Source organism: Miniopterus schreibersii (assembly GCF_964146895.1).
Source record: "Miniopterus schreibersii genome assembly, chromosome: 4".
NCBI classification, from domain to species: Eukaryota; Metazoa; Chordata; class Mammalia; order Chiroptera; family Miniopteridae; genus Miniopterus; species Miniopterus schreibersii.
This window is the reverse complement of record NC_138105.1, coordinates 12,168,603-12,229,613: the sequence shown is the minus strand read 5'-3', so window position 1 is coordinate 12,229,613 and position 61,011 is coordinate 12,168,603. Positions and strand designations below refer to the sequence as shown.

Below are 61,011 nucleotides of genomic sequence, written 5' to 3'. Positions count from 1 at the left end.
ATATGTGTGAGGCGATATCTCTTTATGCTTATTTTTCATGTTCCCAAATAACGAGATACTGAGTTTCTTTAGTGACAAATATTTTAGCAACTTTGACAATCGTTGCACTTATGAGATTCTTTAATCCTCTCATTAAATTGGCATGAAACAGTACCAAACTCAAAGTTTCTTTTCTTAGACTATTTTTATTGATAAAATAAGGCAGGTTACATTAGGGTAACATGTAAGGATAGCACACAACCCAATGTCAGACTGTTTAAAAATGACACTCTGACAAGCCTCTGAGACATGAATCATCATTGTCACATTTATAGTGAGGAAATTGTGACTTAGAGTGTGAATATTGTGTCACAGTTATTCTGTAGTGGAGGGATTCAAACCCAGGACTTTCATGTGCTTTTGCCACAGAGACTCTGAAGCAGATTAGTTAGTTCAGATTCAGTCTCTTCCTACTTCAAACCCTGCAGAGTCTCCCACTTAACTCTGAGGTAAAAGTCCGCTGTCTGACCATAAAAGAATCAGGAGGGTTTTTAAAAATTAAGCACGACAGTTTTATTCAAGGGTCTTAGAATCTGCAATTCAGAAACACTACTAGGTAACGCCCAGCATGTTTTAAAGGAAAGAGCAACGTTGAGAGCTCTTAAGGTAAAAGGTACACCCTTGAGAAGAATCAGTCCTGCATTCTTGAGCCTCGGGATGGGTTCAAATAGTAACTTTCCAGACGTCTGGTGTGTGAATCATGGATGTCAGGGGTCTTGGGCACATGAACATTGTTTCCTAAGTTCTTCATTCTTTTCTAAGTCCTTCATATGATTATCTTTGGGAATTTATATCTCTCCAGGCACTGATGCACAACTGAAACTTTCAAAAGTTTAAGTCCTCAGGCCAGTTACAATAAAATCACTCCCTCTTGCTCAGTTCATATAGTTCCAACTAGTTTTGTCAGCTTGACTATACAGCCTCTACTTGAAGTCAGCTCAGCTATAGGGGCTTGATCTAGCTTTCTTCGGTTATTCCTCAGATCACATTATTTGAGATATAATTGAGGGCGTTGTCCCTGGTGGTCTCAGTTTCAGCCCCGAGCCTTCTTTCTCTCCTGATCTTAATATTTGGTGCTGTCCTCTAGCCCAGGTTCCAAAGCTGCTGCCCTTAAATCATCTGGGAGCTTTTTAAATATTCCTGGTAGTGGATCTATACTATAGCTTTACAAGATGTTCCCGTTGGGAGAAATTGGTTAAAGGAACACGGGAACTCTCTGTTCCAGGACTTAGAGCTTTATTGGAATCTCCATTTATCTCAAAGAAAAGGTTTCATAAATGCCAAACCTCCAGTGGAGTCTAATCGCTTCTGGTGTTGTCAGATACTAAGGGCCTAGGTGTGCATCTAATTAGTTTCCCAAATGTCTCCTCTTTCTTGCTTTGATTCTTTCCTTCCAGCTCAGTAGCTTGAAGTCCTTTCACATCTCCTCCCTGCCTTAGGGTTTCAAAGCTCTCTTTAGTACTTTATCTGCACCCACTCTTCTGGGTCTATCAGGCAAAATAGTCCCAAACCTCCTGCTGAGGAAAGACCTACTGGGAATGGTTTTCGGGGCATCTCTCACCAGCTATTTCCAGCATCCAGGAAGGACACAGAATACCTGTGTGCTCTGTGATATCAGGAGCCATCTGTTTTATCCCCACCAGCTCCTCACCAGCAGGCTTATAAAGGCGGGGACAGAGAAGGGGAGCTAAACAGGCCCAGTCTCCAGAGCCGTGGGCCTTAGTCTCCAGTGCCCTCTCTGTCACAAGTGGATCAGGTGGGGCAGGTGTGGCGTGGCCCTGGTGTGCGGCATCGCTGCGAGGACGGCTCCAGGTCAGTCTGCCCCAAATACTCTATATTCTGGGGAAGCCCTGGGGCTCCAGTGCTCCTGTCTCTTTCAGAGTGAGGGTCTGTGGGCGGAGCCTGGGTTTGGGGTGTCAGCTCCTTCCTCAGGGTGCTGAGGGGGTCCTGGGGCTTCTGTGGTCCCCACGAGGCCTTCTGTTTGCCTGCATGTCTCCTTGACCCTGTGAGCTTGGGGGAAGCGAAAGGGAAAAAATCCCTTATAGTTAGGAATCTGGGGCAGTGGGGCAGGTCGTCCACCCCTAAGGAGGTTTCACTGAGAAACAGGCAATTTGTCTCCTGTCCTATTGTAAACCTTTCTTTCAGGTTTCTCCTACAGATCTGATAAAATGTTGTTCTCACTGGGGATCAAGGCTGTTTTGCTCATTGCCCTGGCATTCTCTCATTATGCTGGTGAGTACATTTCTGTTTCGAATGAAGCAGGTCCCACATTGTAGAAACTGCAGGTGACAACTTCTATTTATAGAAAAGGAGCAGTTTCTTGCATTGGGTTTGTAATACTTAAGCTTGAAAATAAAAGAAACCCGTTGCAAGTTCGATATTTAAAAATGCATCCCTGGATTGCTTTCTCTGTTTCCCACCTTAGAGAGATGGAGACACAGGGTGGGTTAGAAAGGGCAGTAGAACTTGGCTCTTTTTCATTTAGGACTAGAGATTTTACCGTTTTATGTTTTTCTCCTTTTGTTGTGGTCAGGTTCCATGGTTGCCAAATGCAGACTGTAGGGGGTAATCATGTCCCTTAGATCTGATGTTCTTTGACAATCTGATTTGTTATTTGCCAGATCTGAGTCCACCAAAGTCAGGGCTTTGTGTAAAGTGAGAACTCATTGGTCCCTCTCCTGGCAAGTTACCTTCCTTTAAGCGCAAGGGACTGATGGCTTCCCCAGTAGGGTAGCTCGAGGTGTTCAATAGACGCCTGGCATTGGACCTGAGCACTATGTCCTTAAGGGGGAATTAATTTCTTCGTGTCAAGTGACCTATGCAAGGCCTATTCAGTGACATTAAGCAAGGCCCTGTCTTCTCTGACTAGGATGTCTCATTTATAGGAAATAAATAAATACATAGAAAGAACTATGGACTCTTCACAGGAGAGTTTGTGATTATTACACAACACATACAATTAGTTTTCACAGTGTGAGAATGATTTGGAATTATGTTTCCAAATATGGCACTATTTTATGAACTTACTGTTTTGATTCTACCACAAAAAGCTCACCTCAAGAGTTGGGGGTACTGGGTAGGCCATTTATATAGTATTTTGTTACTAAAAGATAAAGGTTTTTCCACCAGAGACTCTGACTGCTCTCCACTCTTCCCTCTTTATATTTTCTTTTGTGTGCTGTTACCAGAAACTGGTTTTGCTCCTTTTCTTAAGCCAACTCCGAGACTGGTAAGTCAATATTGATTATATTGGAAATTGAAAAAGATAAACTTTTAATATTTTTAGAGTATAAGTTTTAAAAGCAAATTTTGAAACAAAATGTGCAACAGAATGTTCTTTCAAATTTATTGAAACTGTGATTATTACACTAAGTTCAATAAGTAAAATTTAGTCGGTCATATAAAACCATTTGGCATGTTGGACAGACAAAGACATCCCATTATTTCAAAGATTCTGTTATTGGGTGTCCTTGTTATCTGCAAGCATCTGTTAAAATTATAGTATATTTAAAAAAAATTTGTTTAACTTAGCAAAACAAGAGGATTAAAAGAGCAAATTATTCACTGAATGATAGATAAAATAGTAACTTTCATGTATTGATGGAGCAGAATATTATATGAAGCTGAAGAAAATAAACTACAGTTCTAAACACCTAAATAGATAAAGGTCAGAAAGACATTAAAGCTGGTCATGTAAGAATACATACAAAATTGTTTATGTATGTAAATTATTAATACTTACATTAATAACGCGATTTTATATATGTATATGTATATTTATACATATACACTGATGTAAATACTATTATACAGGAATATCCACATATGTGGTGATAATCTGAAAGTACCAGATTCTCTAGTAGTGAAACCACTAAGAGAAGGAAATTATAAAAAAATCAGTTTTATGGTTTCTCGCCTTAAGAAATAATGGGGGAGATGTGATGGAGGAATGAGGGGAAGTGAGAGCAGAGTGGCTACATTATAAAAATACATTCAACCACTTGTTCTCTTTTAAACAATGATATTGGGTTTGTAAAAATACAACAATGTTTTATGTCTAAGTGGATTTTTTATTTCCAAATATTTTTATTCCATTTTGATGCATGATATTTTATAGTTAGGATAAAGAACATTTAATTTAAAAAAATTCATTATCAGACAAATTTTATGTTTTTCTTTATGTTTAGCGTCCAGACTGTACTCCCTATAAGGATAATTTACATAATTGCACCACAGAAATAGATCCAATCTGCGCAACCAATGTCCAGACTTATCCCAATACGTGCGTCTTCTGCAGTAAAATGATGTAAGAACACAAGGCTAACTACTGGCTCTTGCAAAATAATGAAGAAACCATCACAAAGTGATAGAAAATCCAGGTTTCTGATAGTCTACATAGAATATATACGGAAAATATTTGTAATACCTCAGTAAATTCCCCAGAAGCACCCTTGTACCTTTCCCAGAAGTTCTCATTTCTTAAAGCAGTTTTGTATTTGCCCTTTCAGTGTAACTCTGCTGGATATTCTGTAAATGTATAAGTCAGTTAATTTAACTTAATTGTGTCGGTATGACTTACTAATGACAGTTGAAGGGCAATATATTGAATTCTGAACCCATAGGATAACTGACAACCTCTGTGATGTGGCGTCCAGCCACAGGGAGCATAACTGAGCAAGAAACCCTCCTGACCACAGAAATTGGGAATCCATCACAGTGGCCCATCCATGCTAGGAGAGGGTGCTGCTGGGGGCCTACCTTGTCTCCTGAACTCCATGAGAGACTGCAACCTTCCTCAGAGAGCAGGGCACTCCAGGGCACTTCCACCCGGCTCCCTTCCTATACCCTGCCCTCCTAGCAGTCTGCAGGCTAAAGGCTCAGCCAGCCTTCCTACCTCCCTCCTCAGTTTTTCTCAGGGTGCTTCCTCTTATTTAATCTCCAGATTGGCTCCTCTTCTGGAGAACCACTAAAACAATCTCTACTCCTCTCCTCTCTCAAGCCAGGGTGGGTTCCAAGGCTGGATCAGGACTGAGCTTGTAGGAAGAGCCCAGCAGCCCCAGGTCAGGGGAGGAAGTGCTCAGGGCTGGGGGGCACGAGGGTCCCAGCTGCTTGAGGAAGCAGAGCACAGCCTCTCCCTACTGTCCTCATTTAGAAGCACTTAGTGCAACGCCCAGGTAATTTGAAATGCTGTTTGTAATGATTTCTTCTTCTTTCTCTTTTTCTTTACAGAGAGGAAAAGTCTGAACCATTTGAATTTTCTTCTTATGGGCCATGTCCTCCCTGAGCTACACACTGTTATGTTTTACTCCTGTCGCTTTGTGACAATCCTACTTTGCCATGGATTCTATAGCCAATTAGAGTCCTTTCAATCAGGGCTTTAAAAGCGTAAGTGACCAGGCAAAGCCTTCTATGGTAGACAGGATACAATATAGAATATTGAAAAATTTTTCTAACTCTAAGAACCTTTGATTGATTTTTATTCTCTGTTCAATTATTAAATAACAGTTCAAAAGCTATCTTAATCGTGTGCTTGATAATATATACCTAATGCAATTTACAATAATAAATATTTCAATCAATACAATGTTAAATAATATTATCTTTATTAAATAGACTCCTTCTTTCTTTTCCTTTGATCAGTGGGTTAAAAAACATGACTACTTTTGTTAACTCTAAGTGAATACTTTTAAAGGTGAAAAAATAATACATTACTTCTTTGTTCATTAAAATTACACACAGGTGGGCACCTCTTTATCTGAAAGAATCAAAACCTCTAGAAGAGGGATCTAGAACTTGAATTCTAACAAACACCCGAGGTCAATCTCATAATTACTAATATTAGGCAACATGGATTTCTATTCTAAAACAAAGGTCATTTTTATAATTGAATGAACTGTAAGCCTATTCAAAGATATTGTATGATTTCTGAGGCTTGGGGGAAAATAGCATTATTTTCTTCGTTGTTTAAAAATCAGTCAGGACAAAGATTTGTACTGTACTTTATATGATTGAAATACTAGGCCCATATTAGATATATGACTTGCAAATATTTTCCCTGATTTTTAGGTAGTCTTTTTCACTTTACTGATGTGCCCTGTGTTGCAATTTTTACAAATTTAATGAATTCCAACATATCCGTTTTTTTCTTTTTCCTTTGTTTCTTGTACCTTTGTTGTTCAGTGAAACAAATTGCTGGGTAATCCAAGCTCAAGAGCATCTGTACCTCAGTTTCCTTCTAAGAGTTTCATAACTTTAGGACTTGCATTTAGATCTCTGACATATTTTGAGTTAGTTTTTGTGTATGATGAAATTATGGCTACAAAGTTATCCTTTTAGCATGTGGCTATCCAATTGTCATAGCACCATTTGTTGAAAAGACTATTCTTCCACACTTAATTTTCCTGGAATTTTGTTATAAATCAATGGATTAGTCAAGACAGTGTGGCACTGGTCAAAGAATAAACGAATAGATGAGTGGAACAGAATGAGGAGTCTAGAAATAGACCCATGGAAATATAGCAAACTGATCTTTGACAAAGGAGGAAAGGCAATACAGTGAGGCAAAGACAGTTTTCTGAACAAATGGCACTGGAATAGCTGGACATCTACATGCAAACATCCTGGACACAGACATTACACCCTTCACAAAAATGAACTCGAAAGAGATCATAGTCGAAAATATAAAATGCAAGAATATAAAACTCCTCGAAGAGAATATAGGAGAAAACCTAGCTGACCTTGGGTGTGGTGATGGCTTTTTAGATACAAGAAGGCTTGGTCTATGAAAGAAATAATTGATGAACTGGAATTCATTAAAATTTAAAACTTCTTTTCTGTGAAAGGCATTATCAAGTGAATGAGAAAACAAGCCACAGACTGGGAGAACCATTCCCCCAAAACACAGGTGACAAAGGACTATTACACAATATATACAAAGGACTCTTAAAAGTCAAAAATAAGAAACCAAATAACCTGAGCTTAAAAAAAAAATGGGCCAAGGACCTTCAAACACCACTCATCAAAGATACACAGATGGCAAATAAACACATGCAAAGATGCTCTGCATTATGTGTCTTCAGATAAATTTAAACTAAAACATGAGATGCTACTAAGTCGTACACTGGGTGAAATCAGGAACACTGACAACACGTGCTGCGGAGTATGTGGAGCACCAAGAACTCTCATACATTGCTGGTGGGAATGTGAAATAAAACAGCGCCTTTGGAAGACAAATGGGCAGTTTCTTTTAAAATTAAACATAAATTGAACAATCAAGCTCCTTGATATTTACCCAAAAGAGTTGAAAATTTATGTACACACAAAACCCATTATTAATGTAGCATCTTTATTCCTAATTGCTAAAACTTGAAAGAAACAAAGAAATGCTTCAGTACATGAATATATAAGCAAACTTTGGTGCATTTGGACAGTGGAATATTATTCAGTGATAAAAAGTAATGAGCTTGAAGTCATGTAAAGAAATGGAGAAAACTTAAGTGCATATTACTAAGTCAAACAATCCCAATATAAAAAGGTTATATACTGTATGATTCCAACTATATGACATCCTATGAAAGGCAGAACTAGAGATAATAGAAGTATCAGTGGTTTCCAGCAGGCGGGTGGAGAGACGTGAATGGGCACAGCTCAGAGACTTTCAGGGCAGTGAAAATACTCTATATGGTAGTACAGCGATTGTGCAGTTCATTAAACTTTGTCCATACCCATAGAATGTACCCACCAAGAGGGAACCAGAAGGCAAACTACAGACTTTGGCTGATTATGATGTGGCAATGTAGGTGTCTCCTTGGTAAACAAATTTTAAAAAGTGTCATTGTGGTGAGTGATGTTGATAATGGGGAAAACTGCACATGCCTGGAGCAGGAAACCTCTGTACCTTTTTCTCAATTTTCTGGTAAACCTAAGACTGCTGTTTAAAATTAAGTCTTAAAATGGATTGAGCATATAAGTATGAATTTATTTTGTCTCTATATTATTCCTTGTTGTATATGCTTCTATTTATGCCAAAAGCATGCTATTTTTTTTTTTTATCACTATAGCTTTGAAGTGTGTGAAAATCTGGCTCTGTGAATCTTCCAAATTTGCTCCTTTTATTTTTTCAGGATTAGTTTGGCTACACAGGTTCCCTTGCATTTACAGGTGTCTAATATGTCTCCAAGATCCCTATTTCAGCTCTTGGAAATATACCTTGGAATGGAATTGCTGGAAATGCTGATAATTCTATTGTTAATTTTTTGAGTATGGCATTCTGTACTGGTCATACCAGTTTGCATTCCTACCAACAATCTACAGGCATTCCAATTTCTCCACTTTCGTTTTTATAATAATTATTTTCTGTGTTTTTTTTATAGTAAAAATCTCTTTTAAAAAATTACTATATTGTTGAAACTATTACAGATGTCCCTCATTTTCTCCCCTTTTCTCCCCCCCCATCTCCCTGCCTTCCCCAGTTCTTCCCCTGCCTATTGTCTGTGTCCATAGGCTGTGAATAAAGCTTTAAGTCCATTGGTCAGTCTCTTCCTGCCGTCCTTCCTGCCTTCCCTCTGAGATGTCAGTCTGTTTCCTGCTTCCATGTTTGTGATCCCATCTTGTAAAATTATTATGTTCCTTAGATTCCCCATACAAATAAGATTGTGTGATATTTGTCTCTCTCAACTGGCTCATTTTGCTTAGCCTAATATTCTCCTGGTCTGTCCATGCTGTCCCAAAGGGTATGGGGTCCTTCTTTACAGCTGCACAGTATTCCACGATGTGAATGTGCCCCAACTGTTTTATCCACACGCCTACTGATGGGCTCTTTGGCTGTTTCCAGATCTTAGCTATTGGAAATCCCGCTGCTTTGAAAATAGGGGTGCATATATTCATTCTAACTGGTGTTTTGGGATTCTTAAGATATATTCCTAGAAGATATATTCACTGGGTCAAACGGCAGCTCCATTTTAAATTTTTTGAGGAACATCGCAGTGCTTTCCTGCTTTCCACTGTGGCTGCACCAGTCTGCATTCCCACCAGCAGTGTACTAGGGTCCCCTTCCTCCACACCCTCACAAGCACTTGTCATTTGATGATTTGCTGATGGCAGCCATTCTGACAGGTGTGAGGTGATACCTCAGTGTGGTTTTAACTTATATTTCTCTGATGATTACTGAATTTGAGCACTTAATCATACGTTTGTTGGCCATCTGTATGTCCTCTTTGGAGAAGTGTCTCTTCATGTCCTTTGCCCATTTTTAATTGGATTGTTTGTCTTCGTCTTGTTGAGTTGTATGAGTTCTTTGTATATCTTTTAAGTTAACCCCTTATCAAAAGTGTCATTGATAAATAAGTTCTTCCAGATCATAGGTTCCCTTTGCATTTTGATGATGGTTTCTTTAGTTGTGCAGAAGCCTTTTAGTTTGATATAATCCCATTTGTTTATTCTTTCCTCTGTTCTCTTGCCCTAGGAGATGTATTGGTGAAAATTCTGGTACATGAGATGTCTGTGATTTTACTACCTATGTTTTCTTCTAGGATTTTTATGGTTTCACATTTTACATTTAACCCTTTTTTCATTTTGAATTTATTCTTGTGTAATGGTGTAAGTTTTTGGTCCGTTTCATTTTTTTGCATGTACCTGTCCTATTTTCCCTACACCATTTATTGAATATTCTGCCTTTACTCCATTGTATGCTCCTGCCTCCTTTGTCAAATGTTAATTGACCATAATGGCTTGGGTCCATTTCTGGGGTCTCCTTTCTGCTCTACTGATCTATACATCTGTTCTTATTCCTGTACCAGGCTGTTTGATTACAGTGGCGTTGTAGTATAGTTTGATATTTGGTATTGTGATCACACCAACTCTGTTCTTTCTCAAGAATCCTGCAGCTATTTAATGGTGTGTTTTTTTTAAGTTCCATGTAAATTTTTGGAATATTTGTTCTAACTCTGTGAAATATATTTTTGGTATTTTAATAGGAATTGCGTTGATTCTATAAATTGCTTTGGGTAGTATGGACATTTTATTGATATTTATTCTTCGAATCCATAAACATTGTACATTCTTTCACTTGTTTATATCTTTTTTCAGTGTTCTGTAGTTTTCTGAGCACAGGTTTTTTACATCTCTCCTTAAGTTTATTCCTAAGTATCTTACTTTTTTAGTTGAAACGGTAAATGCTATTTTTTTTTTAGTTTCTCTTTCTGAGAGTTCATTATAAGTGTAAAAAAATTCCTGTAGATTTCTGGATGTTAATTTTGTATCCAGCTACCTTGTAAAATTCATGTATCAAATCTAATAGTACTTTGGTGGAGTCTTGGTTTTCTATGTACAATAACATGTCATTTGGAAATAACGACCGTTTTACTTTCTGCTTTCCAATTTGGATGCCTTTTATCTTTTCTTCATGTCTTTTAGCTGTGGCAAGGACTATGTTGAAGAATAGTGCTGAAAACGGACAATCCTGTCTTCTTCTTATTCTTAAGGGAAATGGTTTAAGTTTTTGACCATTGAGCATTATGTTGGCTGTAAGTTTGTCACATATGTCCATTCTTTTGTTGAGGTAGCTTCCTTATAGTCCCACATTGCTGAGAGTTTTTATCAGAAATGGGTGCTGGATTTTGTTGAATGCTTTTTCTGCCTCTATTGATATGATCATATTATTTTTGTCCTTCACTTTATGTGATGTATCAGTTACGGATTTGCAAATATTATACCAGCGTTGCAGCCCTGGAATAAATCCCACTTGGTCATGGTGTATGATATTTTAAAGGTATTGCTGCATCTGATTTGCTAATATTTTTTTGAGGATTTTAGCATGTACATTCATCAGCGATATTGGCCTATAATATTCTTTCTTTGTAATGTCTTTATCTGGTTTTGGGATTAGGATAATGCTGACCTCATATAAAGACCTTGGGAGTCTTTCTTCCTCTTGAACATTCTGGAATAGTTTGAGGAGAATAGGTGTTAATTCTTCATTGAATATTTGGTAAAACTCTGCTGTAAATCCATCTGGTCCCAGACTTTTGTTTGCTGGGAGTTTTTTGATTACTTCTTCAATTTCATTAGTTGTTATAGGCTCTTTCATGTCTTCTGCTTCTCCCTGAATCCATTTTGGAGAATTGTATGTTTCTAGGAATTTGTCCCTTTCACCCAGGTCGTTGGCAGGGCACTGTTCTCTTTTACTAGGATCTCAACTATAATGGAGAAAAAGCAGTGTTGAGAATAATTTGGGGAATTCAAAACTGGTCTCTTCATTTTGTTTTATGTTGTTTTATTTTGTGAGTGTAGTGTTTTGCCTCTGCCATAAAGAATTATCATATTACTTGCGTTTTTAGTATAGGCAAATTTTCTTTCATATATTTTTGCTAAGAGTTGTGGTCACTTACTACCTTTCACCTTGCCTGTTACATTTAATCCGTGGGGATTTTTGTTTTTTGATTCTCAGAAGCTTGCTTTACATTTATAATAAAGTTCAAGAAGGTAAGGTAATGCTGATTCTTTAGGAAGTTAAAGATGGTAAGCTAATAATGTTTTTTATGTTGTAAATTTTAACAACATAATTCATCAAACAAAATGTATGAACAGGATGAGTCTGTTCATAAAGTGAAAATCTGTATTATCAATACACTACATTACCTCCTCCCTGCAATAGAATATCATTTGTCATGGTCATCCTAGGGAGTGAAAATGCAACTATCTTGTTTCAAAAAATTCTACTTTGGGCCATCAACCTTAGTGAGTGCAAACATCTGAGAGAGGTTAAAGGTCAAAGAGTAGAAGACTTCATCCTAGTAAAACAAAAGGAAAAAATAGAGCCAACCCAATTCTCCATTTCAATATTTATTTTTGATGCATTTACAAAGTGTAATAATACACAGAGGATCAAAAGTGGGTTACAGCTCTAAGTATCTTAATACAGAAAGGCCACAAATAAAGTGTAAAATATGGGTCCTATAAGAATACAAAGTACTATTTCATTTATATAAATTACCAAAAGTATGAAAACTAAACAAACCCCACTAGTGTCTGTATGTGTGTGTAGTGAAATTATAGAGAAATTTGCAAGGAATAACAATAGAGATTACTTATTTGAGACTCATTTGGATATGATAGGTAAGGAGATGTGAGGTAGGAGGAGGGGAGGGCGGCATTTGACTAATTCATCATATTTGCATGGCCTTTTTTGGTATATAATAGGAGACTTCTGAAAATATAATATTTTCCATTTAAGTGGGTGGTGGTACATTGAGGTTTGTGGTTAAACCAATATGTATAGAATATATTTATTCCATTTTAATGTGTCGTATTTCATATTGGAATTGAAGAACATTTTACTCCACTGCTCACTTTCTGATCAATTTCATTTTGTCTTTCAGTCTCTTACAGCCACACTGTGATGTCCACTTATTTACATCACTCTCATTTCCTGGGGAAATTGAGCCAATCTGTGCAACCAATGGCCAAACTTATCGCAATACATGTACTTTCCACAGTGATAAGTTGTAAGAACATGATCATAAATATATTCCCCTCCAAAGTAATAAAGAAATCATTTCAAAAGAACACAGAGATCTGTCAGGCTGATGACCTAAGCACAGCACATACACAAAACAACTGTCATAACTAAGTGAAGGATGTGTGGGATACACCAGGACCTCCCCTAAAGCTCTAACTCCTGAAAGGGAGTGTTGCACTAGAGCTCAAGCAGAGAGTTCTGAAAAATCATTTAACTTGATAGAATTAGTTTTATTATAACTTACTAATAGCAGGCTAGCCACCCTTATGCTGTAACTGAGAAGCTCCGAGGCTGCAGTAAGCCTTGGTGATTGATGCCTTGAGAATCAGCCTTGCAGAACCCCAGCTTCAGGAAGTGCAGAGGACTCAGGCCCCTTCAGCTCTACTCTGAAATCACAACGGGCCACTTATTCTAGAAATGGATGCTTCTGATGGTTTCCTGATCCCCTGGGAGTTTAGGACACTTCCACCAAACTTCCTCCCTCTCTCCTTCACTCTGAAGAGTTTGTGGTCCGAAGGCTCTGTCTGGTTCCCTGCCTCCTGTCCATCTTCTCTCACAGCAGTTTCCTCTCATAAAATCTTTGCATTTAGAGCCCCCAACTTGCCATCTGTTTCTCAAGGGCCACAAACACAATCCCCAATCCTCTTCTCTCAAGGTTACAGGCAGGTTCCAAGTATGAGTCATGACTGAACAAGTAGGAAGGAGCAATTGTCCCCCAATAGAAAGGGCACAGGGCCAGGGAACTGGGGCGGGTGGGGGAAGGCCTGGGGCCCAGCTGCTTAGAGAAGCTCAGCTCAGCCTCTCCACCCTGTTCCAGGCTCAGAATCCGTCTTATCGGGCAGCACTTAGTGCACTTCCCAGAGACTTTAACATGTTATTTCAAAAATTTACTTTGCTTTCTCTCTTTCTTTCTCTACAGACTTCTTTATGGGAATTTAGAAGATGATTGTTATGGCGTTTACTAAATTTTGATGATGTTGTCAATCCTCATGGCTCTAATGTAATCTCATTTTGCAGTGGATTCTTCAATTAGAATTAGTAGAGCCTTCCCAAACAGGGTCTTAAATTCATAAGTGATAGGAAAATCGTCCTCTGTAACACAGGATGGCAGGTGGGATATTCAAATTTATTGTCGCCTCTAAGATTTTGTGATTTCAGGATTTTGCTTCTCCATGCTCAATTATTCAATGGCAGTTTAATTGGTATATGTTTGCTCCGAAAAACCAAATATAACTTAAAATCCTACATATTTCACACAAAAGTGTTAAATGATTTTTCTCTTCAGTATTGTCTTTGTTTATATATAATTAGGGCAATATTACTCATGAGAATATAAAACTACTTCCACCTCGTTACATGGCTGTTTTCTATATAGAAGCATCTAAAATACTCATTTTACCAAAGATGGCATATGAATGCCTGTGTTCTCTTTTATTTTTCTTCAACTCATTACATGAAGCCTACTATGTGTTATTCACTATATTAGGCAGTAAGGATAAATTGGTCAGTAAAATCAGATTTCAGGATTCTCTAGGGTCTTTCATTGTGCCCCCTGAAGCTGTTGTCTATTAACCAATGGGAAAGCTTATTCAGTGAATGATGTTTATCTTCAAAAGCTGTGTCAGGCAGTTTCCCACCTGTTATCTAACTTAGTTCTCATAAAAATCTCATTCGATGGTGACTCCCTCCTGAGTAACATGAAAGTGAGAAGGGGAGTTCCACAATATTGAAAACCTACAGTTTTGAGGCATTCCCTGGTCTTACTCCCCAAATCCCATTAACACAGATCTAATCATGACAAAAACACACATTCCCTTAGAGGAGCTTTAAAAAAAAAACAAAACTAACTGGCAAGGTCATCAAGAAAGTTTTCATAACTGTCATGGTCAAGTAGAACCTAAAGAAATGTGACCACTAAATGTCATGAGGGATCCTGGATGGGATCCTGAAACAGAAAAAGCACACTACGTAAAAACAAAGGGAATCTAAATAAATAATAATATATCAATATTGATTCCTTCATTGTAATAAAAGTACCATACAAATGTAAGATGTTAATAAGATGGGTGTGGGGCATATGGGAACTCTCTGTACTATATTTGCAATTTTTTTTCTGTAAATCTAAAAGTATTCTAAAAATAAAGTTAATTTTTTTTGAAAAAGTCAGTGAGGACATAGGAGAATTAAAGAACATTATCCTCCAACCTGCTATAACTAACAATTACAGCACATTAAACCAAAAACTTTGAAATATACTTCTTTTTTTTTTTTCCATTGCACATGGGATATTTTTCAAGATCAACTATACATACCAGGTTAGAAAGGGAGTCTCAACAAATTTGAAAGGAGGGGAATTGAAGGGATATGTAGTATGTTGTCTGAACACAATAGAAACAACTAAGAAATCAATTACATAAAGATCTCTCAGATCTTAAAATATTTGGAAATAAAAGTACACACCTCATGATAACCCATGTATCAAGAAAAAATCATAAGAAAATAAAAAATATTTTAAAATAAAATTTAACCTAACATTTCAAAAAATGTTTTAAAAACCTACCACTTTGCTAATGAAAACGCAACACTTGCCATTATATGACTCTGAAAGCAAACTTATTGAAATAACTTGCTATTCTATTACTTAAGAACAGCTTTTTTGAGATATTTACTTAACAAACTGTAATCTGTTGTAGGTATAATACAATTATTTTTGTAAATATACAGAAATCATCACAATCCAGTTTTAGATGAGTGACATGACTCCCAAAAGTTCTTCTGCCATCAATTCCTCTTCCCCCTTCCAGCCCCAGGCAACTGCCCTCGATACTCTCTCCCCACTGTTTTGCCTTATCCCACCATTTCCTATACATAGAAGGGAGTGACACGGGGTCTTTTACACTTGCCTCTTGCACTGGGCATAATGATTTGGGAGCTCACACACCTTATGTGGTCTATGGGAAGGTGATTAATGTTAAGTGATGGATGGTGTTCCACTTGGCATTGATCAACCATATTGGGATCAGGGGCAGTTGGGTTGATTCCACTTTTAGCCCATTATGAACAGTGCTATTGTGCACATTAGTTCACAAGTATTTGTATGAACATAGGTTTTGTTTGTTTTTCTCTTGGGCGGACAGTAGGAGTGGAATGGGTGTTTCATATGCCAGGTGCATGTTGAAGCTTCTAAGAACCTGTTATCCAAAGTAGCTTCTTCAATATTCACCTGCAATGTGTGAGGTTATAGTCTCTATGTGTCTTCATGAACACATTTTTCCCTTTTCCCTTCTGATCATCGTTATTGGGACATTTATCACTTCCATTATCATAATCTCACTTAAATCAGCATATGAAATCTGTGTATATACCCTATGGTAAAAATTTTTTCAAAGGCCAGATCATAATGGAAGCTAATATATCAAAATACTAAAGTCAGTTGCTTTAGGCTGATAGAGCTAAGGTTTTCTTTTTTTTTTCCTCCCCATTTCTATATCTTACTTTATTTTGAAAAGATGATATATTTACTATCATAATGGAAAACACCTGAAAAAAAATTTATCAATCATTATTATTGCTAATATGACCTAATTTTACAGGCATTAGGTACCAAAGATATCTTCCAGGCCCCAAGGGAGCACACAGAGAAACTACTGGTTTAATTAAGCTCCAGGGAAGAATTGAGGACAATCCTGGGTACTCTGTCAGACAAATCTGATGTCAGGATGCACAGTCATTGTTGCCATCTACTGAAGACTGAGTGTTTATATCCCCCCAAATTCATACTTTGCAGTACAGACCCTCAAGGCAATGGTATAGGGAGGTGAACATGGCACTAGGGCAGAGCCCTCATGATTGTGGTTAGTGCTCCAATCCAAGGACCCCTGGAGAGGGAGAGCTAGCTTGCCCCTCCCACCATGCAAGGAAGGTAAAATGCAAAGACAGCCATCTGTCAAGCAGGCTCTCAACAAACACTTAATCTACTGGCACCATCATCTTGGACCTCCCAGTCTCCAGAACCGGGAGAAATAAATGTTTGTTTATCAACCACCGAGTTTATTGCAGTTATGTTATAAGAGCCTGAATGGATTAAGACTCCATCCACTCCTCTGTGCTTTCTGAACCAGCAATTGAATGCACAGAAATTAGATTTTCTGAAACATCTTGGCCTTTTATGAGAATCTCTGTTTTGTGGCCCTCCACCTCCTGTAGGTTAGGGCTCTTACACCAAACTGTAAAGGGCACACAGTTTAAAGTAGTTTTGTGTTCTGCTGATCATTACAAAAACCAGCTCACTGCATGAAATTGTCAATGACAGTGAGCACATAGACCGGGAAGCTGCCTCCAGTAATATTTTCCATTCATACAACAAATCTCAACTGTGCAAGCCGAAATGATGGAATAAGAGTTGGATATGGAACCCAGAAATCCAAAGAGACACCCTTAACATAAGTATTTTGTGGTGAAGACCAAGGAAACGCCCCTTGATCCCTGCACCTAGCATCCAACTCAAGTGCATCTGTCTTGCTCTTTATTCCGATCACCACCAAGAGTCCTTCTTGACCCCAGTCACTCTCTAGACACATTTACAAAGAACAAATACCCTGAGTCAAATAAATACTTCAGACAGCCATCAGACAAAATGCAGCTAGGGAAGTATACTTTCATTCAACTTGTTCAGTATGAAAAATCCAAAGATTTTTTTCAGTTTATACTGTAATATAGAATCTGAAGCTCATTTCATGTTCTAACATATTGTAGCCTATAGAACATCCTTGTGTACTGGAGAAGAAATAGCTTTCCACTGTTTTGGAGTGGAGCTTTCCACAGATTTCTTTTGGGTCTAATTGGTTTACAACTCTCTTCAAGTCTTTCATTTCCTTGTTAATCTTTTGCCTACTTGCTGGGTCTTATTGAATATGGAATATTAAAGTCTCTAAATATTACTGTCAAATTGTCTGTTTCTCTCCTCAGTTCTCTTGGGGTTTGCTTCACATGTTTTGAGGCTCAATTTTCATCGGGTAGTTATATATTTATAATTTTGTGTATTTCTGATGGTTTGACCTTTGTCTCATTATAAACTTCATTTTCTTTTTATTAGTCAATAATTTTTGTCTTATATTTCTTATCTATAATTAGTATAGCCACTTCAGCTCTTTTCTTTTACAATTTCCATGGTATGTGTTTTCCATTCTTTTACATTTATATTATCTGTTTTTAAATCTAAAGTGTTCCTGTTGCAGATAGCATTAAATTGTTTCAATTTTTTATTTAATCTACTCTGCAAACCTCTGCCTTCTGATTGGAGTGCTTAGTCCCATTTACATTTCATGTTATTACTGATAACTAGGGAAATAGGTCTGTTACTTTATAGTGTGATTATGGTCATCTAATCTCCCCTCTATTCCTCTCTTACTGTCTTATTTTATTTTAAACAATTATTTTCTAGAACATCATTTTCTATTTATCAATTTACTATATACTTCAAAGGGTTTTTTTTAGTGATTTCCCTGGAGATTATAATTTTTATTTCAAAGAAGAAAAGTCTCGTTTGAATTAAGAACAGTTTACAAAGTAAGCAAAACTCCTGATTCAATTTAAGTCCATTTCTTTTCCTCCTTTGTGGTATTATTGTCATATGGATTATTTTCAGACAGTGTTCTAATGATTGCTTTTTCAGTTGTCTTTTACATCAGCTTGGAGAAGAAAAGTGTTATAAAAGCTTATATTTAATTTATTTTTATATTTAAATAAGCAGTTACTTTTACTCATGTTTATTTATTTGTATGAATTCATATTCTTGTTGATATCCTATCATTGTAGCCTGAAGAACTCTCTTACAATGTCTTGTAGAAAAGCCTGGTAGCTAGCAATACATTCTGTTTTTTTTTCATTTTAAAAATTTTATTTTATTTTATTGTTGACAATATTATAGTTGTTCTCCAACTCCCCTCCCCTTACCACCCAACTCCCAGCCTCTGCCCCAGTCTAAGCCTTCCCCACACCATTGTCTGTGTCCATGGGTTATGCATATAAATTCTCTGATTAATCTCTCCCCACCCACCTACCCAGCCACCCCCACCTTCCCTCTGAGATCCCTAAGTCTTCAGTTGTTCTTGATAGGTGTGTGTATGTACATGTGTGTCTCTGTCTGTATTTGTGTATGTGTGTATAAACAGATATAAATACAATTTGTTTAGTGTTGACAGTATTGATTATTTAAAAAACAGTTCTGTGTATATGCTTACATCACCTGCTTTTAAATATCTTTGTGACTAAATTCATTCAGATATTTAGAGCTGTAGTTTAAATTTAACCTCTAAATAAAATTACACTATGTGTATATATGGAAACTGTCATTATTTTATCCACACCGAAGATGATATTTAGGTTGGTTCTTTTTTACTTATGTTGTGCTAATATGAACACGCTATTCTAAACACAATTTGGCAATTTTCAAATGCTTGTATTAACAACATTGATACCAAGCCCATGTGGGAGGCAACCAATCTATGTCTCTCTTACATCAATGTTTCTGTCTCTCTCTCTCTCTCTCTCTCTCTCTCTCTGTTTCTCTCCCTCTGTCTCTCTGTCTCTCTATTTCTCTCTGTCCCTCTCCCCCCTTCCCTTCCTAGGGTCCTATCTACTCCCTCTAAAACAATAAAAAAATCAATGGAAAATATCCTCAGTTGAGGATATTTCTCAGTTGAGGAATTGGTATAATTTCTTTTCTTAATGTTTGGTAGAGTTCATCCATGAAACCATGTGGATCTGCCATTATCTGTTCTGGAAAGTTGTATATTCTGAAAGCTTGGACAAATGTATAATGATATATTCATCAATATGATATCCTTCAGAATATTCTCACTACCCTAAAAATCCTCAGTTCTTCACCTATTCATCTCTCTCTTCTTCAGCTCTTGGTGACCATGGATTTTTTACTGTCTACATAGTTTTGCTTTTCCAAGAATGCCATTTAGTTGGAATTATATAGCATATAGCCTTGCAGATGGGCTTATTTCATTGAGTAATATACATTTCAAGTTCCTCCATGTCTTTTCATGGATTGATAGAGAATTTTGTTTTAGGTACGAATAATATTCCATGCTCTGGATATGCCAGAATTCATTTATCCATTCACTTACCGAAGGACATCTTGGTTGCTTTCCAGTGTCAGCAATTTTGAATAAAGCTGCTATGAACAGTGGTGTGGGGGTATTTCTGTAGGCATAAGTTTTCAATAGCTTTGAGTAAATAAATACCACAGAGCACAATTGCTGGATCATGTGATAACAATATGTTTAGTTTTGTAAGATCCTGCCAAACTGTCTGTCAAAGCAGCTGTAATGAATGAGAGATTTTACTGTGCCCCATCCTTGTCAACATTTGGTCTGGTCAGTGCTTGGGGTGTTTTCCATTCTAATAGGTGTATGGTGGGATCTCCTTGTTCATTTAGTTTTCATATCCCTAATGACATATAATGTAGAAAATCTCTTATATACTGATTTGTCCTCTGTATATCTTTTTGGTGAGGAGTCGGTTAAGGTCTGTGGCCCATTAGTCATGCTAGCTGTTTGTGTTCTTATTGAAGAGTTTTAAAAACTCTTTGTCTAGTTTGGGTAACAGTCCTTTATCAGATTTTCCTTTTGAAAATATTTTCTCTCAGCCTGTGGTTTGTGTTGTCATTCTCTGGCTATTGTCTTCTGGAAAACGGAAATTTTAACTTTTCATGTATTATAATTAACTATGCATTATTAATTAATTATTGCTTCATAAATTGAGACTTTGGTGCTGTTTCAGAGATTCTTTTTTCAACTGTTAAAATCTACCAATAAGTTTGCCACTTTTATTCAACATAGGATTTGAAATTGTAGCCTGTGTAATTGGGCAACAGAAAAAAATAAAAGGCATCAAAATTGGAAAGAAAGAAGTAAATTTGTCAAAATTTGCAGATCACATGATGTTATATATAGAAAATCCTAAAAACTCCATAAAAAAATGTTTAGAACTCTTAAATTCATTGAAGATACAAAATCAGTAAGATACAAAATCAATATACAAAAATTGGTTCTGTTTCTATACACTAATAATCTATTTGAAAGAGAAACCAATAATACAATCCCATTTATAATTGCATCCAAAAATATACCTAGGAATTAATTTTACCAAGGATGTAGAAAACTTCTATATTGAAAGAACAAGACATTAATAAAATAAGTTGAAGAAGACATAAGTCAATGAAAAGATATTGCATACTCATGGATTAGAAAGTTAATATTATTCAAATGTCCATATTACCAAAAGCAATAAAAAAATTCAATGCAATCCCTATCAAAATTTCAATTATGTTTTTCACAGAAATAGGACAGACAATCTTAAAATTTGTATGGAACTCCTAAAGACCTCAAATAAGCAAAGCAATCTTGATGGAAAAAAGAACAAAGCTGGCATCATCACAATGTCTGACTTTAAACTGTATTATAAAGCTATACTAATTGAAACAGCATGCTATTGACATTAAAAACAGACACATAGAACAATAGAACAGAATAATAAATCCATAAAAAAAACTATATATATATATATATATATATATATATATATATATATATATATATATATATGGAATCAATTAATTTATGAGAAGGGAGCCAAGAATATACAATGGAGAAATGACAGTCTCTTCAATAAATAATGTTGGGCAACTTGGGCAGCCACATGTAAAAATATAAAAATGGATCACTACCTTCCATCCTATATAAAAATTCACTCAAAAGGTGGTTAAAGCCTTGAATGTAAGAACCTGAAACCATAAAATTTCTTGAAGGAAACATAGGTCATATGCCCCTCAGTATAGCTAGTGGGAATGATTTTTTGAATCTAATACCAAAAGCAAGAGTAAATAAGGGGCACTACAGTGAACTCAAATGTATTACACAGCAAAAAAAACCAACAAAAACAAAAAGAAAAAGAAATCCTTCAACAAAATGAAAAGGCAAACTACAAAATGTGAGAAAATCTTTGCACATCACATATGGTCTTGCTAGTAAAAAACTGACAACCAAAACATATGAAGAACTCATACCATTCAGCAAAACAACCCATGAAATCCAATGAAAGAATGATCAGAAGATCCGAATAGACATTTTTTCAAAGAAAACATACAGATGGCCAACAAGTACAGGAAAAGATGCTCTACATTACTAATCATCAGGGAAATGCAAATCAAAATCACAATGAAACATCACCTTGTACATGTGAGCATGTATGTTTATTAAAAAGATAAGAGATAAATTTGGAAAAGGTATGGAGAAATTGAAAATATTGTACACTGTTAATGCTATAGTCTAAAGGTATCCACCCCTCCAGGAAATTTAGATGTTGAAATCCTAACCCTGAAGGGTGACAATATTGAGAGGTGGGACCTCTGCCCTCATGAATGGAATTAGTGCCTTATAAAGGAGGCTCCAGAAAGATTCCTCTCCCCCTTCTACCATGTGGGGGCACTTTGAGAAGGCACAGGCTATGGACCAGAACAGGACCTTTACCAGAATATAACCTGACTGGCACCTTGATCTTGGACTTCCCAGCCTTCTAGAGTGTTAAATTCCTGTTGTAACAGGCCACCCAGTCCATGAGATGTTATAACAGAAGACAAATGGACTAAGACATTTGGTAGAATGAGAAAATGATACAACTATGAAAAATGGTATGAAGGTACCTCAAAAAATTAAAAATAGAACTACCAGTGATCTAGCAATTCAGCTCCCAAGTAGATACACAAAAGACTGGAATCAGGATCTTGAAGAGATCCGTGCACTCCCCTGTTTATTACAGCACTACTCACAGTTTGAAAAGGGTCCACATATCCATCAGCAGAAAAGCTGATAAAGGAAATGTGATTTATACACACAATGGCATCTCATCCAACCTTAGAAAGGCAGGAAATACATCATCTGCCATAACCTGCCACTGGGAGACATTAGGCTAAATGGGTAAGATCCTCACCGAAAGATACAGACTGCATGGTTCCACTTATATGAGGTATCTAATGTAGTTAAACTTCTAGTATCAAGAAATAAAGTGGTGGTTGCCTAGGGGTTTGATCAGGAGAAGAGGGAAGCTGTGGCCTAATGGCTATAGAGTTATAGTCACACGAGGTGAAGAGTCCCAGAGACCTGCTCTTCAGCTTAGTGCTATGGGGAATGACGTGGTGTCAGGCACTTGATTTGTTGGATGAATATGTACCTGGAAGTGGGATTCTGGATCATAGGACAGTTCGATTCTCGATCTTTTGAGGACCCCCCAGAGTGGCTGCACCAGGCTACCCTCCCACCAGCAGTGCAGAGGGACTGCTTTTCCTTCACAGCCTTGCCAGCACTTGCCATCTCTTGTTTCTGTGATATTAGCCATGCAAACATGTGTGATATGCTAACACTTTATGCTTATTTTTCATGTTCCCAAATAACGAGATACTGAGTTTCTTTAGTGACAAATATTTTTAGTAACTTTGACAATCATTGCACTTATGAAAATCTTTAATCCTCTCACTTAATTGGCATGAAACAGTACCAAACTCAAAGTTTCTTTCTTAGACTATTTTTATTGAAAAATAAAGGCAGGTTAGATTAGGGTAACATGTAAGTATAGCACACAACCCAAAGTCAGACTCTTTAAAAATCACACTCTCACAGGCCTCTGAGACATGAATCATCCTTGTCACACTTACAGTGAGGAAATTGTGACTTAGAAAGTCTGAATATAGTGTCACAGTTATTCTGCAGTAGAGGGATTCAAACTCAGGACTTTCATGTGCTTTTGCCACTGAGACTGTGAAGCAGACGAGTTAGTTGAGATTCAATCTCTTCCTATTTCAAACCCTGCAGAGTCTCCCACTTAACTCTGAGGTAAAGGTCTGCTGTTCGAGCATAAATGAATCAGGAAGTTTTGCAGAAATTAAACACGACAGTTTTATTCAAGGGTCTTATGATCTGCAATTCAGAAACACTACTAGGTAACGCCCAGAGTGTTTTAAAGGAAAGAGCAATGTTGACATTTCTTATGGTAAAAGGTACACACTTGAGAAAAATCAGTCCTGCATTCCAATCTCAGGATGGGTTCAAATAGTAAATTTCCAGACGTCTGGTGTCTGAATCATAGATGTCAGGTGGTCTTCGACACATGAACATTGTTTCCTAAGTTCTTCATTCTTTCCGAAGACCTTCAGAGGTTATCTTTGTGAATTAATATCTCTCCAGGCACTGATGCACAACTGAAACGTTCAAAAGTTTAACTCCTCAGACCAGTTACAATAAAATCACTCCCTCTTGCTCAGTTCATATAGTTCCAACTAGTTTTGTCAGCTTGACTACACAGCCTCTACTTGAAGTCAGCTCAGCTATATGGACTTGATCTAGCTTTCTTCCAGTATCTCTCACATCACATTATTCAAGATATAATTGAGGGCGTTGTCCCTGGTGTTCTCAGTTTCAGCCCCGAGCCTTCTTTCTCTCCTGATCTTAATATTTGGTGCTGTCCTCTAGCCCAGCTTTCAAAGCTGCTGCCCTTCAATCATCTGGCAGCTTTTTAAATATTCCTGGTAGTGGATCTATACTATAGCTTTACAAGATGTTCCCGTTGGGAGAAATTGGTTAAAGGAACACGGGAACTCTCTGTTCCAGGACTTAGAGCTTTATAGGAATCTCCATTTATCTCAGAAGAAAAAGTTCCATAAATGCCAAACCTCCAGTGGAGTCTAATCGCTTCTGGTGTTGTCAGATACTAAGGGCCTAGGTGTGCATCTAATTAGTTTGCCAAACGTCTCCTCTTTCTTGCTTTGATTCTTTCCTTCCAGCTCAGTAGCTTGAAGACCTTTCACATCTCCTCCCTGTCTTAAGGTTTCAAAGCTCTCTTTAGTACTTTATCTGCACCCACTCTTCTGGGTCTATCAGGCAAAATAGTCCCAAACCTCCTGCTGAGGAAAGACCTACTGGGAATGGTTTTCGGGGCATCTCTCACCAGCTATTTCCAGCATCCAGGAAGGACACAGAATACCTGTGTGCCCTGTGCTATCGGGAGCCATCTGTTTTAACCCCACCAGCTCCTCACCAGCAGGCTTATAAAGGCGGGGACAGAGAAGGGGAGCTAAACAGGCCCAGTCTCCAGAGCCGTGGGCCTTAGTCTCCAGTGCCCTCTCTGTCGCAGGTGGGTCAGGTGGGGAGGGTGTGGGGTGGCCCTGGTATGTGGCGTCGCTGCAAGGACGGCTCCAGTCAGTCTGCCCTGAAATATTCTATATTCTGTGGAAACCCTGGGGCTCCAGTGATCCTGTCTCCTTTAGAGGTCAGGCTCTGTGGGTGGAGCCCGGGGTTTGGGTGTCAGCTCCTTCCTCAGGGTGCTGAGGGTGTCCTGGGCCTTCTCTGGTCCCCACGAGGCCTTCTGTTTGCCTGCATGTCTCCTTCACCCTGCGAGCTTGGGGGAAGTGAAAGGGAAAAAGTCCAGTATAGTTAGGAATCTAGGGCAGTGGGGCAGGTCGTCCACCCCTAAGGAGGTTTCACTGAGAAACAGGCAATTTATCTCCTGTCCTATTGTAAACCTTTCTTTCAGGTTTCTCCTACAGATCTGATAAAATGTTGTTCTCACTGGGGATCAAGGCTCTTTTGCTCATTGCCCTGGCATTCTCTCATTATGCTGGTGAGTACATTTCTGTTCGGGATGAAGCAGGTCCCACAGCTTAGAAACTGCAGGTGACAAGTTCTATTGATAGAAAAGGAGCAGTTCCTTGTTTTTGGTTTGTAATACTTAAGCTGGAAAATAAAGGAAACCTGTTACAAGTTCGATTTTTAAAACTGCATCCCTGGATTGCTTTCTCTGTTTCCCACCTTAGAGAGTTGGAGAAACAGGGTGGGTTAGAAAGGGCAGTAGAACTTGGCTTTTTTTCACTTATGACTAAAGATTTTACCTTTTTGTGTTTTTCTCCTTTTGTTGAGGTCAGGTTCCATGGTTGCCAAATGCAGACTGTAAGGGGTAATCATGTCCCTTAGATCTGATGTTCTTTGCCAATCTGATTTGTTCTTTGCCAGATCTGAGTTCACCAAAGTCAGGGCTTTGTGTAAAGTGAGAACTCATTGGTCCCTCTCCTGGCAAGTTACCTTCCTTTAAGCGCAAGGGACTGATGACTTCCCCAGTAAGGTAGCTTGATGTGTTCAATAGACGCCTGGCATTAGACCTGAGCACTATGTCCGTAAGGGGGAATTCATTTCTTCATATCAAGTGACCATATGCAAGGCCTATTGAGTGACATTAAGCAAGGCACTGTCTTCTCTAAGATGTCTCATTTATAACAAATAAATAAATACATAGAAAGAACTATGGAAACTTCACAGGAGAGTTTGGTGATTATTACACAACACATACAATTACTTTTCACAGTGTGAGAATGATATGGAAGTATGTTTCCAAATTCGGCACTATTTTGTGAATTTGGGGTACTGAGTAGGCCATTTATATAGTATTTTGCTACTAAAAGATAAAGGTTCCTCCCACCAGAGGCTCTGACTGCTCTCCACTCTTCCCTCTTTATATTTTTTTTTGTGTGCTGGTACCAGAAAGTGGTTTTTCTAGTCCTCCTAAGCCAGCTCCGAGACCGGTAAGTTAATATTGATTATATTGGAAATTGAAAAACATAAACTGTTAATATTTTTACATTATAAGTTTTAAAAGCAAATTTTGAAACAAAATGTGCAACAGAATGATCTTTCAAATTTATTTAAAAAGTGTGATTATTACACTATCTTCAATAAATAAAATTTATTCGGTCATATAAAACCATTTGGCATATTGGCAAAGACAAAGACATCCCATTATTTCAAGGATTCCATTATTGGTTATCCTTGTTATCTGCAAGCATCTGTTAAAAGTTATAGTATCTTTTTTAAAAAATTGGTTTATCCTAGGAAAACAAGAGGATTAAAAGAGCAAATTATTCACTGAATGATAGATAAAATAATAATTTTCACTTATTGATGGCACAGAATATTATATGAATCTGAAGAAAATAAACTACAGTTCTAAACACCTAAATAGATAAAGGTCACAAAGACATTAAAGCTGGTCATGTAAGAATACATACAAAATTATTTATGTATGTAAATTATCAATACTGCCATTAATAACCAGATTATATATATATGCATATACATATATACACTGATGTAAATACTATTATACAGGAATATCCACATATGTGGTGATAATCTGAAAGTATCAGATTCTCTAGAAGTGAAACCACTAAGATAAGGAAATTATAAAAAATTCAGTTTTATGGTTCCTCACCTTAAGAAATAATGGGGGAGATGTGATGCAGGAATGAGGAGAAGTGATAGCAAAGTAGCTACATTAAAAAAATACATTGAGCCATATGTCTGATTTTAAAAAATGATATTGGGTTTGTAAAAATATAACAATAATGTTTTATATCTAAGTGGATTGTTTATTTCCAAATATTTTTATTCCATTTTGATACATGATATTTTATACTTACGATAAAGAACATTTTATTTCAAAAATTCATTATCAGACAAATTTTATGTTGTTCTTTATGTTTAGCATCCAGACTGTACTCCATATAAGAATAAATTAAATCGTTGCACCAAAGAAATGGATCTAATCTGCGCAACCAATGGCCGAACTTATGGCAATACGTGTGTCTTCTGCAGTAAAATGCTGTAAGAACACAAGGCTAACTACTGGCTCTCCCAAAATAATGAGGAAACCATCACAAAGTGATAGAAAATCGAGGTTTCTGATAGTCTATACAGAGTATATACGGAAAATATTTGTAAAACCTCAGTAAATGCCACAGAAGCACCCTTGTACCTTTCCCAGAAGTTCTCATTTCTTAAAGCAGTTTTGTATTTGCCCTTTCAGTATAACTCTGCTGGATATTCTGTAAATGTATAAGTCAGTTAATTTAACTTAATTGAATCATTATGACTTACTAATGTCAGTCTATGGGCACTATATTGAATTCTGAAACCCACACGATAACTGACAACCTCTGTGATGTGGTTGGTGTCCAGCCACAGGGAGCATAACTGAGCAAGAAACCCTCCTGACCACAGAAATTGGGAATCCATCACAGTGGGCCATCCATGCTAGGAGAGGGTGCTGCTGGGGGCCTACCTTGTCTCCTGAACTCCATGAGAGACTGCAACCTTCCTCAGAGAGCAGGGCACTCCAGGGCACTTCCACCCGGCTCCCTTCCTATACCCTGCCCTCCTAGCAGTCTGCAGGCTAAAGGCTCAGCCAGCCTTCCTACCTCCCTCCTCAGTTTTTCTCAGGGTGCTTCCTCTTATTTAATCTCCTGATTGTCTCCACTTCTGGAGAACCACTGAAACAATCTCTACTCCTCTTCTCTCTCAAGCCCGGGTGGGTTCCAAGGCTGGATCAGGACTGAGCTTGTAGGAAGAGCCCAGCAGCCCCAGGTCAGGGGAGGAAGTGCTCAGGGCTGGGGGGCACGTGGGTCCCAGCTGCTTGAGGAAGCAGAGCACAGCCTCTCCCTACTGTCCTCATTTAGAAGCACTTAGTGCAACACCTAGGTAATTTGAAATGCTGTTTGTAATAACTCTTTTTTTTTTTTCTCTTTTTCTTTACAGACAGGAAATGTCTGAACCATTTGAATTTTCTTCTTATGGGCGATGTCCTGCCTGAGCTACAGACTCCTATGTCTTACTCCTGTCCCTTTGTGGCAATCCTATTTTGCCATGGGTTCTATAGCCAATTACAGGCCTTTCAATCAGGGATTTAAACTCCTAAGTGGCCAGGCAAAGCCTTCTATGGTAGACAGGATAGAATAAAGAATATTGAAATTTTTTCCAACACTAAGAACCTTTGATTGATTTTTGTTCTCTGTTTAATTATCATATAACAGTTCAAAAGCTATCTTAATTGTGTTCTTGATAATATATACCTAATGCAATTTACAATGATAAATATTTCAATCAATACAATGTTAAATATTATATTTAATAAAAATACTTTTTATTTTTTTTCCTTTGATCAGTGGGTTAAAACACATGACTACTTTTGTTAACTCTAAGTGAATACTTTTAAAGGTGAAAAGATAATACATTACTTCTTTGTTCATTAAAATTACAGCCAGTTGGGGACTCTTTTTTTTTTTTTTTTTTTTTAATATATCTTTATTGATTTCAGAGAAAGGAAAGGAGGAGGAGAGAGAGAGATAGAAACATCAGTGATGAGAGAGTCATTGATCGACTGTCTAGCCCGCAACCCCGGCATGTGCCCTGACCGGGAATCGAACCCCGGTCACTTGGATCCTAGGTCGATGCTCAAATGCTGAGCCATGCCCGGATGGGCTGGGTGCCTCTTTATCTGAAAGAATCAAAACCTCTAGAAGAGGGATCTAGAACTTGAATTCTAACAACCACTCCAGGTCAATTTCATAATCACTAATATTACACAACATAGATTTCTATTATAAAACATAGGTCATTTTTATAATTGAATGAACTGCAAAACCTATTCAAAGATATTGTATGATTTCTGAGGCTTCGGGGAAAATAGCATTATTTTCTTTGTTGTTTAAAAATCAGTCAAGACAAAGGTTAGTAGTGTTCTTTATATAACTGAAATACTAGGCCCATATTAGATATATGACTTGCAATTGTTTTCTCTGGTTTTTAGGTAGCCTTTTTTACTTTACTGAAGTGCCGTTTGTTGCAATTTTTACAAATTTAATGAATTCCAACTTATCCGTTTTTTCCTTTGTTTCTTGTACCTTTGTTGTTCAGTGAAACAAATTGCTGGGTAATCCAAGCTCAAGAGGATCTGTACCTCAGTTTCCTTCTAAGAGTTTCATAACATTAGGACTTGCATTTAGATCTCTAATACATTTTGAGTTAGTTTTTGTGTATGATGAAATTATGGCCACAAAGTTATCCTTTAAGCATGTGACTATCCAGTTGTCATAGCACCATTTGTTGAAAAGACTATTCTTTGCCATTTAATTTTCCTGGAATTTTGTCATAAATCAATGGATTATTCAAGACAGTGTGGCACTGGTCAAAGAATAGACACATAGATGAGTGGGACAGAGTGAGGAGTCTAAAAATAGACCCATGGAAATATAGCAAACTGATCTTTGACAAAGGAGGAAAGGCAATACAGTGAGGCAAAGACAGTTTTCTCAACAAATGGTGCTGCAATAGCTGGACATCTACATGCAAAGATCCTGGACACAGACATTACACCCTTCACAAAAATGAACTCGAAAGAGATCATAGTCGAAAATATAAAATGCAGGAATATAGAACTCCTCGAAGAGAATATAGGAGAAAACCTAGCTGACCTTGGTTGTGGTGATGGCTTTTAGATACAAGAAGGCTTGGTCCATGAAAGAAATAATTGATGAACTGGAATTCATTAAAATGTAAATCTTCTTTTCTGTGAAAGGCATTATCAAGAGAATGAGAAAACAAGCCACAGACTGGGATAACGATTCCCCCAAAGCACACCTGACAAAGGACTGTTGCACAATATATACAAAGAACTCTTAAAAGTCAAAAATAAGAAACCAAATAACCTGAGCTTAAAAAAAAGAAAATGGGCCAAAGACCTTAACAGAAAACTCATCAAAGATACACAGATGGGAAATAAACATATGCAAAGATGCTCTGCATTGTGTGTCTTCAGAGAAATTTAAACTAAAAAAATGAGATGCTACTAAGTCGTACACTGGGTGAAATCAGGAAGACTGACAACATGTGCTGCCCAGGATGTGGAGCACCAAGAACTCTCATACATTGCTGGTGGGAATGTGAAATAAAACAGCCCCTTTGGAAGACAATTTGGCAGTTTCTTATAAAACGGAACATACAGCCCGGCCGGGTTTGGCTCAATGGTTGAGCATCCACCTAGGATCCAGGCGATCATGGTTTGATTCCCGGTCGGGGCACATGCCCGGGTTGTGTGCTGCAGCTGATCAATGACTCTCTTATCATTGATGTTTCTATCTCTTTCTCTTCCTCTCTCTGAAATCAATAAAGATATTTTTAAAAAATAAAATAAAATAAAAAATAAATAAATAAATAAAACTGAACATACAATTGAACAATCAAGCTCCTTGATATTTACCCAAAAGAGTTGAAAATTTATGTACACACAAAACCCATTATTAATGTAGCATCTTTATTCCTAATTGCTAAAACTTGAAAGAAACAAAGAAATGTTTCAGTACACGAATATATAAGCAAACTTTGGTGCATTTGGACAGTGGAATATTATTCAATGATAAAAAGTAATGAGCCTGAACCCATGAAAAGAGATGGAGAAAACTTAAGTGCATATTACTAAGTCAAACAATCCCGATGTAAAAGGGTTATATATTGTATGATTCCAACTATATGACATCCTATGAAAGGCAGAACTGGAGATAATAAAAGTATCAGTGGTTTCCAGCAGGCAGGGGGAGAGACGTGAATGGGCACAGCTCAGAGACTTTCAGGGCAGTGAAAATACTCTATATGGTAGTACAGCGATTGTGCAGTTCATTAAACTTTGTCCATACCCATAGAATGTACCCACCAAGAGGGAACCAGAAGGCAAACTACAGACTTTGGCTGGTTATGATGTGGCAACGTAGGTGTCTCCTTGGTAAACAAATTTTAAAAAGTGTCATTGTGGTGAGTGATGTTGATAATGCGGAAAACTGCACATGCCTGGAGCAGGAAAACCTCTGTACCTTTTTCTCAATTTTCTGGTAAACCTAAGACTGCTGTTTAAAATTAAGTCTTAAAATGGATTGAGCATATAAGTATGAATTTATTTTGACTATTTTAATCTATTGTTGTATGTGCTTATATTTATTCCAAAAGCATGGCTTTTTTTTTTTTTTTTTTTTTTTTTTTTTATCACTATAGCTTTGGAGTATGTGAAAATCTGGCTTTGTGAATCTTCCAAATTTGTTCTTTTTATTTTTTCAAGATTAGTTTGGCTACACAGGGTCCCTTGCATTTTCAGGTGTCTAATATGTCTTTAAGATCCCTATTTCAACTTTTGGAAATATACCTTGGAATGGAATTGCTGGAAATGCTGATAATTCTATAGTTAATTTTTTGAGTATGGCATTCTGTACTGGTCATACCAGTTTGCATTCCTACCAACAATCTACAAGCATTCCAATTTCTCCACTTTCGTTTTTATAATAATTATTTTCTGTGGGTTTTTTTAATAGTAAAAATCTCTTTTAAAAATTTACTTTATTGTTGAAAGTATTACAGATGTCCCTCATTTTCTCCCCTTTTCTCCCCCCCCCCTCATCTCCCTGCCTTCCCCAGTTGTTCCCCTGCCTATTGTCTGTGTCCATAGGCTGTGAATAAAGCTTTAAGTCCATTGGTCAGTCTCTTCCTGCCGTCCTTCCTGCCTTCCCTCTGAGATGTCAGTCTGTTTCCTGCTTCCATGTTTGTGATCCCATCTTGTAAAATTATTATGTTCCTTAGATTCCCCATACAAATAAGATTGTGTGATATTTGTCTCTCTCAACTGGCTCATTTTGCTTAGCCTAATATTCTCCTGGTCTGTCCATGCTGTCCCAAAGGGTATGGGGTCCTTCTTTACAGCTGCATAGTATTCCATGGTGTGAATATCCCACAGCTGTTTCATCCACTCACCTACTGATGGGTACTTGGGCTGTTTCCAAATCTTAGCTATTGGAAATCCCGCTGCTTTGAAAATAGGGGTGCATATATTCATTCTAACTGGTGTTTTGGGATTCTTAAGATATATTCCTAGAAGATATATTCACTGGGTCAAATGGCAGCTCCGTTTTTAATTTTTTGAGGAACATCGCAGTGCTTTCCTGCTTTCCACTGTGGCTGCACCAGTCTGCATTCCCACCAGCAGTGTACTAGGGTCCCCTTCCTCCACACCCTCACAAGCACTTGTCATTTGATGATTTGCTGATGGCAGCCATTCTGACAGGTGTGAGGTGATACCTCAGTGTGGTTTTAACTTATATCTCTCTGATGATTAAGGACTTTGAGCACTTAGTCATATGTTTGTTGGCCATCTGTACGTCCTCTTTGGAGAAGTGTCTCTTCATGTCCTTTGCCCATTTTTAATTGGATTGTTTGTCTTCGTCTTGTTGAGTTGTATGAGTTCTTTGTATATTTTTTAAGTTAACCCCTTATCAAAAGTGTCATTGATAAATATGTTCTTCCAGAACATGGGTTCCGTTTGCATTTTGAGGATGGTTTCTTTAGCTGTGTAGAAGCTTTTTAGTTTGATATAATCCCATTTGTTTATTCTATCCTCTGTTTCTCTTGCCCTAGGAGATGTATTGGTGAAAATTCTGGTACATGAGATGTCTTTGATTTTACTACCTATGTTTTCTCCTAGGATTTTTATGGTTTCACATCTTACATTTAAGCCTTTTTTTCATCTTGAATTTATTCTTGTGTAATGGTGTAAGTTTTTGGTCTAGTTTCCTTTTTTTCGCATGTACCTGTCCTATTTTCCCTACACCATTTATTGAATATTCTGTCTTTACTCCATTCTATGCTCTTGCCTCCTTTGTCAAATGTTAATTGACCATAATGGCTTGGGTCCATTTCTGGGGTCTCTATTTTGTTCTATTGATCTATACATCTGTTCTTATTTCAGTACCAGGCTATTTGATTACAGTGGTGTTGTAGTATAGTTTGATATTTGGTATTGTGATCACTCCAACTCTGTTCTTTTTCAAGAATCCTGCAGCTATTTAGTGGTTTTTTTTTAGTTCCATGTAAGTTTTTGGAATATTTGTTCTAACTCTGTCAAATATATTTTTGGTATTTTAATAGGAATTGCATTGATTCTATAGATTGCTTTGGGTATTATGGATAATTTATTGATATTTATTCTTCCAATCCATGAACATGGTATATTCTTCCACTTGTTTATATCTTCTTTCAGTGTTCTGTAGTTTTCTGAGTGCAGGTCTTCTACATCTTTCATTAAGTTTATTTCTAAGTATCCTATTTTCTTAGTTGAAATGGTAAATGCTATTGGTTTTTCAGTTTCTCTTTCTGAGAGTTCATTATAGGTGTAAAAATTTCCTGTAGATTTCTGAATGTTAATTTTGTATCCAACTACCTTGTAAAATTCATGTATCAAATCTAGTGGTACTTTGGTGGAGTCTTGGTTTTCTATGTACAATAACATGTCATTTCCAAATGACGACAGTTTTACTTTCTCCTTTCCAATTTGGATCCTTTTTATCTTTTCTTCTTGTCTTTTAGCTGTGGCAAGGACTATGTTGAAGAATGGTGCTAAAAGTGGACAACCCTGTCTTCTTCGTCTTCTTAAGGGAAATGGTTTTAGTTTTTGACCATTGAGTATGATGTTGGCTATAAGTTTGTCACGTGTCCTTTCTTTTGTTGAGGTAGCTTCCCTATAGTCCCACATTGCTGAGAGTTTTTATCAGAAATGGGTGCTGGATTTTGTTCAATGTTTTTTCTGGCTCTATTGATATGATCATATTATTTTTGTCCTTCAGTTTTTTTATGTGATGTATCAGTTACTGATTTGCAAATATTATACCAGTGTTGTAGCCCTGGAATAAATCCCACTTGGTCATGGTGTATGATCTTTTTAATGTATTGCTGGAGCTGATTTGCAAATGTTTTTTTAAGGATTTTAGCATGTATGTTCATCAGGGATATTGGACTGTAATATTCTTTCTTTGTTATGTCTTTATCTGGTTTTGGGATTACGATAAGGCTGACCTCAAATGATGACCTTTGGAGTCTTTCTTCCTCTTGAATTTTCTGGAATAGTTTGGGGAGAATAGGTGTTAATTCTTCTTTGAATATTTGGTAAACCTCTGCTGTAAATCCACCTGGTCCCAGACTTTTGTTTGCTGGGAGTTTTTTGATTACTGCTTCAATTTCATTTGTTGTTATAGGCTCATTCATGTCTTCTGCTTCTCCCTGAATCCATTTTGGAGAATTGTATGTTTCTCGGAATTTGTCCCTTTCACCCAGGTCGTTGGCAGGGCACTGTTCTCTTTTACTAGGATCTCAACTATAACGGGGAAAAAGCAGTGCTGGGAATAATTTGGGGAATTCAAAACTGCTCTCTTCATTTTGTTTTATTTTATTTTTCTGTGTGTGTGTGTAGTGTTTTGCTACTGCCATAAAGGATTATCATATTACTTGCATTTTAGTATAGGCAAATTTTCTTTCATATATGTTTGCTAAGAGTTGTGGTCACTTACTACCTTTGAGCTTGCCTGTTACATTTAATCTGTGGGAATTTTTTTTTTTGATTCTCAGAAGCTTGCTTTCCATTTATAATAAAGTTAAAGAAAGTAAGGTAATGCTGATTCTTTAGGAAGTTAAAGACGGTAAGCTAATAATGCTTTTTATGTTGTAAATTTTAACAACATAATTCATCAAACAAAGTGTATGAACAGGATGAGTCTGTTCATAAAGTGAAAACCTGCATTATCAATACACTATGTTTAAAACATTACCTCCTCCCACCAATAGAATATCATTTGTCATAATCATCCTAAAGAAGTGAAAATGAACATATCCTGTTTCAAAAAATTCTACTTTGGGCCATTAACCTTAGTGAGTGCAAACATCTGAGAGAGGTTAAAGGTTTAAGAGTAGAAGCCTTCATGCTAATAAAACAAAAGGAAAAAATAGAGCCAACCCAATTCTCCATTTCAATATTTATTTTTGATGCATTTACACAGTGTAATAATACACAGAGCATGAAAAGTGGATTACAACTCTAAGTATCTGAATACAGAAAGGCCACAAATAAAGTGCAAAACATGGGTCCTGTAAGAATACAAAGTATTGTTTCATTTATATAAATTACCAAAAGTATGAAAACTAAACAAACCCCACTAGTGTCTGTATGTGGGTGTAGTGAAATTACAGAGAAATTTGCAAGGAATAAAAGTAGAGAGTACTTCTTTAAGACTCATTTGGTTATGATAGGTAAGGAGATGTGAGGTAGGAGAAGGGGGAGCATTGGCTAATTCATGATACTTGCATGGCCTTTTTTGGTAAATAATACGAGACTTGTGAAAATATAATATTTTCCATTTAAGTGGGTGGTGGTACATTGAAGTTTGTGGTTAACCAATATGTATAGAATATATTTATCCCATTTTAATGTGTGACATTTCATATTGGAATTGATGAACATTTTACTCCACTGCTCACTTTCTGATCAATTTCATTTTGTCTTTCAGTCTCTTACAGCCACACTGTGATGTCCACTTATTTATATCACTCTCATTTCCTGGGGAAATTGAGCCAATCTGTGCAACCAAAGGCCAAACTTATCACAATAGATGTACTTTCCACAGTGATAAGATGTAAGATCATGATAGTAAATATTTTCTCTGCCAAAAAAATAAAGAAATCATTTTAAAAGAACACAGAGATCCGTCGGGCTGATGACCTAAGCACAGCACATACACAAAACAACTATTATAACTAAGGGAAGGATGTGTGGGATACACTGGGGCCTTCGCTAAAGCTCTAACTCCTGAAAGGGAGTGTTGCACTAGAGCTCAAACAGAGAGCCCTGAAAAATCAATTAATTTGATTGATTTAGTGTTATTATAACTTTCTAATAGCAGACTAGCCACCCATATGTTGGAATTTAGAAGCCCCAAGGCTGCAGTAAAGCTTGGTGATTGATGCCTTGAGAATCAGCCTTGCAGAACCCCAGCTTCAGGACGTGCAGAGGACTCAGGCCCCTTCAGCTCTACTCTGAAATCACAACGGGCCACTTATTCTAGAAATGGATTCTTCTGGTGGTTTCCTGATCCCCTGGGAGTCTAGGACACTTCCACCAAACTTCCTCCCTCTCTCCTTCACTCTGAAGAGTTTGTGGTCCGAAGGCTCTGCCAGCTTCCCCGCCTCCTGTCCATTTTCTCTCACAGCTGTTTCTCTTATGAAATCTTTGCATTACAGCCCCCAGCTTGCCATCTGTTTCTCAAGGACCACAAACACAATCCCCAATCCTCTTCTCTCGAGGTTACAGGTAGGTTCCAAGTATGAGTCATGACTGAACAAGTAGGAAGGAGCAATTATCCCGCAACAGAAGGGGCACAAGGCCAGGGACCTGGGGCGGGTGGGGGAAGGCCTGGGTCCCAGCTGCTTAAAGAAGCTCAGCTCAGCCTCTCCACCCTGTTCCAGGCTCAGAATCCTTCTTATCGGGTAGCACTTAGTGCACTTCCCAGAGACTTTAACATGTTATTTCAAAAATTTACTTTGCTTTCTCTCTTTCTTTCTCTCTCTTTCTCTCTTTTCTTTCTCTCTTTCTTTCTTTATGGAATTTAAAATGTGATCACTATGGTGTCAGCTGAATTTTGAAGAAGCTGTCCATCCATGTGGCTCTAATGGAATCTCATTTGCAGTGGATTCTTCAGTTAGAATTCAAAGAGCCTTCCCAAACAGGGCCTTAAATTCATAGATGATAGGAAAATCCTCCTGTGCAACACAAGATGGAAGGTGGGATGTTCAAATTTATTGTCGCCTCTAAGATTTTGTGATTTCAGGATTTTGATTCTCCATGCTCAATTATTCAATGGCAGTTTAATTGCTATATGTTTGCTCCAAAACACCTAATATAACTTAAAATCCTACACATTTCACACAATAGTGTTAAATGATTTTTATCTTCAGTATTGTCCTTTTTTATATATAATTAGGGCAATATTATTCATGAGAATATAAAACTACCTCCACCTGGTTACATGGCTGTTTTCTATATAGAAGCTACTAATATCGTTTTTTCACCAAAGATGGCATATGAATGCCTGTGTTCTCTTTTATTTTTCTTCAACACATTACATGAAAGCCTACTATGTGTTATTCACTATATCAGGCAGTAAGGATAAATTCGTCAGTAAAATCAGATTTCAGGATTCTCTAGGGTCTTTCATTGTGCCCCCTGAAGTTGTTGTCTATTAGCCAATGGGAACGCTTATTCAGTGACTGATGTTTACCTTAAAAAGCTGTGTCAGGCAGTTTCCCACCTGCTATCTAACTTAGTTCTCATAAAAAACTCATTAAATGGTGACTCCCTCCTGAGTAACATGAAAATGAGAATGGGAGTTCCAAAATATTCAAAACCCTGGCCTTACTCCCCAAATCCCATTAACCCAGATCTAATCATGACAAAAACATGACACAAATTCCCTTAGAGGAGCTTTAAAAAAAAAAAAAAATCTAACTGGCAAGTTCATCAAGAAAAGTTTTCATAACTGTCACTGTCAAGTAGAACCTAAGGAAATGTGACCACTAAATGTCATGGGGGATCCTGGATGGGATCCTGGAACAGAAAAAGCACACTAAGTAAAAACAATGGAATCTCAGTAAATAATAATATATCAATATTGATTCATTCATTGTAATAAGAGTACCATACATTGTAATATGTTAATAAAATGGGTGTGGGGCATATGGGAACTCTCTGTACTATATTTGCAATTTTTTTCTGTAAATCTAAAAGTATTCTAAAAATATAGTTAATTTTTTTTAAAAAGTCAGTGAGGACATAGGAGATTTAAAAAACATTATCCACCAACCTGCTATAACTGACAATTACAGCACTTTAAACCCCAACCTTAGCAATAAATTCTTTTTATTCCAGTGCACATGGGATGTTTGTCAAGATCAACTATACATACCAGGTTAGAAACGGTGTCCCAACAAATTTGAAAGGAGGACAATTGAAGGTATATGTAGTATGTTGTCTAAACACAATAGAAACAACTAAGAAATCAATTACATGCAGATCTCTCGGATCTTAAAATATTTGGAAATGAAAGAACACACCTCACAATAACCAATGTATCAAGAAAAAATCACAAGGGAAATAAAATATATTTTAAAATAAATTTTAACCTAATATTTCAAAAAATGTTTTAAAAACCTGCCACTTTGTTAATGAAAAGGCAACACTTGCTATTATATGACTCTGAAAACAAACTCATTGAGTAACTTGCTATTCTATTACTTAACAACAGCTTTATTGAGATATTTACTTGACAAACTGTAATCGGTTTTAGGTATCATACAATGATTTTTAATAAATATACAGAAATCATAACAATCCAGTTTTAGATGAGTGACACGACTCCCAAAGGTTCTTCTCACCCGACTGCCATCCATCCCTCTTCCCACTTCCAGCCCCAGGCAACTGCCCTCGATACTCTCTCCCCACTGTTTTGCCTTTTCCCACCATTTCCTGTACATAGAAGGGAGTGACACGGGGTCCTTTACACTTGCCTCTTGCACTGGGCATAATGATTTGGGAGCTCACACACCTTATGTGGTCTATGGGAAGGTGATTAATTTTAAGTGATGGATGGTGTTCCATTTGGCATTGACCAACCATATTGGGATCAGGGACACTTGGGTTGATTCCACTTTTAGCCCTTTATGAACAATGCTATTGTGCACATTAGTTCACAAGTATTTATATGAACATAGGTTTTGTTTGTTTTTCTCTTGGGCGGACAGTAGGAGTGGAATGGGTGTTTCATATGCCAGGTGCATGTTGAAGCATCTAAGAACCTGTTATCCAAAGTAGCTTTTTCTGTGTCCACCTGCAATGTGTGAGGTTGAGGTCTCTCTGTGTCTTCAAGAACACATTTTTCCCTTTTCCCTTCTGATCATCGTTATTGGGGCATTTATCACTTCCGTAATCATAAGCTCATTTAAATCAGCATATGAAATCTGTGTATATACCGTATGGTCAAAATTTTTTTAAAGGTCAGATCTTAATGGAAGTTATATCAAAATACTAAAGTCAATTGGTTTAGGCTGATAGAGCTAAGGTTTTCTTTTCTTTTTTTTTTTCCATTTCTATATCTTATTTTATTTTGAAAAGATGATATATTTACTGCCATAATAGAAAACACCAGAATAAATAATTTATCAATCATTATTATTGCTAATATGACCTAATTTTACTGGCATTAGTTATCAAAGTTATGCTCCAGTCCCCAGAAGAACACGCACAGTAACTATTGGTTTAATTAAGCTCCAGGAAAGAATTGAGGACAATCCTGGGTACTCTCTCAGACCAGCCTGATGTCAGGATGCACAGTCATTGTTGCCACCTACTGTCGACTGAATGTTTATGTCCCCCCAAATTCATATGTTGCAGTCCAGACCCCCAAGGCAATGGTATAGGGAGGTGATTCTGGCACTAGGCCAGAGCACTCATGATTGTGGTTAGTGCACTTATCAAAAAGACCCCTGGAGAGGGAGAGCTAGCTTGCCCCTCCCACCATGCAAGGAAGGTAAAATGAAAACACAGCCATCTGTTAAGCAGGCTCTCAACAAACACTGAATCTGCTGGAACCATCACCTTGGACCTCCCAATCTCCAGAACCAGGAGAAATAAATGTTTGTTTATAAACCATACAGTTTATAGCATTTTTGTTATAGGAGCCTGAATGGGTTAAGACGGCATGCATTCCACTGTGTTTTCTGAACCAGTAATTGGTTTAACAGAAATTAGATTTTCTGAAACATCTTTCTCTTTTACGAGAATTCTCTCTGTGTTGTGGCCCTCCACCTCCTGTAGGTTAAACGGGCTGTTACACCAATCTGTAAAGGGCACACAGATTAAAGTAGTTTTGTGTTCTGCTGATCATTACAAAAACCAGCTCACTGCATGGAATTGTCAATGACACTTAGCACATAGACCGGGAATCTGCCTTCAGTAATATTTTCCATTCATACAACAAATCTCAACTGTGCAAGCTGAGATTATGGAATAAGAGTTGGATATGGAACCCAGAAATCCAAGAAGACACCCTTAACATAAGTATTTTGTGGTGAAGACCAAGGAAACACCCCTTGTTTCCCTGCACCTAGCACCCAATTCAAGTGCATCTGCCCTGCCCTTTATTCCGATCACCACGAAGAGTCCTTCTTTTTTTTCCTCCTTTTTTTTAAATTTTTTTTACCAAGAGTCCTTCTTGACCCCAGTCACTCTCTAGACACATTTACAAAGAGCAAATACCTTGAGCCAAATAAACACTTCAGACAGCCATCAAACCAAATGCAGCTAGGGAAGTATACTTTCATTCAACTTGTTCGGTATGAAAAATCCAAAGATTTTTTTCAGTTTATACTGTAATATAGAATCTGAGGTTCATTTCATGTTCTAACTTATTATAGTCTATAGAATGTCCATGTGTACTGGAGAAGAAATAGCTTTCCACTATTTTGGAGTGCAGCTTTTCATAGATGTCTGTTAGGTCCAATTGGTTTACAACCCTCTTCAAGTCTTTAATTTCCTCGTTAATCTTTTGCCTACTTGCTCTGTCTTATTGAATATGGAATATTAAAGTCTCTAAATATTACTGTCAAATTGTCTGTTTCTCTCCTCATTTCTATTAGGGTTTGCTTCACATGGTTTGAGGCTCAATTTTCATCAGGTAGTTATATACTTATACTTTTGTGTATTTCCGATGGATTGATCTTTGTCTCATTATAAAATTTATTTTCTTTTTATTAGTCAATAATTTTTGTCTTATATTGTTTATATAATCTTAGTAGAGCCACTTCAGCTCTTTTCTTTTCCAATTTTCATGGTATGTGTTTTTTTATTCTTTTACACTTATATTATCTGTTTTTAAATCTAAAGTGTTCCTGTTGCAGATGGCATTAAATTGTTTCATGTTTTTATTTAATCTGCTCTGCAAACCTCTGCCTTCTGATTGGAGTGCTTAGTCCCATTTATGTTTCATGTTATTACTGATAAGTTGGGAATTAGGTCTGTTACTTCATAGTGTGATTATGAATGTCTAATCTTCCCTCTATTCCTCTCTTACTGTCTTATTTTGTTTTAAACATGTATTTTCTAGAACATCATTTTCTTTTTATCGATTTACTATATACTTTAAAGGGGTTTTTCTAGTGATTTCCCTGGAGATTATAATTTTTATTTCAAAGTAGAAAAATCTAGTTTCAATTAAGAACAATTTACAAAGTAAGCAAAACTCCTGATTCAATTTAAGTCCATTTCTCTTTCCTCCTTTGTGGTATTATTGTCATATGGATTATTATCAGACAGTGTTTTAATGATTGCTTTTTTTAGTTTGATTTTACGTCTGTCTGGAGAAGAAAAGTGTTACAAAAACTTATATTTGATTCCTTTTTATATTTAAATAATCATTTACTTTTACTTATGTTTATTTATTTGTATGAGTTCATATTCTTGTTGATATCCTTTCATTGTAGCCTGAAGAACTCTCTTACAATGTCTTGTAGAAAAGCCTGGTAGCTAGCAATACATTCTGTTTTTTTTCCTTCTTAAAATTTTATTTTATTTTATTGTTGACAATATTACAGATGCTCTCCAACTCCCCTCCCCGTACCACCCACCGCCGAGCCTCTGCCCCACTCCAAACCTTCCCCACACCATTGTCTGTGTCCATGGGTTATGCATATAAATTCTCTGATTAATCTCTCCCCACCCACCTACCCAGCCACACCTACCTTCCCTCTGAGATCCCTCAGTTTTCGGTCTTTCTTGATAGGTGTGTGTATGTACATGTGTGTTTCTCTGTCTGTATTTGTGTTTGTGTGTATAAACAGATATAAATACAATTTGTTCAGTGTTAACAGTATTTATTATTTACAAAAACAGTTCTGTACATATGCTTACATCACCTGCTTTTAAATATCTTTGTGACTAAGTTCATTCAGATATTTAGAGCTGTAGTTTAAATTTAACCTCTAAATAAAATTACACTATGTGTATATATGGAAATTGGCATTATTTTATCCTCATTGAAGGTGATATTTAGGTTGGATCTGTCTTACTTACGTTGTGCTAATATGAACACGCTATTCTAAATGACCATTGGCATTTTTCAAATGCTTGTATTAACAACATTGATGCCAGGCCCATGCGGGAGGCAACCAATCTATGTCTCTCTTTCATCAATGTTTCTCTCTCTCTCTCTCTCTCTCTCTCTCTCTCTCTCTGTCTCTTTTTCTCCATCTCTCTGTCTGTCTATTTCTCTGTTTCCCTCTCCCTCCCTTCCTTTCCTAGGGTCCTATCTACTGCCTCTAAAACAATAAAAAAATCAATGGAAAATATCCTCAGTTGAGGATATTTCTCATTTGAGAAATTGGTATAATTTCTTTTCTTAGTGTTTGGTAGAGTTCATCCATGAAATCATGTGGATCTGGCGTTATCTGTTTTGGAAATTTGAACATTCTGTAAGCTTGAAAGCTGTGTAATGATATATTCATCATGATGACATTCTACAGAATATTCTCACTACCCTAAAAATCTTCAGTTTTTCACCTATTCATCCCTCTCTTCCTCAGCTTCTAGCTACCATGGATTTTTTACTCTTTATAGTTTTGCTTTACCCACAATGCCATCTAGTTGGAAGTATAAAGCATATAACCTTGCAGATGGGCTTATTTCATTGAGTAATATACATTTAAAGTTCGTCCATGTCTCTTCATGGCTTGATAGAGAATTTTGTTTCAGGTCCGAATAATATTCCATGGTCTGGATATGCCAGAATTCATTTATCCATTCACTTACCAAAGGACATCTTGGTTGCTTCCCAGGGTCAGCAATTTTGAATAAAGCTGGTATGAGCAGCAGTGTGTGGATTTTGCTGTAGGCATAAGTTTTCAATACTTTTGAGTAAATCAATACCAAGGAGTTTAATTGCTGGATCACATGGTAACAATATATTTAGTTTTGTAATCCTGTTGTTATAGGCCACCCAGTCCATCGTTTGTTATAACAGAAGAGAAATGGACTAAGACAGTTGGTAGAATAGGGCAATGATACAACTATGAAAAATGGTATGAAGGTTCCTCAAAAAATTAAAAATAGAACTACCAGTGATCTAGCAATTCTGCTCCCAAGTAGATACGCAAAAAACTGGAATCAGCATGTTGAAAAGATCTGTGCACTCCCATGTTTATTACAGCACTACTCACAGTATGAAAAAAACCCACATACCCATCAGCAGGAAAGCTGATAAAGGAAATGTGATGTACACACACAATGGGCTCTCATCCAACCTTAGAAAGGCAGGAAATACTTCATCTTCCATAACCTGCCACTGGGAGACATTAGGCTAAATAGGTAAGTTCCTCACAGAAAGATACAGGCTGCATGGTTCCACTTATATGAGGTATCTAATGTAGTTAAATTTCTAGAAGCAGGAAATAAAGTGCTGGTTGCCTAGGGGTTCAATCAGGAGAAGAGGGAAGCTGTGGCCTAATGGCTATAGAGTTATAGTCACATGAGGTGAAGAGTCCCAGAGACCTGCTCTTCAGCTTAGTGCTATGGGGAATGACGTGGTGTCAGGCACTTAATTTGTCGGATGAATATGCACCTGGAAGTGGGATTCTGGATCATAGGACAGTTTGATTCTCGATCTTTTGAGGACCCCCCAGAGTGGCTGCACCAGGCTACCCTCCCACCAGCAGTGCAGAGGGACTGCTTTTCCTTCACAGCCTTGCCAGCACTTGCCATCTCTTGTTTCTGTGATATTAGCCATGCAAACATGTGTGAGGGGATATCTCTTTATGCTTATTTTTCATGTTCCTAAATAACGAGATACTGATTTTATTTAGTGACAAATATTTTTACGAACCTTGACAATCACTGCACTTATGAGATTGTTTAATCCTTTCATTAAATTGGCATGAAACAGTATCAGACTCAAAGTTTCTTTTCTTAGACTATTTTTATCTAAAAAAAAAGGCAGGTTAGATTAGGGTAACATGTGCATATAGCACACAACCCAAAGTCAGACTGTTTAAAAATCACACTCTGACAAGCCTCTCAGACATAAATCATCCTTGTCACACTTACAGTGAGGAAATTGTGACTTAGAAAGTCTGAATATAGTGTCAGGGTTATTCGGTAGTGGCGGGATTCAAACCCAGGACTTTCATCCGCTTTGGCCACTGAGACTGTGAAGCAGACTAGTTAGTTCGGATTCAGTCTCTTCCTGCTTCAAACCCTGCAGAGTCTCCCACTTTACTCTGAGGTACACGTATGCTGTCTGAGCATAAATGAATCAGGAGGATTTTTAGAAATTAAACAGGACAGTTTTATTCTAGCTTCTTAGAATATGAAATTCAGAAACACTACAAGGTAACACCCAGAGTCTTTTAAAGGAAAGAGCAATGTTGAGAGTTCTTATGGTAAAAGGTACACCCTTGAGAAGAATCAGTCCTGCATTCTTGAGCCTCAAGATGGGTTCAAATAGTAACTTTCCAGAAGTCTGGTGTCTGAATCATAGATGTCAGGTGGTCTTGGACACATGAACATTGTTCCCTAAGTTCTTCATTCTTTCCTAAGTCCTTCATATGATTATCTTTGGGAATTTATATCTCTCCAGGCACTGATGCACAACTGAAAAGTTCAAAAGTTTAACTCCTCAGACCAGTTACAATAAAATCTCTTCCTCGAGCTCAGCCCATTGGGTTCCAACGAGTTTTGTCAGCTTGACTACACAGCTTCTACTTGAAGTCAGCTCAGCTATAGGGGCTTGATCTAGCTTTCTTCAGGTATCCCTCAGATCACATTATTCATGATATAATTGAGGGCGTTGTCCCTGGTGGTCTCAGTTTCAGCCCCGAGCCTTCTTTCTCCCTGATCTTAATATTTGGTGCTGTCCTCTAGCCCAGGTTCCAAAGCTGCTGCCCTTCATCCATCTGGGAGCTTTTTAAATATTCCTGGTAGTGGATCTATACTATAGCTTTACAAGATGTTCCCGTTGGCAGAAATTGGTTAAAGGAACACGGGAACTCTCAGTTCCAGGACTTAGAGTTTTATAGGAATCTCCATTTATCTCAAAAGAAAAAGTTCCATAAATGCCAAACCTCCAGTGGAGTCTAATTGCTTCTGCTGTCGTCAGAAACTAAGGGCCTAGGTGTGCATCTAATTAGTTTGCCAAACGTCTCCTCTTTCTTGCTTTGATTCTTTCCTTGCAGCTCAGTAGCTTGAAGGCCTTTCACATCTCCTCCCTGCCTTAGGGTTTCAAAGCTCTCTTTAGTACTTTATCTGCACCCCACTCTTCTGGGTCTATCAGGCAAAATCGTCCCAAACCTCCTGCTCAGGAAAGACCTACCGGGAATGGTTTTTGGGGCATCTCTCACCAGCTATTTCCAGCATCCAGGAAGGACACAGAATACCTGTGTGCCCTGTGCTATCGGGAGCCATCTGTTTTAACCCCACCAGCTCCTCACCAGGAGGCTTATAAAGGCGGGGACAGAGAAGGGGAGCCAAACAGGCCCAGTCTCCAGAGCCGTGGGCCTTGGTCTCCAGTGCCCTCTCTGTCGCAGGTGGGTCAGGTGGGGCAGGTGTGGGGTGGCCCTGGTATGTTGCATCGCGGCTCCAGTCAGTCTGCCCTGAAATATTCTATATTCTGTGGAAACCCTAGGGTTCCAGTGATCCTGTCTCCTTTAGAGGTCAGGCTCTGTGGGTGGAGCCTGGGGTTGGGGTGTCAGCTCCTTCCTCAGGGTGCTGAGGGTGTCCTGGGCCTTCTCTGGTCCCCACGAGGCCTTCTGTTTGCCTGCATGTCTCCTTGACCCTGTGAGCTTGGGGGAAGTGAAAGGGAAAAAGTCCAGTATAGTTAGGAATCTGGGGCAGTGGGGAGGGTCATCCACCCCTAAGGAGGTTTCACTGAGAAAGAGGAAATTTGTCTCCTGTCCTGTTATAAAAGTTTCGTTCAGGTTTCTCCTACAGATCTGATAAAATGTTGTTCTCACCGGGGATGAAGGCTGTTTTGCTCATTGCCCTGGCATTGTCGGATTATGCTGGTGAGTACATTTCTGTTCGGGATGAAGCAGGTCCCACATCTTAGAAACTGCAGGTGACAAGTTCTATTGATAGAAAAGGAGCAGTTTCTTTCATTGGGTTTGTAATACTTAAGCTGGAAAAAGAAAAGAAACATGTTGCATGTTCGATTTTTAAAAGTGCATCCGTGGATCGCTTTCTCGGTTTCCCACCTTAGAGAGATGGAGACACAGGGTGGGGTAGAAAGGGCAGTAGAGCTTGGCTCTTTGTTCACTTATGACTAACGATTTTACCTTTTTGTGTTTTTCTCCTTATGTTGAGGTCAGATTCCATGGTTGCCAAATGCAGACTGTAGGGGGTAATCATGTCCCTTAGAGCTGATGATCTTTGACAATCTGATTTGTTCTCTGCCAGATCTGAGTCCACCAAAGTCAGGGCTTTGTGTAAAGTGAGAACTCATTGGTCCCTCTCCTGGCAAGTTACCCTCCTTCAAGCACAAGGGACTGATGGCTTCCCCAGTAGGGTAGCTCGAGGTGTTCAATAGACGCCTGGCATTAGACCTGAGCACTATGTCCTTACGGGAGAATTAACTTCTTCATGTCAAGTCACCTTATGCACGGCCTCTTGAGTGACATTAAGCAAGGCCCTGTCTTCTCTTACTAGGATGTCTCATTTATAAGAAATAAATAAATACATAAAAAGAACTATGGAATCTTCATAGGAGAGTTTGGTGATTACTACAGAACACATACAATTAGTTTTCACAGTGTGAGAATGATTTGGAATTATGTTTCCATATTTGGTACTATTTTGTGAACTTACTGTTTTGATACCACCACAAAAAGCTCACCTCAGGAGTTGGGGGTACTGGGTAGGCCATTTGTATAGTATTTTCTACTAAAAGATAAAGGCTCCTCCCACCAGAGACTCTGACTGCTCTCCACTCTTCCCTCTTTATATTTTCTTTTGTGTGCTGGTAGCAGAAACTGGTTTTTCTCCTCCTACGCCAACTCCGGGACTGGTAAGTTAATATTGATTATATTGGAAATTGAAAAACATAAACTGTTAATATTTTTAGACTATAAGTTTTAAAAGCAAATTGCTGAACAAAATGTGCAACAGAATGTCCGTTCAAATTTATTTAAACGGTGTGATTATTACACTAAGTTCAATAAATAAAATTTAGCCGGTCATATAAAACCATTTGTCATATTGGAAAAGATAATGACATTCGATTATTTCAAAGATTCCATTATTGGGTATCCTTAATAACTGCAAGCATCTGTTAAAAGTTATAGTATATTTTTTTAAAAATTGGTTTATCCTAGGAAAACAAGAGGATTAAAAGATCAAATTATTCACTGAATGATAGATAAAATAATAATTTTCATATTGATGGAGCAGAATATTATATGAAGCTGAAGAAAATAAACTACAGTTCTAAACATCTAAATAGATAAAGGTCACAAAGACATTATAGCTGGTCATGTAAGAATACATACAATATTATTTATGTATGTAAATTTTCAATACCGTCATTACTAACCAGATTTTTAATATATATATATATACACACACACACACATATATATACATATACATATACGTATATATACGCATATATACACCTATGTAAATACTATTATACAGGAATATCCGCATATGTGGTGATAATCTGAAATAATCAGATCCTCTAGTAGTGAAACCCCTAAGATAAGGAAATTATAAACAATTCAGTTATGGTTCCTCGCCGTAAGAAATAATGGGGGAGATGTGATGGAGGAATGAGAAGTGATAGCAGTGTGGTTATATTATAAAAATACATTCAGCCACTTGTCTGTTTTTAAAAAATGATATTGGGTTTGTAAAAATATAACAATAATGTTTTATGTATAAGTGGATTGTTTATTTCCAAATATTTTTATTCCATTTTGATGCATGATATTTTATAGTTAGGATAAAGAACATTTTATTCAAAAAATTCATTATCTGACAAATTTTATGTTCTTTATTTTTAGCAGCCAGACTGTACTCCATTTAAGGATAAATTACATCGTTGCTCCAGAAAGCTGCGTCCAATCTGCGCAACCAATGGCCGAACTTATGGCAATATCTGCGTCTTCTGCAGTCAAATGATGTAAGAACACAAGGCTAACAACTGGCTCTTCCAAAATAATGAAGAAACCATCACAAAATGATAGAATATCTAGGTTTCTGATAGTCTAGGCACAGTACATACAGAAAATAATTGTTCTACCTCAGTAAATGCACCAGAAAAACATTGGTACCTTTCCCAGAAGTTCTCATTTCTTAAAGCTGTTTTGTATTTGGCCTTTCAATGTAACTCTGCTGGATATTCTGTAAATGTATAAGTCAGTTAATTTAACTTAACTGCATCGGTATGACTTACTAATGACAGTTGAAGGGCAATATATTGAATTCTGAAACCCACACGATAACTGACAACCTCTGTGATGTGGCGTCCAGCCACAGGGAGCATAACTGAGCAAGAAACCCTCCTGACCACAGAAATTGGGAATCCATCACAGTGGCCCATCCATGCTAGGAGAGGGTGCTGCTGGGGGCCTACCTTGTCTCCTGAACTCCATGAGAGACTGCAACCTTCCTCAGAGAGCAGGGCACTCCAGGGCACTTCCACCCGGGTCCCTTCCTATACCCTGCCCTCCTAGCAGTCTGCAGGCTAAAGGCTCAGCCAGCCTTCCTACCTCCCTCCTCAGTTTTTCTCAGGGTGCTTCCTCTTATTTAATCTCCTGATTGGCTCCACTTCTGGAGAACCACTGAAACAATCTCTACTCCTCTTCTCTCTCAAGCCAGGGTGGGTTCCAAGGCTGGATCAGGACTGAGCTTGTAGGAAGAGCCCAGCAGCCCCAGGTCAGGGGAGGAAGTGTGCAGGGCTGGGGGGCACGTGGGTCCCAGCTGCTTGAGGAAGCAGAGCACAGCCTCTCCCTACTGTCCTCCTTTGGAAGCACTTAGTGCAACGCCCAGGTAATTTTGAATGCTGTTTGTAGTAATGTCTTTTTCTTTCTCTTTTTCTTTACAGAGAGAAAAAATCTGAACCATTTGAATTTTCTTCTTATGGGCGATGTCCTGCCTGAGCTACACACTCCTATGTCTTACTCCTGTCGCTTTGTGACAATCCTACTTTGCCATGGATTCCATAGCCAATTAGAGTCCTTGAAATTAGGACTTTAAACTCCTAAGTGCCCAGACAAAGCCTTTTATGGTAGACAAGATGCAATATAGGATGTGGAAAATTTATTCCAACTCTAAGAACATTTGATTGATTTTTACTGTCTGTTCAATTATTAAAAAACAGTTCAAAAGCTATCTTAATCGTGTCCTTTTTAATATATACCTAATGCAATTTACAATCATAAATATTTCAATCAATACAATGTTAAATATTATCTTTTATTTTTTTTTCTTTGATCCGTGGATTAAAACACATGACTACATTTGTTAACTCTAAGTGACTACTTTTAAAGGTGAAAAAATAATACATTACTTCTTTGTTCATTAAAATTACAGCCACTTGGGGCCTCTTTTTTTTTTTTAATATATCTTTATTGATTTCAGAGAAAGGAAAGGAGGAGGAGAGAGAGAGATAGAAACATCAGTGATGAGAGAGTCATTGATCGACTGTCTAGCCCGCAACCCCGGCATGTGCCCTGACTGGGAATTTAACCCAAGTCACTTGATTCCTAGGTCTATGCTCAACTGATGAGCCATACCAGCTGGGCTGGGCGCCTCTTTATCTGAAAGAATCAAAACCTGTGGGAGAGGGTTCTGGAACTTGAATTCTAACAAACACCCCAGGTCAATCTCATAATTGCTAATATTAGGCAACATGGATTTCTATTCTAAAACATAGGTCATTTTTATAATTGAATGAATTGCAAAGACTATTCAAAGATATTGTATGATTTCTGAGGCTTCGGGGAAAATAGCATTATTTTCTTTGTTGTTTAAAAATCAGTTAAGACAAAGATTCGTACTGTACTTTATATAATTGAAATACTAGGCCCATATTAGATATATGACTTGCAAATATTTTCCCTGATTTTTAGGTAGTCTTTTTCACTTTACTGAGGTGCCCTTTGTTGCAATTTTTACAAATTTAATGAATTCCAACTTATCTGTTTTTTCCTTTGCTTCTTGTACCTTTGTTGTTCAGTGAAACAAATTGCTGGGCAATCCAAGCTCAAGAGGATCTGTACCTCAGTTTCCATATAAGAGTTTCATAACTTTAGGACTTGCATTTAGATCTCTGACATATTTTGAGTTAGTTTTTGTGTATGATGAAATTATGGCTACAAAGTTATCCTTTTAGCATGTGGCTATCCAGTTGTCATAGCACCATTTGTTGAAAAGACTATTCTTTGCCACTTAATGTTCCTGAAATTTTGTTATAAATCAATGGATTAGTCAAGACAGTGTGGCACTGGTCAAAGAATAGATGAATAGATGAGTGGAACAGAATGAAGAATCTAGAAATAGACCCATGGAAATATAGCAAACTGATCTTTGACAAAGGAGGAAAGGCAATACAGTGAGGCAAAGACAGTTTTCTCAACAAATGGTGCTGGAATAGCTGGACATCTACATGCAAAGATCCTGGACACAGACATTACACCCTTCACAAAAATGAACTCGAAAGAGATCATAGACGAAAATGTAAAATGCAAGAATATAAAACTCCTCGAAGAGAATATGGGCGAAAACCTAGCTGACCTTGGATGTGGAGATGGCTTTTTAGATACAAGAAGGCTTGGTCCATGAAAGAAATAATTGATAAACTGGAATTCATTAAAATTTAAAACTTTTTTCTTTGAAAGACATAATCAAGACAATGAGAAAACAAGCCAGACTGGGAGAACTATTCCCCCAAAACACACCTGACAAAAGACTGTTACACAATATATACAAAGAACTCTTAAAGTGAAAAATAAGAAACCAAATAACCTGAGCTTAAGGGAAGTGGTTTAAGTGTTTGACCATTGAGTATGATGTTGGCTTTAAGTTTGTCACATATGTCTTTCTTTTGTTGAGGTAGGTTCCCTCTAGTCCCACATTGCTGAGAGTTTTTATCAGAAATGGGTGCTGGATTTTGTTGAATGCTTTTTCTGCATCTATTGATATGAAAATATGACTTTTGTCCTTCACTTTGTTTATGTGATGTATCAGTTACTGATTTGCAAATATTATACCAGCATTGCAGCCCTTGAATAAATCCCACTTGGTCATGGTGTATAATCTTTTGAATGTATTGCTGGATCTGATTTGCAAACATTTTTTTAAGAATTTTAGCATGTACATTCATCAGGGATATTGTCCTGTAATATTCTTTCTTTGTTATGTCTTTATCTGGCTTTGGGATTAGGATAATGCTGACCTCATATAAACACCTTGGGAGTCTTTCTTCCTCTTGAACTTTCTGGAATAGTTTGAGGAGAATAGGTGTTAATTCTTCTTTGAATATTTGGTAAAACTCTGCTGTAAATCCATCTGGTCCTGGACTTTTGTTTGCTGGGAGTTTTTTGATTACTGCTTCAATTTCATTTGTTGTTATAGGCTCATTCATGTCTTCTGCTTCTCCCTGAATCCATTTTGGAGAATGGTATGTTTCTACGAATTTGTCCCTTTCACTCAGGTTGTTGGCAGGGCACTGTTCTCTTTTACTAGGATGTGAACTATAATGGAGAAAAAGTTGTGTTGAGAAGAATTTGAGGAATTCAAAACTGGTCTCTTCATTTTGTTTTATTTTGTTTTATTTTGTGAGTGTAGTGTTTTGCTACTGCCATAAAGAATTATCATATTACTTGCATTTTAAATATAGGAAAATTTTCTTTCATATATTTTTGTTAAGAGTTGTGGTCACTTATGACCTTTCACCTTGCCTGTTACATTTAATCTGTGGGGATTTTTGTTTTTTGATTCTCAGAAGCTTGCTTTCCGTTTATAATAAAGTTTAAGAAGGTAAGGTAATGCTGATTCTTTAGGAAGTTAAAGAGGATAAGCTAATAATGTTTTTTATGTTGTAAATTTTAACAACATAATTCATCAAACAAAGTGTATGAACAGGATGAGTCTGTTCATAAAGTGAAAATCTGTATTATCAATACACTATGTTTAAAACATTACCTCCTCCCACCAATAGAATATAATCTGTCATGGTCATCCTAAGGAAGTGAAAATGCACATATCCTGTTTCTAAAAATTCTACTTTGGGCCATCAACTTTAGTGAGTGCAAACATCTGAGAGAGGTTAAAGGTCACAGAGTAATAGACTTTATCCTAGTAAAACAAAAGGAAAAAATAGAGCCAACCCAATTCTCCATTTGAATATTTATTTTTGATGCATTTACACAGGGTAATAATACACAGAGGATCAAAAGTGGGTTACAACTCTAAGTATCTGAATACAGAAAGGCCACAAATAAAGTGTAAAATATGGGTCCTGTAAAAATACAAAGTATTGTTTCATTTATATAAATTAACTAAAGTATGAAAACTAAACAAACCACCCTAGTGTCTGTATGTGGGTGTAATGAAATTATAGAGAAATTTGCAAGGAATAAAAATAGAGATTAGTTATTTGAGACTCATTTGGATATCATAGGTAAGGAGACGTGAGGTAGGAGAAGGGGAGGGCATTGGCTAATTCATCATATTTGCATGGCATTTTTGGTATATAATGGGAGACTTGTGAAAATATAATATTTTCCATTTAAGTGGGTGGTGGTACATTGAAGTTTGTGGTTAAACCAATATGTATAGAATATATTTATCCCATTTTAATGTGTGGTATTTCATATTGGAATTGAAGAACATTTTACTCCACTGCTCACTTTCTGATCAATTTCATTTTGTTTTTCAGTCTCAGACAGCCACACTGTGATGTCCACTTATTTACATCACTCTCTTGTCCTAGGGAAATCGAGCCAATCTGTGCAACCAATGGCCAAACTTATCACAACAGATGTACTTTCCACAGAGATAAGATGTAAGAACATGATAGTAAATATTTTGCCTTTCAAAGTAATAAAGAAATCATTTCAAAGGAACACAGAGATCCATCCGGCTGATGACCTAATCACAGCAGATAGACAAAACAACTGTCATAACTAAGTGAAGGATGTGTGGGATACACCGGGGCCTTCGCTAAAGCTCAAACTCCTGAAAGGGAGTGTTGCACGAGAGCTCAAACTGAGAGTTCTGAAAAATCAATTAATTTGATTGAATTAGTGTTATTATAACTTACTAATAGCAGACTAGCCACCCGTATGTTGGAACTTAGAAGCCCAGAGGCTGCAGTAAAGCTTGGTGATTGATGCCTTGAGAATCAGCCTTGCAGAACCCCAGCTTCAGGACGTGCAGAGGACTCAGGCCCCTTCAGCTCTACTCTGAAATCACAACGGGCCACTTATTCTAGAAATGGATTCTTCTGGTGGTTTCCTGATCCCCTGGGAGTCTAGGACACTTCCACCAAACTTCCTCCCTCTCTCCTTCACTCTGAAGAGTTTGTGGTCTGAAGGCTCTGCCAGCTTCCCCGCCTCCTGTCCATCTTCTCTCACAGCAGTTTCCTCTCATAAAATCTTTGCATTTACAGCCCCCAACTTGCCATCTGTTTCTCAAGGACCACAAACACAATCCCCAATCCTCTTCTCTCGAGGTTATAGGTAGGTTCCAAGTATGAGTCCTGACTGAACAAGTAGGAAGGAGCAATTATCCCGCCACAGGAGGGGCGCAGGGCCAGGGAACTGGGGCGGGTGGGGGAAGGCCTGGGGCCCAGCTGCTTAGAGAAGCTCAGCTCAGCCTCTCCACCCTGTTCCAGGCTCAGAATCCTTCTTATCGTGCAGCACTTAGTCCACTTCCCAGGGACTTTAACACGTTATTTCAACAATTTACTTTGTTTTCTCTCTTTCTTTCTCTGCAGACTTCTTTATGGAATTCAAAATCTGATCATTATGGTGTTAGCTGAATTTTCAAGAAGCTGTCCATCCATGTGGCTCTAACATAATCTCATTTTGCAGTGGATTCTTCAATCAGAATTAGTAGAGCCTTCCCAAAAAGGGCCTTAAATTCATAGGTGATAGGAAATCCTCCTCTGCAACACAGGATGGAAGGTGGGATGTTCATATTTATTGTCCCCTCTAAGATTTTGTGGTTTCAGGATTTTGATTCTCCGTGCTCAATTATTCAATGGCAGTTTAAGTGGTATATGTTAGCTACAAAAAACCCAATATAACTTACAATCCTACATATTTCACTGAAAAATGTTAAATGATTTTTATCTTCAGTAAGGTCCTTTTTATATATAATTAGGGCAATATTATTTATGAGAATATAAAACTACATCCACCTAGTTTTATGGTTGTTTTCTATATAGAAGCTTCTAAAATAGTTTTTCCCCAAACACAACATATGCATGCTTGTGTTCTCTTTTATTTTTCTTCAACATATTACATGAAAACCTACTATGTGTTAAGCACTATATCAGGCAGTAAGGTTAAATTAATCAATAAAATCAGATTTCAGGATTCTCGAGGGTCTTTCATTGTGCCCCCTGAAGTTGTTGTCTATTAGCTAATGGGATCTCTTATTCAGTGACGGATGTTTATCTTCAAGAGCTGAGTCAGGCAGTTTCCCACCTGTTCTCTAATTTAGTTCTCATAAAAATCTCATTAGATGGCGACTCCCTCCTGAGTAACATGAAAGTTAGAGGGGGAGTCCACAATATTCAAAACCTACAGTTTTGAAGCATTCCCTGGTCTTACTCCCCAAATCCCATTAACCCAGATCTAATCATGACAAAAACACACACATTCCCTTAGAGGAATTTTGTCAACACCAAAACAAACAACTGGCAAGGTCATCAAGAAATTTTTCATAACTGTCACTATCAAGTAGAACCTAAGGAAATGTGACCACTAAATGTCATGGGGGATCCTGGATGGGATCCTGGAACAGAAAAGTCACACTAAGTAAAAACAAGGGAATCTAAATAAATAATAATATATCAATATTGATTCATTCATTGTAATAAAAGTACCATACAAATGTAAGATTTTAATAAGATGGATGTGGGGCATATGGGAACTCTCTCTACTATATTTGCAATTTTTTTCCGTAGATATAAAAGTATTGTATGCATAAAGTTAATTTTTCCTTTCAGAAGTCAGTGAGGACATAGGAGATTTAAAGAACATTATCCACCAACCTGCTATAACTGACAATTATAGCACTTTAAACCCCAAACTGAGAAATATACCTTTTTTTTTTCCCATTACACATGGGATGTTTGTCAAGATCAACTATCCATACCAGGCTAGAAAGGGTGTCTCAACAAATTTGAAAGGAGGAAAATTGAAAGTATATGTAGTATGTTGTCTGAAAACAACAGAAACAACTAAGAAATCAATTACATAAAGATCTCTTAGATCTTAAAATATTTGGAAATGATAGAACACACCCCATGATAACCCATGTATCAAGGAAAAATCACAAGGGAAATAAAAAATATTTTAAAATAAAATTTAACCTAACATTTCAAAACATGTTTTAAAAACCTGCCACTTGCTAATGAAAAGGCAACACTTGGTATTATGTGACACTGAAAACAAACTTATTGAGATAACTTGCTATTCTATTACTTAACAACAGCTTTATTGAGATATTTACTTAACAAACTGCAATCGGTTTTAGGTATAATACAATGATTTTTGTAAATATACAGAAATCATCACAATCCAGTTTTAGGTGAGTGACGTGACTCCCAAAGGTTCTTCTGCCATCCACCCCTCTTCCCACTTCCAGCCCCAGGCAACTGCCCTCAATACTCCCTCCCCACTGTTTTGCCTTTTCCCACCATTTCCTGTACATAGAAGGGAGTGACACGGGGTCCTTTACACTTGCCTCTTGCACTGGGCATAATGATTTGGGAGCTCACACACCTTATGTGGTCTATGGGAAGGTGATTAATGTTAAGTGATGGATGGTGTTCCACTTGGCCTTGATCAACATATTGGGATCAGGGGCACTTGGGTTGATTCCACTTTTAGCCCATTATGAACAGTGCTATTGTGCACATTAGTTCACAAGTATTTGTATGAACATAGGTTCTGTTTGTTTTTCTCTTGGGGGGACAGTAGGAGTGGAATGGGTGTTTCATATGGCGGGTGCATGTTGAAGCTTCTAAGAACCTGTTATCCAAAGTAGCTTCTTCAATATCCACCTTCAGTGGGTGAGGTTGTAGTCTCTATGTGTCTTCATGAACACATTTTTCCCTTTTACCTTCTAATCATTGCCATTGGCGCATTTATCACTTCTATAATCATAAGCTCACTTAAAACAGTACATGAAATCTGTGTATATACCATATTGTCAAAATTTTTTTAAAGGCCAGATCTTAATGGAAGCTAATATATCAAAATATTAAAGTCAATTGCTTTAGGCTGATAGATCTAAGGTTTTTTTTCTTTTTTCTTTTTTTCCATTTCTATATCGTATTTAATTTCAAAAAGATAATATATTTACAATCATAATGGAAAACACCAGAATAAAAAATTTATCAATCATTTATTATTGCTAATATAACCTAATTTTACAGGCATTAGGTACCAACGTTATCCTCCAAGCCCCAAGGGAACACCCAGAGTAACTATTGGTTTAATTAAGCTCCAGGGAAGAATTGAGGACAATCCTAGGTACTCTCTCAGACCAGCCTGACATCCGGATGCACAGTCATTGTTGCCATCTACTGTAGACTGAGTGTTTATGTCCCCACAAATTCATATGTTGCAGTCCAGACCCGGAAGGCAATGGTATAGGGAGGTAATTATGGGGCAGAACCCTCATGATTGTGATTAGTGCTCCAATCAAAGGACCCCTGGAGAGGGAGAACCCTCATGATTGTGGTTAGTGCTCCAATCAAAGGACCCCTGGAGAGGGAGAGCTAGCTTGCCCCTCCCACCATGCAAGGAAGATAAAATGCAAAGACAGCCATCTGTCAAGCAGGGTCTCAACAAACACTGAATCTGCTGGAACCATCACCTTGGACCTCCCAGTCTCCAGAACCAGGAGAAATAAATGTTTATAAACCACCGAGTTTATTGCAGTTATGCTATAAGAGCCTGAATGGATTAAGATGCCATCCACTCCACTGTGCTTTCTGAACCAGCAATTGAATGCACAGAAATTAGATTTTGTGAAACATCTTGGCCTTTTATGAGACTCCGCTTTGTGTTGTGGCCCTCCACCTCCTGTAGGTTAGGGCTGTTACACCAATCTGTAAAGGGCACACAGTTTAAAGTAGTTTTGTGTTCTGCTGATCATTACAAAAACCAGCTCACTGCATGAAATTGTCAATGACAGTTAGCACATAGACCAGGAAGCTGCCTCCAGAAATATTTTGCATTCATACAACAAATCTCAACTGTGCAAGCTGAGATTATGGAATAAGAGTTGGATATGGAACCCAGAAGTCCAAGGAGACACCCTTAACAGAAGTATTTTGTGGTGAAGACCCAGGAAACACCCCTTGTTTCTCTGCACCTAGCATCCAACTCAAGTGCATCTGTCCTGCTCTTTATTCCGATCACCATCAAGAGTCCTTCTTGATTCCAGTCACTCTCTAGACACATTTTCAAAGAGCAAATACCCTGAGTCAAATAAATACTTCAGACAGCCATCAGACCAAATGCAGCTAGGGAAGTATACTTCCATTCAACTTGTTCGGTATGAAAAATCCAAAGATTTTTTCAATTTATACTGTAATATACAATCTGTGGTTCATTTCATGTTATAACATATTATAGCCTATAGAATGTCCATGTGTACTGGAGAAGAAATAGCTTTCCACTGTTTTGGAGAGGAACTTTCCATAGATGTCTGTTAGGTCTAATTGGTTTACAACCCTCTTCAAGTCTTTAATTTCCTTGTTAATCTTTTGCCTACGTGCTCTGTCTTATTGAATATGGAATATTAAAGTCTCTAAATATTACTGTCAAATTGTCTGTTTCTCTCCTCAGTTCTATTAGGGTTTGCTTCACATGGTTTGAGGCTCAGTTTTCATCAGGTAGCTATATATTTATACTTTTGTGTATTTCTGATGGTTTGACCTTTGTCTCATTATAAAATTTGTCTTCGTTTTATTAATCAATAAATTTTGTCTTATAGTTTTTATCTAATCTTAGTAGAGGCACTTCAGCTTTTTTCTTTTAAAACTTGCATGGTATGTGTTTTCCATTCTTTTACACTTATATTATCTGTTTTTAAATCTAAAGTGTTCCTGTTGCAGATGGCATTAAATTGTTTCATGTTTTTATTTAATCTACTCTGCAAACCTCTGCCTTCTGATTGGAGTGCTTAGTCCCATTTATGTTTCATATTATTACTGATAACTAGGGAATTAGGTCTGTTACTTTATAGTGTGATTATGAACGTCTAATCTCCCCTCTATTCCTCTCTTGGTGTCTTATTTTGTTTTAAACATTTATTTTCTAGAACATCATTTTCTTTTTATCGATGTACTATATACTTCAAAGGGGTTTTTCTAGTGATTTCCCTGGAGATTATAATTTTTATTTCAAAGTAGAAAAATCTAGTTTGAATTAAGAACAATTTACAAAGTAAGCCAAACCCCTGATTCAATTTAAGTCCATTTCTCTTTCCTCCTTTGTGGTATTATTGTCATATGGATTATTATCAGACAGTGTTCTAATGATTGCTTTTATCAGTTTGCTTTTACATCAGCTTGGAGAAGAAAAGTGTTATAAGAGCTTATATTTAATTTACTTTTATATTTAAATAAGCAGTTACTTTTACTCATGTTTATTTATTTGTATGAATTCATGTTCTTGTTCATATCCTTTCATTGTAGTCTGAAGAACTCTCTTACAATGTCTTGTAGAAAAGCCTGGAAGCTACTAATACATTCTATTTTTTTTTTCTTTTTTAAAATTTTATTTTATTTTATTTTTGACAATATTATAGTTGTTCACCAACTCCCCTCCTCTTACCAAGCACCGCCCAGCCTCTGCCCCCATCCAAGCCTTTCCCACACCTTTGTCTGTGTCCATGGGTTATGCATATAAATTCTCTGATTAATCTCTCCCCACCCACCTACCCAGCCACCCCCACCTTCCCTCTGAGATCCCTCAGTCTTCAGTCGTTCTTGATAGCTGTGTGTATGTACATGTGTGTGTTTCTGTCTATATTTGATATGTGTGTATAAACAGATATAAATACAACTTGTTTAGTGTTGACAATAATTATTATTTTAAAAAACAGTTCAGTGTATATGCTTACATCACCTGCTTTTAAATATCTTTCTGACTAAGTTCATTCAGATATTTAGAGCTGTAGTTTAAATTTAACCTCTAAATAAAATTACACTATGTGTATATATGGAAATTGGCATTATTTTATCCACATTGAAGATGATATTTAGGTTGGTTCTTTTTTATTTATATTGTGCTAATATGAACATGATATTCTAAATACCCTTTGGCATTTTTCAAATGCTTGTATTAACAACATTGATGCCACGCCCTTGTGGGAGGCAACCAATCGATGTCTCTCTTACATCAATGTTTCTCTCTCTCTCTCTCTCTTTCCCTCTCTCTCTGTCTCTCTGTCTCTCTATTTCTCTCTCTCCCTCTCCCCCCTCCCTTCCTATGGTCCTATCTACTCCCTATAAAACAATAAAAAAATCAATGGAAAATATCCTCATTTGAGGATATTTCTCAGTTGAGAAATTGGTATAATTTCTTTTCTTAGTGTTTGGTAGAGTTCATCCATGAAACTATGTGGATCTGGCCTTCACTGTTTTGGAAAGTTGTACATTCTGAAAGCTTGGACAAATGTATAATGATATATTCATCATTATGATATCCTTCAGAATATTCTCACTACCCTAAAAATCCTCAGTTCTTCACCTATTCATCTCTCTCTTCCTCAGCTCTTGGCGGCCATGGATTTTTTACTGTCTTCATAGTTTTGCTTTTCCAAGAATACGATTTAATTGGAATTATACAGCATATAGCCTTTCAGATGGGCTTATTTCACTGAGTAATATACATTTCAAGTTCCTCCATGTCTTTTCATGGCTTGATAGAGAATTTTGTTTTAGGTCCGAATCATATTCTATGGTCTGGATATACCAAAATTCATTTATCCATTCACTTACTGAAGGACATCTTGGTTGCTTCCCAGGGTCAGCAATTTTTTAAAAAAGCTGCTATGAACAGTGCTGTGCAGGATTTTTCTAGCCATAAGTTTTCAATACCTTTGAGTAAATAAATACCAAGGAGTTTAATTGCTGGATCACATGGTAACAATATATTTAGTTTTGTAAGATCCTGCCAAACTGTCTTTCAAAGCGGCTGTAATGAATGAGAGATTTTACTGTGCCCCATCCTTGTCAACATTTGGTCTGGTCAGTGCTTGGGGTGTTTTCTATTCTAATAGGTGTGTGGTGGGATCTCCTTGTTCATTTAATTTTCATATCCCTAATGACATATAATGTAGAGAATCTTTTATATACTGATTTGTCCTCTGTATATCTTTTTGGTGAGGAGTCTGTTAAGGTCTGTGGCCCATTAGTC

At 37.3% G+C, this 61,011-nt stretch overlaps 2 protein-coding genes across 2 annotated transcripts; both read left to right on the top strand.

Moving 5' to 3' along the window:
* Positions 1-1,747: 1,747 nt before the first annotated feature.
* LOC308556138 (sperm-associated acrosin inhibitor-like) lies at positions 1,748-5,631 on the top strand. Its single transcript, XM_081135253.1, has 5 exons — positions 1,748-1,786; positions 2,185-2,271; positions 3,228-3,268; positions 4,227-4,345; positions 5,269-5,631. The coding sequence occupies exons 2-5, from the start codon at positions 2,208-2,210 to the stop codon at positions 5,321-5,323; spliced, it is 279 nt and encodes a 92-aa protein (XP_080991379.1). The 5' UTR covers positions 1,748-1,786; positions 2,185-2,207; the 3' UTR covers positions 5,324-5,631.
* Positions 5,632-24,689: 19,058 nt separating this feature from the next.
* LOC308556139 (seminal plasma acrosin inhibitor A1-like) lies at positions 24,690-49,731 on the top strand. Its single transcript, XM_081135254.1, has 5 exons — positions 24,690-24,754; positions 25,154-25,240; positions 47,368-47,405; positions 48,403-48,521; positions 49,446-49,731. The coding sequence occupies exons 2-5, from the start codon at positions 25,177-25,179 to the stop codon at positions 49,498-49,500; spliced, it is 276 nt and encodes a 91-aa protein (XP_080991380.1). The 5' UTR covers positions 24,690-24,754; positions 25,154-25,176; the 3' UTR covers positions 49,501-49,731.
* The last annotated feature ends 11,280 nt before the right edge of the window (positions 49,732-61,011 follow it).

Bases quoted from the DNA above. Each gene is read 5' to 3' on its own strand.
- LOC308556138 (XM_081135253.1), top strand. From the start codon at position 2,208: ATGTTGTTCTCACTGGGGATCAAGGCTGTTTTGCTCATTGCCCTGGCA. The intron at 2,272-3,227 runs GTGAGTACATTT...TGCTGTTACCAG, and splicing joins GGCATTCTCTCATTATGCTG to AAACTGGTTTTGCTCCTTTT. The intron at 4,346-5,268 runs GTAAGAACACAA...TTTTCTTTACAG, and splicing joins GTCTTCTGCAGTAAAATGAT to AGAGGAAAAGTCTGAACCAT.
- LOC308556139 (XM_081135254.1), top strand. From the start codon at position 25,177: ATGTTGTTCTCACTGGGGATCAAGGCTCTTTTGCTCATTGCCCTGGCA. The intron at 25,241-47,367 runs GTGAGTACATTT...TGCTGGTAGCAG, and splicing joins GGCATTCTCTCATTATGCTG to AAACTGGTTTTTCTCCTCCT. The intron at 47,406-48,402 runs GTAAGTTAATAT...CTTTATTTTTAG, and splicing joins CTACGCCAACTCCGGGACTG to CAGCCAGACTGTACTCCATT.